At 39.4% G+C, this 72,089-nt stretch overlaps 1 protein-coding gene and 1 non-coding gene across 3 annotated transcripts; one reads left to right on the top strand and one right to left on the bottom strand.

Moving 5' to 3' along the window:
• The first annotated feature begins 37,392 nt into the window (after nucleotides 1-37,392).
• Nucleotides 37,393-41,712, top strand: LOC143610415 (auxin response factor 8-like). Of its 2 annotated transcripts, none has more exons than XM_077084903.1 (13): nucleotides 37,393-37,444; nucleotides 37,669-37,781; nucleotides 37,871-37,969; nucleotides 38,072-38,128; nucleotides 38,221-38,376; nucleotides 38,449-38,533; nucleotides 38,621-38,711; nucleotides 38,794-38,958; nucleotides 39,060-39,182; nucleotides 39,263-39,486; nucleotides 39,576-40,558; nucleotides 41,162-41,352; nucleotides 41,447-41,712. In XM_077084903.1, exons 1-13 carry the CDS (start codon nucleotides 37,402-37,404, stop codon nucleotides 41,616-41,618), a joined length of 2,502 nt encoding a protein of 833 aa, XP_076941018.1. In that variant the 5' UTR covers nucleotides 37,393-37,401; the 3' UTR covers nucleotides 41,619-41,712. The 2 variants fall into 2 exon arrangements, with proteins under 2 accessions (XP_076941018.1, XP_076941017.1); XM_077084902.1 differs by having other exon boundaries at nucleotides 37,401-37,444; nucleotides 39,263-39,468.
• Nucleotides 41,713-42,533: 821 nt separating this feature from the next.
• Nucleotides 42,534-42,605, bottom strand: TRNAH-GUG (transfer RNA histidin (anticodon GUG)). The gene has a single exon. It is a non-coding gene; the product is annotated as a tRNA-His (tRNA).
• Nucleotides 42,606-72,089: the final 29,484 nt, after the last annotated feature.

Raw genomic sequence — 72,089 nt, 5'->3', positions numbered from 1 at the left:
AACGCAGAGACTTAGCCGCAGTGTGTGAAGAGAACTACAAACGACAAATGCAAAAGTACTACAACACGCGGGTAAAACTCTGCAACTTCAATATAGGAGACTACATACTGCGTAACAACGAGGCTTCAAACCAAGAGCGCCCGGGAAAGCTGGCCCCGGTCTGGGAAGGGCCATACATTATCAAAGAAGTCCTGGGAAAGGGCGCATACCGGCTCGAAAGGCTCGATGGCACTCCCATCCCAAGAACATGGAATGGAGCTCAATTACGCAAATGTTATATGTAGATCAATTCCAAAACTTGTAAAGAAAAGGCCTAGAGCCACTTCTAATGGAAATGATTCTCCTTTCATAATATGTTTACCTTTATACTTATGAACTTCCCACTGGTGCCGGTATTCACCGCATAAACGGGAAGAAGTAAGTCGTTACGTGTGGAAGGCGGCAAAACCCGCATAAACACAACGTTAAAAATAAGAGAAACCTACACGCAGGTCATATGTAAGTAAAGTTTGGCCATCCTTGTAAGTGCAAGTGACGGTCTTACCCGAACAATCACGAACAAGGAAGCAAAACTTCAACCTATTATCTACCACGTTCAAAGGTTAACTTATCCTCAAAGATGAGGAAAACCTACACGCAGGTCAGATATGGGTAAAGTTTAGCCATCCTTGTAAGTGCAAGTGACGGTCTTACCCGCACAATCACGAACAAGGAAGCAAAACTTCAACCTATTATCTACCACGTTCAAAGGTTAACTTATCCTCAAAGATGAGGAAAACCTACACGCAGGTCAGATATGGGTAAAGTTTAGCCATCCTACTAAGTGCAAGTGACGGTCATACCCGCACAATCACGAAAGAGGAAGCAAAACTTCACACCTATTATCTACCACGTTCAAAGGTTAACTTATCCTCAAAGATGAGGAAAACCTACACGCAGGTCAGATGGTAAAGTTTAGCCATCCTACTACGTGCAAGTGACGATCCTACCCGCACAATCACGGAAGAGGAAGCAAAACTTCACACCTATCTACCCCGTTCAAAGGTTAACTTATTCTAAACACTTGGAAAATTGCTAATTTAAACTAAAGTATGTAAGTCATATAACGTTTATAAAGCAAGGAATCCAATGAAACAAGCGGTCTTAGCCGCACAAAGATTTACATTTCATAAATATTCGTTACAAGAATGGCCGGGCCCGCCCACAAGAAAGTAAATCTATACAAACTAAATATATCCTAGCAGCGGGAAGGGATCTTCAGGATCAGGCTTCAGGGCCACTTCCACTTGGACCAGCGCCGTCAGTAGAGCGCGGCTGTTCAAGGAAAGCCTTAAGGATAGCTAGCCCATCATCAGCAGCAGCAACTTCATTCACCTTCTCCACCACCGGATGCGGGAAGGCGGCGTACTGATTCACTGCTTGGTCGTAAACAGCTTCAGTATCAACATTGTACAAAGGGAAGTTGGAAGGCGGGACGCCTTTCTCAACGAACCCTAGACCAAGCAGGAAGCCGACCCGTTCCCCATCCTCGTGAGAAGCGTTGAGGGCTGCGCTCATAGCATCATCGTAAGAGGTCTCAGCAAAGACCCGATGCACAACCTACAAAAGAAAATATACAAGTGTCAACACCCTGTTTACAAAGAAAAGCGTTAAGACATGAAAACATACCTGAGGCAACGCTTCTCGAAGAATCCATTCCTTGGCAGCCAGAGCTTCTTGGAGGGCAGCTTGAGCTTCGTTACGGGCGCGTTCGGCTTCACTCTTGTTGAGGTTGGCAAGCAACACCTCTTTAGCCGCAGCTTCTTCGACGCCCTTTAGCTTACGCTCGGTATGGTCAAGCACCCCCCTCTGGTCCAGGATTTCTTGAAGCTTCTTAGCATCCTCCATTGCCAAGGCATCATGAGCCTGCTGGAGAGCCTCTAATTTTGTTTTAAGCTCTTCATTCTCCACGCGTAGAGGCTCAGCAACAGCTTCAGCCTTGGTGGCCCTCTCGGTTGCGTTCCTCGCAGTTTCCTTAGCCAGCCGAAGCTGTTCATTAACAGCTTGGGCAGCCTTGGAACGGGCCTCGAGTCGAGCCTGAACTTCAACCTCAAGGGCCTTGAAGGCCTTCTCCTTATCCGCAGCCGCTGCGGAGAGTTTTTGGTTCTCCTCCCGGATAGCCCGCGCCTGAGCTACTTCTTTAGCGCGAGCTGCTTTTAACTTGTCGTTTTCACGACAAAGCAGCTCGACGCGCGGCTGCATCCGGGCGAGGAGAACCCGAAGCTCATTGCTTAGCCTACCCTCCTGGTAGCTAGCCATGGCTTCCCCCAACGCACCACTGGGAGCAGCGTGACGAGCCCATTCCACGCACTCCACAGGGGTACGAAGGGTTGTTCCTCGGCGTATGTTCCATCGCGGAACATACACTTCATTGGAATCCGACACTGCAGAAAACAAAAAGCAGTTAGGAAAAGATGATAAAAAATATATGTAGAAAAATGGGCCAAAAGAACCCTACGCACCTGTAGGGTCAATTACAGGCCGATAGCCGCCGAACCCATCACCTGAACCCAATGGAAATCCATCCAAGAGGTCAGGCAGATGGGAAGGTGGCGGAGAGATGCGAGAAGCCCCACGCGTACCTGATGGACCGGCCGTCGTTGCCGATGACGGGGGCATGGTAGCAGCCGCCGTGGTCGCCGCCGCGGTTGCTGCCGCAGAATCCGCGGCAACAGTAACCGCCGGCTCTGTGAAGGATGCTGTAAAAATCGCACTCACAGCCGGCGGTGACGTCATCTCGGCTGGAACAGTCGGCTCAAAGGAGTGAGCAACTGAACCAGCGGAAGCAGGCGCAGGCGCCTGGGTCGACGCCTCAGGTAGGCTGACCAAGCCTACCGTCATTGGCGGAGAGGTACTACTCGGCCCTTCACCCTGGAATGCGCCAACATCCACGCCTGCGTAAAGAAGAAAAGTGTTAAAAGACTAAGGATTAAGCTATGAAGATAAAAGCTAAAGGAAAATTGTACTTACGGGTTTTCTTGAGCCTAAAGGTACGGAGAGGCGGGGACGGACCCGATGGAGCCGGCCTCTTCGCGCCGGTCACCGTCGTCTTTTTTGGCTCTCCGGAGGTGACAGTCGCAACCTCCGGAGCAGTGGTCTTATCACCACCGGGATTCCCCGCCACCTCTTCGCTCTCGGTCTCCGAATCAGACCGAGGCGCTGGATCGGCAGTGGAGGCCTTCTCCTTCCCCTTCCCGCCGGCAGCCTTCTTCTTCCGCACCAACGGAGGACCATCTGCGGATTCCTCATCAGAACATACGATTAGAGGAATTCCAGCAGAGGTTTCAGCATTGAGAGGTCGAGGGGCGAAGAGCGCCTTACCTGGCCGACGGGCACTGAGGATCTCATGGCCTAGCGGATAGACCTCCACGAACCGATCCGCCGTTTGTTCTAGGATGGGCAACTCGTTCTCGTCTAGAGCGCGAGTACCCATCCGGGCGGGACCGTCAGCCTCCCGCGGATTAAGGAGCGACTGTAGGTCGTTCCCCTCTGAAATAAACAAGAAAAAAGTTAGAAGAAATTCAAAATCAACAAAAGGGAAAAAGGCATACCGTAAGGAACAGAGTTCGAACCGTATTCGAGGACGATCGGAATCTTGCGCGCATCAGCCTCCTTCCACACCCGGCTCATCCCCAGCATCACCATCCCGGACTCCGCAAACCGGTAAACCGGAGATTGGACCCGAGATATCTTGGCAAACCATTCCGCCTCCTGGTAGCTGGAAGCGTGAAGGCTGGGAAGTGCCTGCCCATTCTTGAATTTCATGGCAATAGGGATGGCGCGGGCGGATATGAAGAAAAAATCCCTCTTCCACGCGCGAAGACTGCGCTCGGTCGCACAGATCTTCAAACCCTTAATCCGGGTTGTCAACGTGTACCACCCCTGGATGCACCTCCAAGTGTAGAAGGTCATCAGGCGGTCAACATAGGGCTCAATGCCCAGTATCCGGCACACCCACTCAAAATGGCGAATCTTGGCGATCGCCATGGGGTGCAACTCGGTCAAATGAACACCATGCCTCTCAAGGACACGGTAAACAAACTTTGTCAATGGGAACCTAAGATTCCCATAGACAAAGAATGCTGCATAAACCCCGATCTTGCCTCGGGGGGCATCGTACACGGTCTGATGGGGTTCAGGAAACTCAGGCTCGAGAGACTCGAGCATGAACTTCCTGACAACATACCGGTACAGATCGCTAGGAAGAGCACACTGGCACTCACCAGCAGTACTCCTGTCGTCAGCTGTAGAATCGATATCACGAGACATCTTGTAAAAGAAGAAAACGATTTCGGGAGAATGCTTGCCTGAAAAGGATAAGTATTCGCCGGAAATCGCAAAGAAGATGAAGAAGAGTGAAAGTGTGGATTACAAATAACCATCTCCCCCTTTATATACTAATCGCAATTAATGCGATGAAATTAATGCGGAAGAGAGAGAAAACGAAGGTGCAATGAAACTATGACACGTGGCAAAAAGCAAGCTGGCAACAGCTGTTGACAGGACGCACACCATTAATTTCGCGGCCACGCGCCCGAAAAATCGCGCCCACGCGCCTAAAAAAGCGTCTGGAATGACCATGTACTGTCACGTCGCCATAACTTCCTGCACGTCCTGACACAGTCAGAAGAAACCGTCGCACGACGTTTCAGATGTTTGGACTGTTCCTATCTTTCCACCAACTCTTCGAATTTCAAAAATTCAAAATTCAAAAAGATTCAAAAGTGAGCGGGAAAATACCCCTTACCTTGGCAACCAAGTAACCGTAAGACGGATGCGGGTACAGTGTTAAGGCAAAACCCTTCACATACCTAGCACCCGCAGGGAATTGAAGCCAAGAATCACTTGGCAACCAAGTAACCGTAAGACGGATGCGGGTACAGTGTTAAGGCAAAACCCTTCACATACCTAGCACCCGCATGGAATTGAAGCCAAGAATAACTTGGCAACCAACCATCAGACGGATGCGGGTACAGTGTCAAGGCAGAACCCTTCACATACTTAGCACCCGCAGGGAATTGACGCCAGGAATACCTTGGAAGTAAAGTAACCGTAAGACGAGTGCGTGTACAGTGTCAAGGCAAAACCCTTCACGTACTTAGCACTCTGCAGGGAATTCAAACCAAGAAGGATCTTCTGGGCCATGCTTGCGGAAACGTGAATAACATTCCCGCACGACGGGAACGTCGAGAACTATATTGTTTGAAACTCCAAGATGGAATTGGTGGTTTTAACATAAATGATCACTATGTCGAAAACCACCAAAACCTCATGGAGAATCCACACAATTGGGACTCAACACTCCTGACGCGCGAGGAGGTTACAAACCTACCCGCTTCACGCCCAAAGATCAAGCAGAAAAGTCGGGAATTTCTGCGTGACATCAGGAAAACCGTGGGATGAATCACCACGGAAAACCGAAAAACTAAACCCTTTTCAAAACCCCTTGCTAAGTCCAAAAGTTCACCTCACTTATTAATAATTCATGAGAAGAACATTGGACTGGGGGGACTTGAAGAGGTAGGTCCCAGCAGAGCCCAGTTGGACCCGCAAGACTCACCTTGAACAGGGACGTCTGCGCGATGACCAACTGCTCCAGCAGGACCCACCATGCTCAAAGAACCTTACGCGCAGTACGCCAGCTGTACCCGCAGTGAAAGCCTCCCAATGGTGAAGTACCCCGCCTGTTCCCGCAGCTGCGGATACAAGCCATCAGGGAAGGCTACCCGCACTAACAGCAAGGCTACACGCACAAGGCATTCGTTCAGTTGTCACATGAAGGAATGAGCAAGGCGGGAACACTCCCGCCTAAATGAGCTAGTCCGTATGCTTCTGGAAGGTCTTTCGTACTATACCTACTAAGGTATGAGCGGAACAGACAGTTTGACCAGAGCAGCCCATGAACTAATCACAGGGTGACAGCTCACCGACAACAATACGAGGAGGAGCACCCTCTAGTACTGTTTGTCACTATTAGCCGCTGCCTACTCACCAACCCTTATGATGGGACGTGCGCAGCCTACAGTTGGTGGAACAGTATACAGCCGACCTTATTACTGTTGACCGTAACCTATCCACCAACCAGCATGGCCTGTGCATAGTCCACTGTTGGTAGAACAGGAATACTATTCAGCCGGCCATACCTGCTTGGAAACCTACCTTCGGCTATAAATACTCCAACACCTTGGAATGGTAAGGACATCATCTAATATCTCAATCTTATCTAGTAATCTCTTAATATACACTTATATTCAGAGCAATCTAGTCTGATTCTCACGCCGGAGGGTGGTCACAGGGAGGAACCCCCCCTTCTCAGTGACGAGCTTACGGTGTCTGTTTTGCAGGTCTCCAGAAGAACAACCTTCTCTGCTAGACCTCATCCGTGGGAAACATTACTTAACCCCCAGATTATCTATAATCTGCCTGTGGGTTCACATAGTGTTTCTTCATAAACCTAAGAATTTCAAACTACCCTAAGACCTGATCAATTATGAACTATCAACTCAGTTTATCCTGAACTATCCTAATGGTTGACCTCACTCATTTCAGTACCTTAAAGAATTATTATATTGGAATGATGAAAATTAATAAAAATAATTGTTGACGTGAGTAGGTAGCTGAACCCGAAATTGGAAATGTAGGGGGTGGCGATGGTGTTCTCGCTCAACCTGGGGTACTGCCCGCCCTCCACCTTCACCCTTAGAAATTGTGTATTTTACGGAACAAAGATTGACTAGATAGCTTCTTATGTATTTTAACAAATAAATTCTCAAGCAGGGAATTAGGAAAATAACCATCAACAAAGACAACATCCATCATGTACTTCGGTATTATTTTCTTAATAATAAAGTCAACTTTATGCATATTAGGTTAGGGATTATTTTGCCTAATATTAATATATTTTTAATGTTTTATTAGTCACTCTTTTGTCTTATGATTATAAAAACAATTCAGGGTTTCATTATTCCTTTATTGTTGTGAACTTGTTTAAGAGCAACCCCTAGAATTCTAATAAAATTTGAACAATAAGTTAGATAAAAGAAGAAATTTAGAAAAGGGATTAGAGCATTCCCGGTGGATTTTTCAAATTATGTAAGGGGGTTCTCCATTTTTTAGAGATGGTTAAAAATGGTTGTGAGATGATGAGAGAGAAAATTACTGTTCATGGTTAAATTTGGATAAGTGTATTGTTCATCTCTATAATTTTTTAATGTTTTTGAAAGTAGTTGTGAGTGAATTAGAGAGAAAAGATAATGATAAAAGTATAAAAAATATTATTTAATTGAAAATGAGAGAGAAAATATAGTGTTTTTAGTGTAATTATAGAGATGGAGATAGAGATTCTACTGAGAATGCTCTTATACGTATAAAAAGCATAAAAGAAAAAAAATGCTTAAAAAGAAAAACTCTACTAAATATCTATAGAGTTAGAAATTTAGCTTTAATTAGAATCATTTAAATACATAAGAAATATAAAGTAAAACATGACTCTATTTAAAGTTCATGGATAGAAATGTAAACCGTTTAAAGAAAAATAATTATTATAATTAAAGGATCATATGATAACTCAATTAAAATTCAAGAATAAAAAACGTAAATTGAAAGAAAAGGGAATGACTAATAACATTAAGGTGCTTTTTGTTTTTTAAGACAATAACTGTCTGCAATCTGATTTCTTCTGATTTCATGTCTTCAACTGAAGATGTGGTCTGAAGGTCTGCAATCTGAAAATATAACACTGTTTGTTTTATAAACTGGGTATCGTCGGCATAAACTGAAAATTAGTTATCTATCAATACATATCACAGTAAATAGAAGTCATTTAACGACTGTAGACTAGTAAAATAGTTGGTGGCGGGCGGTGGACGGTGGTGATGGACGGTGACGGTGGTGGATGGTGGACGGTGTTGGTGGCGGATGGTAGGTGGTGGTGGGTGGTGATGGACGGTGATGGTGGTGGGTGGTCGACGGTGTTGGTGGCGGATGGTAGGTGATGGTGGTGGGTGGTAGTGGCGTAGACGATGGTTGTGGCCGATGGGTGGGTAGTGGTGGTGATGGATGGTGGTGGTGGTGGTGGTGGGTGGTGGTGGTGGTGATGGACGGTGTTGGTGGGTGGCGGATGGTGTTGGTGGTGGTGGCGGACGGTGGGTGGTGGTAGTGGACGATGGATGTGGCCGACGGATGGGTGGTGGTGGTGGTGGTGATGGACAGTGGTGGTGGATGGTGGTGGTAGTAGACGGTGGGTGGTGGCGGTGATGGACGGTGGTGGTGGCGGACTGTGGGGTGGTGGGTGGTGGTGGTGGTGGCGGACGGTGGGTGGTGGTGGACGGTGGTGGTGGCGGCGCATGATGGATGGTGGTGGTGTTGGACATTGGGTGTTGGTAGGATGTTAAGAAATGTGAAGATATGTGAAGAAGTTAAACAATAACTTATTTTTTAAGACCATAAAAATAGTTTCCAGATCTTATTTAAAAAAAAAACAAACAGTTTTCAAAAGCTTATGTGTGTACGCCCGCAAACATAAGCCTCCTACAAATGTTTTAAGCAAAAACAAATACCACCTAACATGACATCACGTAAACCACTCACATATTCGCGCTAGTGTTATAGGTATAGAATTTTAAGTTTCTAAATGATTAAATGATCTAACTGAAACATATACATGAATCTTGGCATCTTGCCCACAGTTTATAAAATAAAATTCAAATTTAATATGAAGCAATAATGAAGAAAAAATCAAATAAATACATTGTTTTTAATTATTCCATTTAACTCGACTTGTAAAATAATGAGTAGCTAGTAACCAATATATAGTACATGTAAATCACTTAATTTAGGCAAGAAAACCAACAATTATAAAACATAAAATAAAATAATAAATACATAGCAGTTAATCAATACTGAAAATTATAGTGTGGTTGAAAAAAATGTATATATAATATTATAATTTAGTTGATATTTTAGAATTTTATCCCTACAAAATGTAGCCAATATGCCAATAACCTATTGGCAACTCACCAACACCAACACATAAGCGCATTGATCAGTATTGTTGTGTTCGTAGTACAAGTCGGCCCCCTCATATGTCATTTGCATTAATGGAAAACGGAAATCATGAATTCATCCCCTATTAAAAGAGTGAACGACAAATTTTGTTCTTAAGATTCTAAAGAAACCCTTAAATTTTGGATTATGCAAATCAGTGGCGGATCTATACATAAATTTCAAGAGTAACGTTCAAAACAAATCTTTCGTCGTATTTCATACAATGTAAACGAAAAAAAAGAAATACAATACTTGGTGTGCAAATTTCTTCTATTCGGTTTTGGAAAGCTTGAAATCGAGCCATTACATGTTCTTTTACTTTATTGAACGTTTCTCTTTCGATTGCACAAATTAAAGCATTGTTCAAATACTCATCACCAATTCTCTTACACAAACCCGTATTGATAAGTTTCATTTTAGACAAACATATTTCAATGGTTGCGGTTGTAATCGGAAAAACCAACACTAGCTTTAATATTTGACAAATCAAAGGAAAAGTGGTGTGCTTTCCGGTTTCCACAATTACAAGAGCAAGGTCACACATTCATCTAATTTTGCAAATTTATCATCTTCCTTTAAAGTGTGATAAAAGGCTATACGATCACCCGAAATACACCTTCTTTATTCATTACCAAAATCATTCATATACATTTTCGAAATTGTCACTATCTTAGATATGCTAAACTTAGAAAACGAATCTCAAGATTTAAACCAGACATATTTTCTAACAAACTAATTGAGACCTCATTAAGAGCATTTCTGGGATTGAGTTTGAACAATGCTTATTGGTTTTTTTTAAAAAGACATTTTTAAAAGCCAGGATTTGGGGTCTTTAGAAAACTGTATTTTAACCCTTTCAAAAAGCTAAAATAAAAAGGTTTTTCGTGATTGGCAAACATATTTTAACTTATTTTCTTTTTGAAAACACCAATAAGCATTTTTCAAACTCAATCACAAACATGCTCTAATTTTAATCAAATTCTTAAATTTGCATATCCAAAACCGTATTAAAAATTTTGACCTCAAAAATGATGATTCTGTTGAGCCTGTTTTCTGTTTGATATTTATCGTTCAGACAAAAGAAAAAAAAGGTTATTGGTTTCTATTTGCTTTAGGCTATAAATTTGTTTGGGCTTTATTTGATTTAAACTTTTAAAAAAATGATGATTTTGTTGGGTATGTTTCTGTTTGAGTCGGTGTAACATAACGAAAATTTTGGTCCAAATTTGACAAACTAATAAAACTTAAGGACTAAAAATATTCATGGCAAAAGTAAAGAGAAAAATAAGACAAAGAATGGAATTGGCTTATGTTAAGGAATGGAGTAAGGAGACTCCATCCCACATCGGAGAAAGAAAGAAAAAAATTAAGCACTTTATAAGAAGAGAACATTCCATGATAATGTTCTTAAGTAGCCAATCACTCTCCCTAGTCCTAGCTGAGGGTGCGAAGCACCCGACGCTCACGTGCACGCGCACGGGCTCGGGTGAAGGGCGATCGGCGCAATGTGGCGCTTTGATGACGTACTTTGCACTTCGCACGCTCGCATCGCCAAGAGCCGCCTTTGTATTTTTGGATAATGATGAGACAAAAATCAAGATATGACAAGTTACCAAAAGATCAGGGACTAAAAATGAACAGATTCAAAGTTTTGGATCTTCGCGATACGCGAAGATGCAGTACACGTGGTGAGATTGTAGCAACATGTGGCAAGTCTATGCGGCGACTCAGCGAAGCTAGTGTAGCTTCGCAATACGCGAAGTTGCACGAAAAATTCTATAAATAGGTCGGCCATGGGGGTGATCCATATTCATTCCACACACTTCAATACACACACATTGCCTCGATATACGTGCCACGATTTCCGATATGTCGATATCCCACCAAACCTTACCTCGAAATGCGTGCCATAATTCTACCTAGTTACTCTCTCTCGACCTCTCTCCAAGTAGAAGTGAGGTCCAAGTAGAGCACAGGCGTTTCGAGTAATAAGCCATTCAAGGTAAGGGTTGTGACATTTGTCAAATTTATTTTTTTAAACCCGAAACCCAAACCGCTTTGAACTTTCTATTTAACCCAAAGTGTTATTAAATTGCAACGTTGTCAAATTTAAGCTCTACTGATTTTAATAAGTATTATCATTAACACATGAATTCTATGTTTTCAACAAACTATTTATATTCAAATATATATTCCTGCGTTTATACTTATGCGTCATTATAAACTATCCGACATAGACGCGTAACCGGTAAATTTTATACCTTATATAGATTAAATAAAAGGTAAACAAAATTTAGTATTTGTTAATTATTTATTAAGTTTGGGTTTGAGTTTTAACTTTGACCAAAACATGAGGGTTCATTTTTGTCAAAAGATAAAACTTCTTTTCTTCTTCCTTGTTTTCCTCCCTGTGCATCGATGTGAAGTTCCCCCACCCCTTTGATTTTGCTAGAACAAATTTAAGGCATTTTGACACATTTAATTTTATATTAATCACTTGGTAAACGTTTCTTTTTACATCACTACACCATAATACTCGCTAATTTTGACCAAAAACCGTCCAATTCGTCATCATCATATGCATAAGACCCGAATTAGAAACTAAACGATTTGACTAATATTTGGACGAATTTAACTATTTAAACACCTCTGATCTTCATCTCTATGGCTCACAATCACAAAAATATCTCCCAAATTTCTTCTGGATACTCCCTGATTTCGATTTCAAACTCGACTCGGTACCAAACTTTGACCAGGCCAGCATCCATCTATTCGTTATCATTTAAGGTAATTTTATTAGTGCTAATTCTCGTTTCCATACTTCAATCAAAAGCCCATGTCAGTTAGGGCTTTGCTCATTCATTTAGATGGAACCAATTTCTAGGGTTTATGCAATTTGGGGATGAACTTGAAGTTTTGTTTATAAGAAATCTGAAACAAACAATAACTAATAATTTGTTTAGCTCAGTTGGTTTCATGTTGTTGTGTAGGCTTTAACCGGTTCACACCTGGGTTCAAGTCTCTCAATAACTTTTTTTTATTATATATATTTTCCCTTTTCAAATCTTAATCAATTAATTAATTTACAAAATTCATTTTTGTTATGTTTCACCAAAATCCACTGATACAAACTGATCGCTTTAGCCCGCTTATAAAATTCTCGGGTTTATTAATCCTTTTATAACTCTTTTCATTGGTTAAAATTATTATTTAAAAATCATAATAAATCAAATAAAAAATATTTTTACTGAAATTTATTTATTTAAAACTCAACTCTTTCTTATTCCTTAAAACTTCGTCAAACTCGTTAAACATAATCTTTTATTATTCATTCCGTCAAAATCTATATATGCTAACGTAACCATATTAGGAACAATATTAGACCGATAAACTCTGATATATTTACAAAACAGGTACCAACGTTGGGTGTCACGCCCAAGCCCTGAGCCGGGGTGTGACAAGTGTTGGTATCAGAGCCATCAATCTTAGCGAATTAGGTATATAAGTATACCTAAGCTTTGATCAGAGATAAGTTTCAATAGTTATTATATATAAGGATAAGATAGGTTGATATTCTTTCCTATCCCTTATCATTCTAATCTTTTCTATCCCTTATCATTCTTATCCTTATAGATGTCGATATTCAAGAAGATGATAGAATCCTTTTACGAAGAAATGAGACAAGCAGGCCATCCAGAACCCATCGTTCCTCCTGATGGTCAAAGTGATGAATACTATGCTAATTTCTTCGACCAGGACAGACCCCTTACACCAGTGGTCCCATATGGGAATCAACCCATTTAGTTCCCAGGCACAGAGCAATTGCCGATCAACATTCCAAGTGATCCGCCATCCCCGAAGAATCATCCTTCCAATAATATGGAGATTGATGAGCAAGCTAAGACCAATCCTAAGGATGGTACCCCAAGTTGGATGCAAATTTACTCTAACCCAAGAACCCCAGTTTACAATCCCACCGATTCTCCTCATTCTATTTTAGGTCCATCAAGGAGACCTAAGATGAGAGTGATGCAACCGGAGACCATTCGGATTGAGGTGAATCAAAGTAATGTGGAAGTTGAACCAGAAGAAGACCCCGACGAAGAAGTTGAAAAGGAGACGGAAAAAGAACCAAAAGAAGAATCGGAAGAAGACTCGGAAGAAGAACCAGAGGAAGAGGTTTCAAGGGAGATGAGCATTGATGAGAGGAACCCTGAGGTGCAAAACCACCCAGGATGTGACTGTCCATCGAGTATGGGCTGCCAGCAACCGTTGTTTCACCTGAACCCTCATTATGATCCACAAGACCCGTACGTCCAAGCACTCACAAGTAGTTTCCCACCCTTCACAGGTGTCGTTCCAACCATCTCGGAACAAGCAGAAGAAATGAGGCAGCAAGAAGAGGCTGCAAAAGTTTTTCACAACATGCCGATTGAATCCAGTCCACCACCGCAGTATCCAAGAAACCATTATGACATAGTCATGATGGGGTATCGTGATCCACCGCCCCAGTATGGATATCCAAATCTCATCCCTCAGTCCCAGGAAGAGCATTTAGATCGGGCACTGCATGAGACAGATGAATTGAGAAAAAAGTTGGCTATGGAAAGTAGCAAAAAGAAGAAAGTAGAGAAGAAATTACTACACAAGTGTAGTAAGTTGAAGAAGATGATAAAGAAATATATGAAGGATTGAAGATCTCGTTCTGTTGTGATCGTATCGTTTGTTCCCTATTCTGTTGTGGTTATATCGCTTGTTTCCTGTTCCGTTGTTGTAGTACCGGTTGTTCCTAGAATAAGTCCGTTGTATTGGTGATAGTATCGTTTGTTTTAAGTCAATGGTGGTAGAAATGATCGTTAATGTAAGATATTTTAAATGTAGTATAAATAAAAACTCTTGGTAATGAGTCAATTTCTATATAATTTCAAAATGTCAAAACAAAATAATCTCTCTTAAAATAAAGAAGCTTCTGAAAGCAACAAATCGAAAACTGAGCCTGCTCAAGGAAACCATGAGCAACTAATAACCAAAATGCAAGAAATGACTAACGCCATGAATACCTTATTACCCACCTTAAAAGAAAAATCCGTCCATCAAAGTGAAAACCGACAACCCAGCAAGTCTGTCAAATCCAAATCCCGACCTAATCCTACCCCTCAAGACGAAGGAAGTGATCAGGGATCAACTAATGGTGAAAAGATCCACCAAATCTTTAAGAAGTTACGAATCGAAGGTTGTTTGTTTAAAGATTTCAAAAATTGTGGACCAAAAGAATTTTATGGCGACAAGGGTGCCATAGCCGCCATAAGATGGCTCGAAGAGATGGAATCAATTGTTATTATAGGCAAATGTACTGAGGAGGAAAAGATTCAGTACACGGCACAGATGTTCAAAGGGGAAGCCTTAGAGTGGTGGAATACTCTATTGTTGGCAAGAGGAAGGAGGACCATGTATCAGTTAACATGGGAAGAGTTTAAAGATCTGGTTATGCAAAAGTATTGTCCAATGCATGAAACTGATTTAGTTCAAACCAAGTTTTTGAATCACAAGGTAATTGGGACCAATATGAGAAAATACAATAACAAGTTCCAAGAATATTGTAGGCTTGTGCCACAGTTGGTAACACCTGAATCAAACAAGGTAACCCGCTACATATGGGGTTTACCGAGAGAGATAAGAGACATGGTAAGATCTCATCTGCCACAGACAGCCGAATCCGCCATGGAATTGGCTGGTTATTTGATGAATGGCATAATCCGCAACAAAGAAGAAGACAAGAAGGAATATTCGAAAAATGACAGGAAAGGAAAAGGAAATAATCGTTTCAAAGGAAAAGATGTGGATAGAAGGAGAGGTGGTTTCAATTCCAACTACCCGTTGTGCAAGATTTGTAAGAGACATCATCAGGGTTGATGCCGGTTTGCAATGTCTTCATCTGCCATTTGTGATACGTGTAAAAAGCCAGGGCATGTTACTGCTGATTGTTGGAAGAACAAGATGACTTGCTTTAACTGCAAGGAGATGGGACATCTTAGCTTTGAATGTCCTAAAAAGAATATTTCAGGGAATTGAGGTGTTAGAGGTGCTGGAAGAAGCGGCACCAAGAACGAAGGAAAGAAAGGAAATGCTTGAGTCTTTGTACTCGACACCAAGAATGCCGCAGACATATCGGAAACCATCACCGGTATGTTCTTAGTAAATAACGTTTACGCAAGAGTTTTATTTGATTCTGGTGCAAATCAAAGTTTTATAGATTATAAATTTTGTGGTCTATTAAACGAACCTTTAAAGAAATTAAATAAAACCATAAACGTTAAGACGGCCAGTGGTGAGATAGTTAAAATTTCCGAGATCTTAGAAAATGGAAAGATCTTATTAGCAGGCTACGTCATACTTGTACAATTACTACCCATGACATTAGCAGGTTTTGATATAGTTCTAGGTATGGATTGGTTATCCGACAACCATGCTCATATAATTTGCAATAAGAAAACCATAAAACTTCAAGCCCCTGAAAAGCGAACGATTCAAATCGCGGGCGACAAAGATGCTGGTCATGTTAGCATAATCTCCATGATGAAAGCTAACAAATGCTTAAACCAAGAATGTTTAGCATTTATGGCTTATATGACGGAAGAATCAAAACCGAAGGAAATCAAAGATGTACCCATAGTATCTGAATTTTCTGATGTCTTTCCAGATGAACTTCCAGGAATCCCACCCAATCGAGAAGTCGAATTTAGAATAGACTTAATGCCGGGAACAGCTCCAATAGCCAAATCCCCCTATCGTTTGGCTCCGACGGAAATGAAGGAATTAAAGAAATAATTGGATGAGTTGTTAGAGAAAAGGTTTATTCGTCCAAGTTCATCACCTTGGGGAGCTCCGATTTTATTCGTCAAGAAGAAAGATGGTTCCATGAGAATGTGTATCGATTACAGAGCCTTGAACAAAGTAACTATTAAGAATCGATATCCGCTACCTATAATTGACGACCTATTCGATCAATTGCAAGGAGCAAGTTTCTTTTCGAAACTAGACTTACGTTCTGGATACCATCAGTTGAAAGTTCAAGAAGAAGATATTCCAAAGACAGCTTTCCGAACAAGGTACGGACATTATGAGTTCACTGTAATGCCATTTGGAATCACTAATGCCCCAGCCGCTTTTATGGACTTGATGAACAGAGTTTGCATACCTTATTTAGATAAATTTGTAATCGTATTCATCGAAGATATACTTATTTACTCTAAATCAGAAGAAGATCACAAAGTTCATATTAGAATCTTGCTTGAGATACTCCGAAACAAGAAGTTGTATGCCAAATTTTTCAAGTGCGAATTCTGGCTGCATGAAGTACAATTTCTTGGCCATGTTATCAATGCAAATGGAATTCAAGTGGAGCCCGCAAAGATTGAAGCAATAGCTAAATGGGAGATTCCTAGATCGCCAATCGAGGTCCGAAGTTTCCTGGGTTTGGCTGGATATTACAAAAGATTCATCGAGAACTTCTCCCGTATAGCAGTTCCCTTAACTTCATTAACCCGAAAGAATGTTAAGTATGAATGTGGAACCAAACAACAAGAAGCATTTGATTTACTCAAGCAAAAGCTTACGAATGCACCTATACTGGCCTTGCCAGAAGGTATAGAGGATTTCGTTGTATTTAGTGACGCATCTCATTCAGGTTTGGGTTGCGTACTAATGCAAAGAAAGAAAGTAATAGCTTATGCTTCTCGTCAATTGAAAGTACATGAAAAGAGTTATACGTCTCACGATGTAGAGTTAGGTGCCATAATTTTTGCCTTAAAGTTATGGAGGCACTATCTCTATGGAGTCAAATTTATTGTGTACACTGATCATAAGAGCTTAAAACACATCTTTGATCAGAAGGAACTTAACATGCGTCAAAGAAGATGGATGGAAACTTTAAATGATTACGACTGTGAAATCATCTATCATGAAGGAAAAGCAAATGTTGTAGCTGACGCATTGAGCCGAAAAGAACATGAGAAGCCCAAAAGGGTTCGTGCTTTGAGATTGGAACTACAAATAGATCTAATCTAACAAATCAAGAAAGCTCAGAAACAAGCAATTGAAGAAAACCAAATCTCTGAAGAAAAGCGTAACGGCACCATTGATTCTTTAATAAAAGGAGATGACAACATACTCAGACTTGGAAACCGAATCTGGGTACCGATTATTGGATATTTGCGCGAAAGGATCATGAGTGAAGCTCATAAATCAAAGTATATAATGCATCCCGGTAGTGATAAAATGTATCAAAATCTTAGGCCGAACTACTGGTGGAATGGGATGAAGAGAGATATTGCTTTATATGTTGCTAAGTGCATAACATGTTTACAAGTCAAGGCAAAACATCAAAAGCCTTCAGGTTTACTCCAACAACCTGAACTTCCTGTATGGAAATGGGAGATGATAACAATGGATTTCATTACAAAACTCCCTAAAACTACCCAACAGCACAATGCTATTTGGGTAATCGTTGATAGGTTAACTAAATCCGCTCATTTCTTACCTATCAACGAATCCTATTCTATGGATAGATTGTCACGAATTTACGTGAACAACATTGTAACATTACATGGTGTGCCATTATCTATCATATCTAACCGAGACAGTAGATTTACGTCTCATTTCTGGAATAGTTTCCAGCAAGCATTAGGAACTAAGTTGAATCTTAGCACTACTTATCATCCTCAAACTGATGGGCAGAGCGAAAGAACAATTCAAACGCTTGAAGACGTGCTTTGAGCTTGTGTGATCGATTTAAGTGGATGTTGGGATGATCATCTACCTCTAATGGAATTCTCGTATAATAACAGTTATCACACAAGTATTCAAGCCGCACCATTTGAAGCTTTGTATGGACGGAAATGTAGAACACCTGTATGTTGGTCCGAAATAGGAGATAATCAAATATCTGGACCCGAAATAGTCCAAGAAACGACGGATAAAGTATTACAAATCCGTGAACAACTTAAGGCGGCAAGAGATCGACAAAAGAGCTATGCAAACGTCCGCCGTAAGTCGTTGGAATTTCAAGTAGGCGATAAGGTTTTACTAAAAGTATCACCATGGAAAGGAGTTGTACGATTCGGCAAGAAAGGAAAGTTAAGTCCACGTTTTGTAGGACCATTTGAAGTACTAGAATGAATCGGTACTGTTGCTTATCGCTTACGATTGCCAGAAGAGATGAAAGGAATACACGATGTATTTCATGTCTCTAATTTACGTAAATGTCTGGCTGACGAAACTTTAGCCATGCCATTAAAAAATGTTGAAATCAATGAAAATCTAAAATTTTTAGAACAACCCCTACAAGTTGAATATTTTCAAGTCAAGAAACTTAAGCGTCGAAGGCTAAAATTAGTCAAGATACGATGGAATTCTTGAAGAGAACCCGAGTTTACTTGGGAATTAGAGTCAGAAATGAGAAGGAAATACCCGCATCTGTTCTAAGCGAATCTCGAGGACGAGATTCATTCTAAGGTGAGGAGGATGTAACATCACGAAAATTTTTGTCCAAATTTGACAAACTAATAAAACTTAAGGACTAAAAATATTCATGGCAAAAGTAAAGAGAAAAATAAGACAAAGAATGGAATTAGCTTATGTTTAGGAATGGAACATCGGAGAAAGAAAGAAAAAATTAAGCACTTTATAAGAAGATACATTCCATGATAATGTTCTTAAGTAGCCAATCACTCTCCCTAGTCCTAGCGGAGGGTGCGAAGCACCCGATGCGCACGCACGCGGGCACGAGCGATGGGCGATGGGCGCAATGTGGCGCTTTGATGGCGCACTTTGCACGCTCGCATCGCCGCTTAAGAGCCGCCTTTGTATTTCTGGATAATGATGAGACGAAATCAAGATATGGTAAGTTACCAAAAGATCAGGGACTAAAAATGAACAGATTCAAAGTATTGCATCTTCGGGATACGCGAAGAATCCACGTTTTGCATCTTCGCGATACGCGAAGATGCAGTACACATGGCGAGACCGTAGCGACACGTGGCGACATGTGGCAGGCCTAGGTGACACGTGGCAGGTCTACGCGGCGACTCAGCGAAGCTAGTGCAGCTTCGCGATACGCGAAGTTGCACGAAAAATTCTATAAATAGGTCGGCCATGGGGGTGATCCCCATTCATTCCACACACTTCAATATACACACATTGCCTCGATATACGTGCCACGATTTTCGATATGTCGATATCCCACCAAACCTTACCTCGAAATGCGTGCCATAATTCTACCTAGTTACTCTTTCTCGACCTCTCTCCAAGTAGAAGTGCGGTCCAAGTAGAGCATAGGCGTTTCGAGTAATAAGCCATTCAAGGTAGGGGTCTTCTCTGATTATTATAAATAGCTTAGACCCTAGTCAGGGCTATAGCTCGTACCTTGATTTTATAAAGTGAAAATAAGATTTCATAGAGTCGAGATTATAGATAAAATAATACTTCTTTATTATATATAAAGATTTTATTATAAATTTGAAATATACGTTTCTTCACGAAGAAGAAACAAAGGTTTATAAATGATTAACAAAAGAAAGGACTAGAGGTCCTTGTATTGAAAAGACAAAATGTCAAGGTAAAGGTTATGCAATCGGACTAAAGGTCTAAAGCTAGATCGTTGATCTAGTATTTATAAAATGTTATTCTCGTACTAAAGGTCCGAGATAACAAGACGAATTTGTGAGAAACACCAACCAAGAAGAAAGGTGAATACGTCCAACTTTTTATAAAACAAGTCTGTGTCTGTTTGCATGGGATTATATCCCTAAAACTTTATGCACAAAAGTAGTGCTGGCCCTCAGGCTATTGTATATGTTTGTCTAGATCCTTACATATGTGGGTAGACGGTGGGCACACCGCACCACACTTGCTAATGCCTCCGCCACGTTGGGCTGGACCTAAGTAATGTCCGAGAGGGGATTATCTCGTGTATATTGAATAGTTGCTAAGACCTCGATGCTATGGTATCGCTGAGAGGTTTCAAGTATAACTGGAGGTTTATAATAGTATATTTAACTTGGTTATTTCCTAAACCACGATGGGCCGGGTCATAAAGATACCCGAGGGGATAACTAAGTAACTTAAATGTTTTGTGTCAGCGTGTTCACCAGCATGTGTTGCTGACGTATTTTTATAACTGTTTTACAGGTAATGGAGAATAAGTGTTTGGAGAAGAAGGGTAGCCGTTAGACGATCTGATGGCTCAATGGATGTTTTATAAATAAAATAATATGAAACATGGTTTTGTAATCCAAACACTATTGTACAAATTAACGGGTGTTTTTAAATCCCGTCTTTTAAATATAATAATATTTTAATAAGTCTTCCGCTTTATAACCCTAAACTCTGATATATTTACAAAACATGTACCAACGTTGGGTGTCACGCCCAGGCCCTGAGCCGGGGTGTGACAGTCTGTTTTTGTTTAATATTTTTCGTTTAAACAAAAGAAAAAAAATAGTTGTTTTTATTTGATTTAGGCTATAAATTTGTTTGGGCTTTATTTAATTTGAACTTTTAAATTGACTGGCCTTTAAATAAGTAGGGGTAGCATAATGTTTTTTTCAGGGTAGCGAAAGACGAAAATCGACCCAAAAGGAAAAAAATTTACACTGTCAACGAAAAGTTGAGGAGTAGCTATTATACTTTCAACTTCCGGTACAACCGTACATCTAACAAATTTAATTGTATTTCTTTTTTAGTATTTGGGGAAAAAATTATATTGTTCCTTACAAATTATTACACTAATATATATATATATATAGGGTTAGGTTAGAACAAAAACCCACTTGAGTTGTGAAAACTCTAGAAACTCATGTTCAATCACATATTTTTTAAAGATTAAATCTTGTGGTCCACAATTAAAGTTAATAAAAAAATGTAAAAGTTAATTTGCACTTTCCCTCTCATGAAAACATATATAAAAATTAGTAAAAAATAGCAAAACATTTTTTTTATGTTTTCGATGTTTTGTATTAAATGTAACAACATATATTACATGCAACAAAAAAAAAACGATGTTACATAAGGTTTTCACAACTCAAGTGAGTTTTCATTTTATACTTTTATATATATATATATATATATATATATATATATATATATATATATGCCAGTTTGCCATAAAAATCAAAATACATTTAATACTAATAATAACACTTAAACTTTAACTGGTTCTGTCTTTTTATATGATATGACTCACTTAAAACATACATTACCTAGTTATGTTTGTATTTATATGATTCAATAGTTGCAACAATAATATCGTTGGAGATGATCAGTAAGTTGTGCCGTCCCACACCGGACTTGGAGGTTTGGCACTTGTTGGATACACAAAACACTCAACATATTAAAGAATACAGTAACAAAGTTTTTTTATTCTCTCCCCGAATTATACATAAACTAGCTAACTACCTCGGGGACCTGCACTATGTCTAGTTTTGTGCATACCATAGCATACATGAGGCTACCAATAGCCGGTGCATGGAGGACTTTAGCCATGTATGCCTTTTCTTCTTCGATCTTTGGAGATTGGTCTTTTAAAAGTCTGAATGACTTTCCAAATGGTGTGTATGGGCACAACCTTCTCAGCTGCATACCGAATCTCTTTTTCGATGTATTTCTCATGTGAAAGTGTCAATAAATTATCTTTCTTATATATCTCTCAAGATACTCATCTCGAGTATCTGTTTTGCTATACCTAATTATTTCATCTCAGATTCTTCTAAATATGTTTCTTTAAATTGATAATCTTTTACATACTTGATATCTTAAATCTTAAGTTGTTATTTTTTATTTTAATAAAAAAATTGAACGTAAGATATTATCTTTGTAGCTTGATAAACCATATATTAGCTATGGAAGTATTGATATAACCGAATTTCATGTGATTAATAAAAGCAAGTATAAGTTGATTATGATGAATAACCAAGCCACTAAATTACAATGATGAATATAATTTTGAAAACAAAAGCATGCATGGAGAGGTCATTATGTTCACATGAAAATAGTAATTGCTAGTTGTATTATAAATTAATTACTTTTTTCCATTCTTATAGTATGATAAAAAGTTTAGGTTTTAGTCTCTACATTATTTATTCTCTTGGTTACAGAATTCGAAGTTTTTATTTATTGTCAGTGAGCATGATTAAACGGATTAAAACAATTTAAAAGCATAACCCAATATTAATAGTTCAATTCAATTTAATCATGTTGTCATTGATTGCTTGATCTTTAGTTTTGTTCGATTGATTGCATATGTGGTTTGTGTTTGTTAGATGTTCGATTGATCGTGTTTGATCGTTTGATATCATAAGGTTTGCACTTGTGGTTATGTTTGAGGGATCGATTGATAACTTTTCGGGTTCTTTGGGGTTTGTAGGTTATTATAAAAGAGAAGGAAAAAAGAAATTAGCAAATACCCATCATGTGACATACTGATATGAGCATGGGAAAAAGTTTTAACAATATAAACTAACGGGGTTAAGTGACTTGTTGAAAATGAAACAAAAATTATAACTAAAAAATGTATAAGGAATCTCTCTGACTAAAAACGGGAATATGAGCAAACCTCAGGTACTAAAACAATTTTTAAGTCAAGCCTTTAATAATAAAAACACAATATTGTAAAAAGTAAATAAATGTTAATTACTTTTACATTCGAAATCATTATGATAATAAGCTAGAAACGAGCCGAACCTGAACCTTAAGTAAAGCTCGTTAGTTATCAAGGTCGATTGTTATTGAACCTTAACTAGCCTTGTGCAATTTCACAAGTTTTAACTATTTTGGAATTCTATGTATTAGTTTCGAATTACACAATCTTGCTTTGGCTCATTAAGGTACTACACGAGATTAAATGCATATTAACTAACTAACGAACTGATAATAAACAAGAGAACCCAAATTTTAAAAAAAATTCACGAGCCAAGTTCAAACTCCTGTAACTTAAAATGAACCGTGGCTAATCGAGCTCGAGCTTGCCTTTGATTGTTTGCACCCCCTAGGGAAAACCTAATTAAATTTTTTAAGTAAATATAAAATACGTTACAACTCAAATATTTCTAGAATTTTATTTCCACTGTACGAAATGAAAGCAATGAAGTGAATGATTATGAAAGTGACAGAGATCATGTCGATTTGAATATCTATAGCAATAACCCAAGTAGGATAGATAATAGCCGATCTGGGTCCGACCCGGATCCGTATCAAGGATGGGACCAAGATGAGCGTGGCGGTGGAGACCGGAATATAAAACCTTGGAAAAAAAATTATAATAATTTCCGGTAAAAGTTACAGTTTTGCGGTATGGCCCCAAAAGCAAAAATTCAAATCCAATTATTAAACTAAAATATCTCTCTCTCTCTCTCTCTCTCTCTCTCTCTCTCTCTCTTCGATCCTGACGCCCTCATGAATCTCTCTCTCTCCATTCATTACACGCTTTCCCTTTCTTCATCTCTCACTGCATTTTATTTTATAATTTAAAATTCTTATTTATAATAATATTACAAACACCCGAGTGAGCATTTCTGAAAATGGATTTATACCATCCATACTGATTTTGATGCTGCATGTCGGACTTATCCAATAACACTATAAATAAGAAAATTCATCAATATTAAAAATTTTCTTGAGTCAGGTTTCAAACATGATATCTCAAGAATCCCAACCTTAACCATCACCCTTGACTAGAAACCAATTGCAATTGGCCTTCTGGTCGAATGACATGGGGTGAAACAGGACGTCAACCGTTAAAATTGATTTTGAAGCTAGATACCGGACTCACCCCGAAACAAAGTGGTGAAATAAGGACTTCTTCATCGAGGGGTCATCTAAGGCCATCTTCTCTTATCGCTACAATTAGACAGTACAAATTGTTGTTTTTATATAGAAAACCTAAGTTATATATATATATATATATAATTCTAAGAAATACTCATGGCCGGAGTGTTGACGGACCCTCTTTACCCCCTCTGGTGCCGCCTACGTCGAAACATGTAGATAAACTCTAACACTATGAAAAATCCATTGAACCAAGTTTTAAACAAAAACCTTAAGGTCTCAAAGATCAAGCATCATCCCTATGCAATTTATTTCTCTCTCACTGATTTATATATTATAATAATATAAAATAATAAAAAATATATATTATTATTATAATAATAAAATAAAATAGAAAGGAGGTTCGTACTCTGACAACGACCACTGAAGAAACGTGGATCTACTCACTGGTAGCAGATCTACTTTCCTCGGATGTGATTAAACTATTTCACCGATGGTTCTTCTGGATCCGAGTTCTTCCACCTACAAAATGAACAGCGCCGTTACTTACCCCTCAGAAAGGGACAGAGGGGTCCTCTTTGGGGTAACCCTCCGGCGTGAGAATCAGTATCTTTTTGAGAAGATAATAATGTTGTATGTAAGTGAATCTCAAGAGTATTGCTGATCGCTGAATACTCTTGATTTGTGTGACTGTGTGTTTTCTCTGTAACTGACTGTGAGTGAATATAATTCAATGTGATTGAATGTGATATCACTGCTTGTAACTGTCAATGATTGAGTGTGAATGAATCTCCCATCAAAGTGGAGTTGATGCTGTATTTATAGTGCTAGGGTTTCCACTGGTTGGGCTCAGCCTCGTTGGCCTCCTCCAACCGCACTGCGCCATGTGTCCTCTGGGACACCTGGCGCTTTCTCGTTGGTTGTAATTATGTGGTAGCACATGTGTCATGCTGAGTTGTCGACCTTTCATTTGGCAGCTGTCAATATCAGCATATTCTTACTCCTTAAAAAGATGCCTTCTAGAAGATTGTCTGACGTGCACAATCAAGGTCGCCCTAATCCTGACTTGAATAAGGACGAGGTTGATTATGTGCACGTGTGATATGCGCCCATCCTGAGGATGCGCGAAGTCTTCTTTTTATTCTCACGCGCAGATATTTCATGCGCAGGTGTGATATGCACGAGCGTGTGATATGCGCCGCGCGATTGTGCGCCGCGCGCATATGCGACGCGCGAGCATATGTGATGTGCAAGAGCATGTGATATGCGCCGCGCGTTGATGCGCCGCGCGCATATGTGATGCGCGAGCATATGATGCCTGAGCATGTTTTGTATGCGCCATGCGCCTAGGTTTTGGCTTTGTGCCTTGATAATGTCTTTATCTTGTGGGTTGACCCGCCTTGATTGGTGTTGAGGCGGGTACATACCTCTTCAAGCCCCCCCAGTCTAATGTGTGTCTTATCTCGCGCGAGCGTGGTAAGATAGATATTAGACTCACTGAATTGTCCTATTATAGGGGGTTTTGTCGTTTTCCTGGTTGTTTCCATCATCGCGCGAAGTTCTATCCACTTTGTTGAAAACCAAAGGTCCAAACACGTGGTTGGTTGGTGGTGACGTGCGCCGTAAACGTGTCAGACGTTTCGTGTGCTCGAGGTGCTACAGTTGCCTTTCACGTCCTCTCACAGCTGTCTTGAACACGTGTCGCGCTCGCATTGGTTAGTACCTGCGAGTGGGGGCGCGTGTCTGTTCCGTGGCAGGTCGGTTTGTCACCTCACACAGCTGTTAGGGACACGTGTCGCGCCTTCGTTGGGTTGCCCCTGCGAGTGGGGGCGCGTGGAATCCGATCAGCTGCCACTTTTCTCTCTCCTGGTCCTATAAAAGCAGGCCCTTAGGTAATTTTTATCCTCATCTTTATTGTTATTCAAATTCGAATTCCTGCTTTCACATTCTGATTTGAGTGTTTACATCGATTCGAATCCTCGATTATCGGCTATTACAGTTGTATGTCTGATAGTTCATACTCGTCTAGCCCTTCAATCACCTCCGTTGCCTCTCGAAGACGCCGTGTGAAGTCTGTGGTGATGTCGACATTGAAGCAAAAAGGAAAGGGGAAGAAGGTTGTTGAAACCACATCGGAGGAAGTAGGGAGGACCAAGGCGACCAAAAGGTGGAATGAAATCCCCTGCAAATTGAAGCAGGCGGATCTCGACAACCTCATCACCTCTCAGGGGTTTCCCACCCTGTTTGGCTGCATGTTGCCTAGGTCCGGGCAAACGGCGGCGAACCCGCCTGCCGGCTATATATCCCTATATAGCCACTTTTTCAGCCACTGCAACCTTCGTCTCCCGATGACAAGGTTTGTGGGTGCACTGTTGAAGTTCTATGGGATTCACATATCCCAAGTCCATCCGTTTGGACTCGTGCGCGTGACTCACTTTGAGTTCATGTGCAAATCCCAGCGCGAGGAACCCACTCCTCGGCGCTTTCAATATTTTTATAAGGCCAAGATCCAAGACAAGTGGATATCTTTTATTCCTCGCAGTCAGAAGGTGAAGTGCTCCACTGTTTCATTCAAGAGCCTTCATGACTGGTCAGAGAGGTTTTTTTACATTAAGGCCGGTGTGATCCCCATCCGTATGACCATGCGCTCTATCACTTCTGCGCCTGCGGATGAGGATGTCCTCAAGAACCCAACTGGCGCATGGGTTAAGAAACTGACCGCCGAACCATCCCCCGCGAAGAAGATTTGCGAGGAGGCGCTGGTTGGGGTCGGCATGAGCAGGCTCTGGGCCGACAGCGCGCTTGAGCCCGTTATCCAAGTCGACGGGTTGTGTAAGTTTTTTTTTTTTTTTTTTTTTTTTTTTTTTTTTTTTTTTTTTTTTTTTTTTTGCGCTAACATCCTTCTTTTGCTGATATCATTTAACTCGTCTTTGCGCAGTCACCAAGGATTACATCCTTGCCGCTTATGATGAACATGTGGAGGGCGGCTCCGTCGAACTTGGCATTGGGGAGGTTGGTTTCCCGGATCGCTTCGATGACATGTTCATCCCAGTGGATCTGGATTTTGACTTTGACGGTGACGCGCCTGGTAAGCCTTCGCACTCTTGCTCATTCCTTTAGAAGACCCAAGCTTATTGACACTTCTGTCGCTTGTTTTTGTAGATGCGCTTGAAAACTACGAGCTAGAGCTCGCGGAAGAGGAGGAGGAGGAGGAAGAGGAGGCGCCTCTACTAAAGCGCAAAGCTAAGGGGAAATCTGGCGCAGGGGCCAGTAAGAAACAGAAGAAAGAGGACACCCCTGTCGCTCATCCCCATGCTCAAACGAAGAGACCTAAGGAAACCACAAAGGTTTCTTTAAGTTCTCTGCCTGTGAGAGTGGGCAGACCTCCTGTCCACTTGAGGTATGGTGCCGTCGCCTCCTCCGTTCGCGCTGCTGAAGAGATAAGCCGCGCCGCGCCTGCAACAGGTATACTTTGCCTATCTTCATCTGATTGAGTTATTATTAAACCGTTGGTTATTTGAATGTTTGCAGAGCCGGCGTCGGTAACAGATCAGCCGCAGGCGCCACAAGGTGCTACGGCTGCGCCGGGGACTCCATCGAAGTCCCCTGTTCTACCCTCTGAAAAGGGTAGAATGAACTTTATGGCGATGTTCGACGCGCGAACAGAGTTGCGCCAAGGTAAGTGTTGCACATTTGTCTTCTGAATTTTCCCTTTTGGAGTTAGTCATAAACCATTCCTTGTTTATTTGTTCATAGGAGTTGTAGCTGGTACAACAGTTGCTGATGATACTCCTGGCGCAGCTGCCGGCGCCGCTGGTTCTGGTCCTGCTCCTGCTAGTGCTGAGTCTCCCCTTATTGGGATTACCAAGGAGCAGGAGACGGTGTTGCGCGCCGAACTGGCGGCGTCTAGACCTCCTTCGCCTCCTCCTGCACGTAGCCCTCCCCGCGAGGCTGGTTTGGAGCCTTCCAGGTCGCAGCAGAAGAGGCCTGTTGAAGAAGACGAGGAGGACGAGGGGGTTCAAGGTGAAGACTCCTTAGGAGATCGCGCCAGCCCTGCGATGCCGCAAGTGTTTGCAGCGCAGACCTCTGGTGGGGCTGGCGCAGACATTCCTGCTTCATCCCCGCAGGTATGTATTGATTTGTTGGTCCGCTGCGCGTATCTCCCTATAAGTATGTTTTATGACTTAGGATTTTTCTTACATTTTTGCAGGAAGGTGACCACGTTTACCGCCCGAGATGGAATATTAATGAAGAAAGTTCCTTTCAATCCTTGGGCGTATGCGAGGACTTCTGGGCTCATGCCGTGCCTCCTACTGAAAGGAGGTATCAAGAGGAGCGCACTCGCGCGGACTTGCTGAACGAACATGTTTTCGCTGGGTCGGCTTTTTTCGCTGCTTCCCAAGAGCTGCGTCGTGATTATATTAAAGTACGCGACGCTCTTGTGGAAGCCCAGCGAGAGGCTAAGGTGGCCGCCTGGAACCTGTCTGATGCTCGCGCGCGAGCTGAGAAACTCCAGGCGGAGCTCAGTGAAAACCGAGCAAGTGCCAACACCGCATACATCATGCGCGGGCATGAGCTCCAGGCTGCGCGGGAGAAGCAGCAGTTGGCGGAGGCCGAAGTTGCCAAGTACGCGCGCAGAGTGCGTGTCTTGGAACAGCAGGCCGAGGCGCGTGACCAAGCTATCATCAAGAGTATTACTGAGAAATCATCGTTGGAGAGCGAGGTCGCGCGCCTGAAAAGGGATTTGGCGGCCGCGCAGGCCGATAGAGATGAGGCCTTGGCCACGGCGGCGTCCAGCCAGGAAGCACTTGGTGCTGCGCAGGCGGAGAAAGAAAAAATTTTGGCGGCAGCAGCGTCTGACAAGGAGGAACTAAAAAAGGTTAAGGAAACTGTTGAGTTATTAAACTCTCAGGTTCCTGCCCTCGAGACGTCTGTTGCTGGCCTCGCGCAGGATCGCCAATGGCTGGTGTCACAGGGCATGGCTCGCTGCGCTTTGGCGATGAAATATTCCGCCGAGTTTCAAGCCCTTGTGATGGACTGCAATGCCGCCGCGCGTTTGGTGGGCCGAGCTGAAGGGTTTACGGATGGGTATGAGTATGGCATGTTGAGGAAGAACCCATCCGAGTACCCTTACAAGTTCGATGCGGCCTGCGCGGACATGGCCGCGGTGGGGGAAAAGTATATGAATACTCCCATCCCCATCCTTATGCAGGTACCTTGATCTTAATGAGTTTTACTTTACTAACTTTTCTAAGTGTTTGTACTCATTACTTTTCTAATGATTTACAGATAGCTGCGCTTGCTGACCAGCCCGACCTCGGCGCACTAAAGAAGTTGCTTGATGATTGCGAGAGGGCTGGTGGCGATGATGGTGGCGCGGGGGATGTTGCCCCTGCCAGCGGCTCTGGCGCGGCGAAAGAATCTGCTCGTGACACCGTTGTGATCGAAGACTCCAACGAGGAGGAAGAACTTGACTATGGTCAGTTCGGAGATGAAGAGCAGACCGCGCCAGATGCTGCGCGAGATGATGAGGATGATGAAGCGGCTGACGTCGACGTGGAGACTTGAGAAGCCCATCATCAAATTTTGTATATTTATCTTTTATACTTGTAGTTTGTAACTCATGATACTTGTAAATTTCGATCCAATGAAATGAAACTTGTTCTCTCCTTTTCGTATGTTGCGCATTTCCATTCATCTCTTCATGTTTGGTTGTATAGATATAAGATATGCTTGAACGTTAAAATAAGAACAAGGTTGTAAGGAAATTATTCACTTAACCTCTGTTCTATTTTGTTTGTGGCTCTCACAGTATCTTGCTCATGCTGACATGCGCGCTAATTTTTCGTTAATTCCTTTTCGCGCGTTGGTGTCACGCGGTATGGAAGTATGAGTTTAGCCATTACATGTCAGCTTGTGTTACTCAGATATCCACTATGGTTCCGCGCGCGGCCTCGACCTGAGACCTTAACATGATATGGCATGTAGTTTGCCTTAGTTTTGTTTAAGGATTTTTATGATCAGGCTGCGCGGGGTGTAAGATGGATGTATGTGAGTGTTTTGAGCTAAGGCTCTTTGTTTTGGGCTAAGGCCCTGACGATTTTAGAGTTAAGACTCATTAACGTGTTTGAGCTAAGGCTCGTAATTTTGGGCTAAGGCCCTGACGTTTTAGAGTTAAGACTCGTTAACGCGTTTGAGCTAAGGCTCGCGCATGTATGTTTTACTTCGCTTTATTTTGTTTTGAAGTCAATATAATGTTGTCATATTGTTCCAATTTAATAAAGGAAGTGTGAAACATGTATGCAAAGGTAATAGAACCAATATTGAAAGATAGCGCGACAAATATTGAAAGATAGCGCGAATCATCATTAATGATGGCTTAAAAGCCTTGATTACAAATTTGAACTTTTTACATGAAGCATTTTCTAAGCTGTGCCGCGTTCCACGCGCGCGGTATCTTTTTTCCGTTCAAATCTTTTAAAGCATACGCGCCTTTCCCCAGGTCTTCTGAAATTTGATAAGGTCCCTCCCAATTGGGGGACATTTTTCCTGGGGGTATTGCGCGACTAGCTTCATTGTTTCGAAGGACAAAATCATTTTTCTTGAAGTGGCACTCTTTAACGCGCTGATTATAATATTTTTCCAGCTTTTTCTTGTATCTGGCTTCATTAATGATAGCCGCTTCTCTGCGCCCTTCAAGCAAGTTAAGGTCCAACCTTCTTTCGTGGTCGTTATCAGTTTTGCTCATCATGAGTACCCTATGGGATGGGCATCCAATTTCCGCTGGGATCATAGCCTCTGTCCCATAAGTTAGGCTGAACGGGGATTCGCCATTGCTAGTTTTGCTTAATGTCCTGTGCGCCCACAAGACATTAGGTAACTCTTCGACCCAAGAATGGGATTCTCCCTCCAATCTTTTCTTCAGCCCATTTAGTAAACTTTGATTCGCGCGCTCCACTTGGCCATTCCCTTGAGGATGGTAAACGGACGTAAAGATTTGGTTGATGTGCAATTCTTTGAGCCAGCTTGACATCTTCCTGTCAGTGAATTGTTTGCCATTGTCGCTCACAATTTCCATAGGAAGGCCAAAACGGCAAATGATGTGGCTCCAGATAAATTGCTTCATCGCCTCAGCTGTGATTTTTGCTAGTGGCTTGGCTTCAACCCATTTTGTGAAATAGTCTATCGCCACTACCAAAAATTTCACACGCCCTTGCGCTTGCGGCAGGGGCCCCACAATATCAATGGCCCATTTGTGGAAAGGCCATGCTGAGGTGACTGGAATCAAGTTGTTTTTTGGACGCATGGTGTTTGGCGCGTAGCTCTGACATGCCTTGCATTTTTGGATTTCTTTTAGCGCATCCAAGTACATGCCTGGCCAATAGTAGCCTGAGCTCATCGCCTTGGCAACCACCATGCGCGGACCAGCGTGAATTCCACAGATTCCTTCATGAATCTCCCTAATCACATAGCTTGCTTCTTCCGCATCCAGGCATTTCATGAGCGGTCCAAGATAAGAGCGCCGATACACTGTACCATCAAGTAGTTCATAGTTCTGCGCCTTGTGTCTTATCTTTCTCGCCTGTGCGCGATCATCCGGTAACTTCCCCTCTTTCAGGAATTCCATTATTGGAGTTATCCAGGATGAAGGAGTTGTATGAATTACCAGGACCGATTGCGTTTGCACTGACGGGCTGCTCATTATTTCCACCCTGACATCTTTGCCAAAGTGATCAAAATTAGTTGATGCCATTTTACTCAACGCGTCTGCGAACTTGTTTTCGCTTCGCGAGATGTGTATGATTCTGAAGAAGTCAAACTGCTCAACGAGCTTTTTTGCCTGCTCTAGATACATAGGCATTGTGTTCTCCTTGGCGTCATATAGGCCGTTGACCTGAGCAGCTACCAAGTAAGAATCAACATGCGCCTCTAGTCTTTTAACCCCAAACTTGCGCGCGATGCGCAGACCAGCCAGCAGGGCTTCATACTCAGCCTCATTGTTGGTACTCTTGAAGTCCAACCTGATAGCATAAGTATATTCATGATTATCAGGGTCTACCAGTTTGAGACCTGCGCCAGACCCTTCGCTGTTGGAGGCTCCATCAGTGAATAGCCTCCAAACATCTTCTTCATCATTTGCTCGCGGAGGGTCTACCTCGCGCTGAGCTTCTTCAATCTTTCCCTCTGGGATTTCCGTGATGAAATCCGCCAAAACTTGACCCTTTATTGCTGGACGGGGCTTATAAGTGATCGTGTGTTCACCTAATTCCAGCGCCCACTTTGTCAGCCTTCCGGAGAGCGCGGGACGTCGCAAGACTTGCTGGATGTTGTAACCAGTCAGTACTTCAATAGGATGACCATTGAAGTATCTATGGAGTTTGCGCGACGCGTGTGTTAGCGACAAAACTAACTTTTCCATGATGGAATAGCGCGTCTCAGGGTCTGTGAGCACTCGACTCACATAGTATATTGGCGTTTGGATCCCCTTGCGATCCACCAATAATACTGCGCCAATGGCGCGATCTCCAGCTGACAAGTACAATGTAAGGGTTTCGCCAGGAAGTGGAGCTGTGAGCGCGGGCAGCTTTATGAGACATTCTTTTATCTCATTGAAAGCTTGCTCAGCCTCAGGCGTCCACTTGAATTGGCTCTTCTTCAAACAGTTCCTCAAGGTGTTAACGAATGGAGTAGATTTGCTGGCGTGGTTAGCTAGGAACCTGTTGATTGACACCAATCTACCATTCAGCTTCTGAACCTCTTTCATGGTGGCTGGTGAAGGCATGTCAAGGATGGCTTCCACCTTCTCAGGATTCACCTTGAAACCATCCTTAGTGACCATTACACCAAGAAATTTCCCCTCTTCCGCGCCGAAAGTACATTTGCTCGGGTTGAGCTTCATGTTAACTTCCGTTAGGCGCTGAAGAGTTTCCTCGATGTCGTTGAGCATTTGTCTCTCCTCCCTGCTCTTGATCACTAAATCATCAACGTAGACTTCTAGATTCCTTCCGATTTGTTCATTGAAAACAGAATCCATAAGTCTCTGATAGGTGGCGCCCGCGTTCTTTAAACCAAAGGGCATTTTTGTGTAACAAAAAACACCCTTGTCGGTTCTGAAGGCCGTCTTGTCTTCATCCTGTGGTGCCATTTGAATCTGGTGATAGCCTTTGTAGGCATCCAAGAAACATTTGAGCTTGAATGGCGCCACGGAGTCCACCTTTGCGTCGATGTTTGGTAGTGGGTAACAGTCTTTCGGACATGCTTTGTTGAGGTCCTTGAAGTCAATACACATCCTCCATGACCCGTTGCTTTTCTTTACCATCACAGGATTGGCTACCCACGTCTGGTATCGGATCGGGCGGATAATGTTTGCGCGCAACAAGTCCTCAACTTGCTCATTCATGGCCTTCGCCTTTTCATCCCCCATGATTCTCTTCTTCTGAGCAATTGGCTCCACCGACTTGAACGTGTTAAGAGAGTGTTGCGCCAAGTCTCGCGGGACCCCAGTCATATCGGAGTGTTGCCACGCGAAGACCGACATGTATTTTGTGAGCAACCTTTTCACTCTCAATCTCGTGTCGTCTGAAATGGTAGCGCCAATTGTGACCGTTTGGTCGGGGAATTTTGGGTTTAAAATCCACTTCTCTGGCGCATTGTCCGCCGTTGGAAGTTTCATTCTCCCTTCCCGCGGCGTGGTTGTCACTGCGCACAAATGATCGCGGTAAACAAATGCTACGCCTGTTGGTGTAGGGATCCCCAATGCGCCGTGCGCTGGCGATGGTACAGCATTAAATTGGGCAATCGTTCCCCTACCCAGGATCATATTGTGGCATGACGTGGTGGGCAAGACCAAGAAGTTGACCACTTCGGCTCGCTTGTGCTCATCATCCCCCATAGTTAATTCAAACTGAATCTGGCCTAGGGGATGTATGATTTCATTTGAGACACCACAGATTGGTGCGTTCACAATTTCGAGCCGAGCTTGGTCTGCCGGGTCTAACTTTCTGAAACACTGCTCATACATAATGTCAGATTCGCTTCCAGTGTCCACCAGGACCTTTGACACTTCGTAATGAGCAATGTGTGTGGTAATAACGAGAGGACTGCTTATTGAAGGGCCTCCCCTGATTCTTGGGAAGATGACTTGCTGCTCGCGCCAATCTCCGTGAATTTGCGCGCTTCTCTTTCTTGACGTCTGCCCTTGTCGTCCCCCCTCAGCCACACAGATTCTTTTGTACTTCTTGCTGGCAGAGGCTCCCTCCGGTTGCTCATCTTCTATTCTTTGGTTTTTTACCAAGTGAGCCAGCCTGCCAGACTTTACATCCTTCTCGATCGCATCCTTTAAATGATGGCATGCGTCGGTGTTGTGGCCCGGGGACCTGTGAAATTCACAATATTTGCCACTGTTTTGCGGCCCCTTGTAGTGTAGTTGCTTGGGAGGCTTGAATTGGACATTCTCAGTACTTAACACCTGTGAAGGTGTTTTAGTGAGGGGAGTCCATATTCTTGGCAGAGGTCTGCTAGGATCTCTGCCGCCCTCCCTCTTGTCACTCTCCCCGTGTTTACGAGCATCCTTTTGGGGCTGGGGTGAGCTTGGTTGCGCTTGTTTTTCCGCGGAAGAAAAACTTGTTGGCTGCAACCTGGACCATACAGAGTTCTGTTTGGCCCTCTTCTCTTTGCTGCGCGGTGATTCAGCCTGATGCGCTCTTTCTCTTGCCCTATCTTGGGCAATCTGTTTCTCATTTCTCGCGAAAACTAGCGATGCCTCCATTAACTTGGCCCACGTGGTGGGCATACCATCCTTGCTTACGAGAGCTCGTCGTAACTGATCACTGCGCGCGCCTTGTATAAAGGCCACGCGCAGGAGCTGCTCAGTTATGCCCCCGATTGCCAGGGACTCCTGATTGAAACGAGTGATGTAATCTTCAATCGTTTCATCATTCCTGCGGATGCAGTGCATGATGTCATCAGGATCGCGCGTGTGCCTGCGCTGCTGTACGAAGTGGGCCTGGAACTTTTCTAACAGTTCCTCGAACCCATCAATTTGCCCTGTCGGCAAGCTCTCGAACCATACTCGCGCTGCGCCCGTGAGGCAGCGGGCAAACATATGACACCATGTTGGCATCGTCCAGCTCTCTAGGTTTCCCGTGTTATAGAAACCTTGCAAAAAGTCATCTGGATCTGTCGTGCCATCATATTTCCCCAGACCACTTGGCATCTTGGTCTTGTGCTGGATGGGAGCCTGCGCGATGCGCGCAGTAAACTTTGAGTGTTTTACCAGGATGGCTGGTCTGTAGGGGGTGGTTACGTCCACTTGCCCTCTGACCGGTGGGCTGTATGGCATGTGCAGATCCGGATCTGCTCTGGCTCCTGGCGCCATGTTCACAGGCGCGCGGAGCTGCGAGCCTCCTGCATGAGTATCCCTTGTCTTTCTCATGCTATGCACCTCTTCATCACTGAACTCTGTGTGTGCAGTGTGAACAGAATGCCCTTCTTCCGGCGCGCGCGGCCTTTTTGTGGGCTGCTTCTCCATCGCTTGCCTTTGTGTTTGGTCGGCTAGCTTCTTCTGTTTGATCATTTCAGTGTATTTATCCATCAGACGCCGCTGCTCATTTATGAGCCATTCATTCGGATCGTCTGCTTCATCTTCTGGACCCATTGGTCCTTTCAACTTCGCGCCGGCCATATTTTGTAACGTGTGATCGTCTGGAGGAGTTTCAGTCTGGCCGTGAGGGGTTGTGACGAAGGGACGGTTGCTGGTGGTACGCGTAGAATCACGCGGAACCCTCAGAACCTGCTGTCCGTCGTTAACATCCTCACGTTCAATATCCTCCAGAGCTTGATCAACGTTACGAACTCCAGAAACCATGGTGATTGAATTTTTTAGATCTGGATGAGATCTGATTGCCGTTTGTAACAGTGGATGGCGCCAATGAAGAAACGTGGATCTACTCACTGGTAGCAGATCTACTTTCCTCGGATGTGATTAAACTATTTCACCGATGGTTCTTCTGGATCCGAGTTCTTCCACCTACAAAATGAACAGCGCCGTTACTTACCCCTCAGAAAGGGACAGAGGGGTCCTCTTTGGGGTAACCCTCCGGCGTGAGAATCAGTATCTTTTTGAGAAGATAATAATGTTGTATGTAAGTGAATCTCAAGAGTATTGCTGATCGCTGAATACTCTTGATTTGTGTGACTGTGTGTTTTCTCTGTAACTGACTGTGAGTGAATATAATTCAATGTGATTGAATGTGATATCACTGCTTGTAACTGTCAATGATTGAGTGTGAATGAATCTCCCATCAAAGTGGAGTTGATGCTGTATTTATAGTGCTAGGGTTTCCACTGGTTGGGCTCAGCCTCGTTGGCCTCCTCCAACCGCACTGCGCCATGTGTCCTCTGGGACACCTGGCGCTTTCTCGTTGGTTGTAATTATGTGGTAGCACATGTGTCATGCTGAGTTGTCGACCTTTCATTTGGCAGCTGTCAATATCAGCATATTCTTACTCCTTAAAAAGATGCCTTCTAGAAGATTGTCTGACGTGCACAATCAAGGTCGCCCTAATCCTGACTTGAATAAGGACGAGGTTGATTATGTGCACGTGTGATATGCGCCCATCCTGAGGATGCGCGAAGTCTTCTTTTTATTCTCACGCGCAGATATTTCATGCGCAGGTGTGATATGCACGAGCGTGTGATATGCGCCGCGCGATTGTGCGCCGCGCGCATATGCGACGCGCGAGCATATGTGATGTGCAAGAGCATGTGATATGCGCCGCGCGTTGATGCGCCGCGCGCATATGTGATGCGCGAGCATATGATGCCTGAGCATGTTTTGTATGCGCCATGCGCCTAGGTTTTGGCTTTGTGCCTTGATAATGTCTTTATCTTGTGGGTTGACCCGCCTTGATTGGTGTTGAGGCGGGTACATACCTCTTCAACCACTGAAGGATGGTCGCACATGCCTACTGTCATGTCACTCCAAAATGAACGGTTCCGATCTCCAGGTACGGTTTTCCCGACGGTCATGATCCTCCCTTTTCTCTCTCATCTCTCGTATACTTCTGATAGCTATAGATACACGCCCTCATCTCTCTCTCTCTCTACTGCTCTTCAGGTCGCTTACGGTCGGGTCGGGTATAAAACCTACCTCCTTGCGTCACCTCCCATCTCTTTCCTTCCTTCCCTGTATTTTATTATTATCACCTCTATTGTTATTGCCTTTAAACCTTGCTTCCGTTTTCGGTTTCCATGGCCGCGATCCTTTGGTATGCTGAGCTCGGTTAGGGTTTTGTTTCGTACTGGTGGTTAACTGATTGAGGATAATGCATGTCAATTTCACTGGCTGTGGAGTGCAGCAATTTGGGGAATTAGGGTTTGGGGTGGGGGTTTTGATGCTATTATATTATTACTGAGGTTCCATAAGATACTTACATAAGATAAGTCAAGGATTGATATATATATATATATATATATATATATATAATATAATATAATATGAAGCTTTCAACATCAGGCTTGGGTCAACAGCCTCCTGAAGGTATCTCACTCACCTTCAAATCTTTCTTGTTGATTTATCCTTTTTATAATCTGACTTTACATGTGTTTTGTTTGTTTGTCTGTCTGCTTTTCAATTATTCTTCTTGCTTGTATCTATTGTATTGTGTTGTATATTTGTATTGTATCTACTTGTTACAACATTCTTTTATGTTATTTATTTGCTGAATCTTGAATTTGATGATCTTGTGTTTGCTATGATGAAAGAGGAAAAGAAATGTTTGAATTCAGAGCTGTGGCATGCCTGTGCTGGCCCCCTCGTTTCCCTACCCATTGTCGGTAGCCGAGTTGTTTATTTCCCTCAGGGCCATAGTGAGCAGGTTATTGATTTGTCATTAATATTTACAGTTGGATATATCATAGTATTTACAATAAGTATTAAGTGATTTGAAATGAAATTGGAAGCCAGGTTGCTGCCACTACTAATAAAGAAGTGGATGCTCACATACCTAATTACCCGAGTTTGCCTCCTCAATTAATCTGCCAACTTCATAATGTCACAATGCATGTAAGAGCTGGTCATACTTCTTGTTTTTTTACTTTGTATAATAATAATATAATTATATAATTTAGAACTTATAATTATGATTTCCTAATTCTGTAATATCAGGCGGATGTTGAAACGGATGAGGTTTATGCACAAATGACTTTGCAGCCATTGACCCCTGTAATGTTCTTGACTTGTTAATGTCTTAATGCAGATGTTTATATTGTTAATTGAATTTGTATTAATTTTTTCTTATGTAATTCATTTTTTAGCAAGAACAAAAAGATACATTTCTCCCTGTTGAGCTCGGTACTCCAAGCAGGCAACCGACTAACTACTTTTGCAAGACGTTAACCGCCAGCGATACGAGCACGCACGGAGGCTTCTCGGTTCCGCGTCGTGCAGCAGAAAAAGTCTTCCCTCCACTGGTAAAATTGCCTTTCTACCCTTCCGGTTTTCTTGATAGAAACCAAAGATTACACTCTGTTTCTGTTTTATAGGATTTCTCTCAGCAGCCACCCGCTCAGGAACTTATTGCACGCGACCTTCATGATGTTGAATGGAAGTTCCGACATATTTTTCGCGGTGGGTAATTTCGTCATTTCCATCATTTTAGCTAATTTTATAAGTGCAAAATATTAACATCGCATTACATGATTTGTTCTTTAACAGGGCAGCCCAAGCGTCATCTTCTTACAACGGGATGGAGTGTGTTCGTTAGTGCAAAGAGACTTGTTGCAGGCGATTCCGTGCTTTTTATATGGTATTTATTTGATAAATGCAATAATTGTATGAATTATCACGGATGTATGTTACATAATTTGTTTATGTTGAATAACATTAAGGAATGAAAAGAATCAACTTCTTTTGGGGATCCGTCACGCGACCCGCCCACAAACTGTGATGCCATCATCGGTTCTATCAAGCGATAGCATGCACATCGGTCTTCTTGCTGCTGCGGCTCACGCAGCTGCTACAAATAGCTGTTTCACAATATTCTATAATCCAAGGTGACAAATAGATATTTAAAGAAATTTATTGATCATTATATTATTTATCATTTGTTATTGTTATATCGGATGTTTCTTTAACAACACCTATTTGTATACAGGGCGAGTCCGTGTGAATTTGTTATCCCATTATCAAAATATGTCAAAGCTGTGTATCACACTCGGGTTTCTGTTGGGATGAGATTCCGGATGCTTTTTGAAACCGAAGAATCAAGTGTCCGAAGGTAGTAATAACAAGTGTTGTCATTGTTATTGCTAGTGTAGTATACGATAATAATCTTGTAAATGTTGTGTTATCGTCTAGGTACATGGGTACAATAACTGGTATCGGTGACTTGGATCCCGTTCGTTGGCCTAATTCTCATTGGCGATCTGTTAAGGTTGGTTGGGATGAATCGACAGCTGGCGAGAGACATCCACGTGTCTCATTGTGGGAAATTGAACCGTTAACAACTTTTCCCATGTATCCGTCTTTATTTCCACTTAGACTAAAACGCCCTTGGTATCCCGGTGCCTCATCTTTTCAAGGTATCAAATATAGAATCATTACATTTTAGTTGCAATTAACTGGGAATTAAAGTATCTTACGGTCGTTTTATATTATTATTGTTACACAGACAGCAGGGATGATGCGGTTAACGGGATGACATGGATGAGAGGCGAGACAGGGGAACCAGGACTTCATTCCTTAAACTTTCAATCTGTTGGCATGTTTCCTTGGATGCAACAGAGAGTGGACCCCACTTTCCTTCAAAATAACCTTAATCAACAATATCAAGCTGCATTAGCTTTACAGAATATAGGAACCGGAGATGCTTTAAAACAGCAATTAATGCAGTTTCAACTGCAGCAACAGCAACCGGTTCAATACCCTCAACAACATTCAGTTTCGAGCACATCAAACCCGCTTTTCCAACAATCTCAACAACCGATTCAGCAGCTAATTCCACAGCAATTCATGCATAGTCAAACCCAAATTCCACAAGTCAACAGTCAACCCGAGGAACAACAGCAAGTCAACAATCAGCAACAGCAAGTCAACAGTCAACAGCCGCCGAATTTGTTTCCCGAGTCGTACCTAATCCAACATGACCAGCAGCTTCAAACGAGGCCACAATCGAGTGTCCCACCACACTCGTTTCAAAAAACCGATTTCATGGACCCGAGTGCTAAATTCACTTCCACTATTGCCCCTTCCTCCATGCAAAATATGTTGGGTTCGTTAACCTCTGAAGGAAGTAGTAACCTTCTAAGTTTCTCGAGAACCGAACACCAACCTAATGAGCAATCATGGGTGTCACGGTTCACCCAAACACAGCCCAATGTGTCCACCGGTTCACCATCAGCTTTACCATACCCTAAAAAACCCACCGGTGTGGACCCGGAAACTTTGAGTTTAGATCCACCAAACCCGGGCTTGTTTGGTGGGTCAAATATCGACTCAACCGGGCTTTTACTTCCAACTACTGTCTCACCAGAAACCGACTTAACCACCAACATACAGAACACTTCTTACTTTGGCTACATGCAAGACTCATCTGAGTTATTGAACCATACTGGGCAAATTGACCCACCGAACCCTAACCGTACATTTGTCAAGGTGCAACAACTGGAAGCAACAATTAGAGAATTGCACAAATGGTCTATGTGGTTTGAGCATATTGCAAGTCTGGTCCCCCGATTTTAAAATTGCAAACTTAGACCAAACATTTGTGAGCGGGGTTGCATTTTTGATACCACCGTTAAAAATCTCAACTAATTTTTAACATAAAAATAATGTCACGTGCCATTCTTGTGAGGGCAGTTGCGTCCTCTCACATTTGGTATCTTAATAAATTACCCTTTTAAACCCTAACTCCTAACGCCGACTTCATCTCCTTGGATTATGTACTGAAACTCCAATTTTGCTATGATCTAAGGTGATGACGTCGGCGTTAGAAGGATCTTAGTTTAAAAGTAATTTATTAGGGTTCCCAATCTGAGAAGACACAATTGCCATCGATGAATGGCACACGACATCATTTCTCCGAATGATGGGAATTAAACGTGCAACGCTCTCACTAATGTCTGGACTAAGTTTGTATTTTTTAAATATGGAGACCAAACTTGCTATAGGCTCAAAGTACATGGACCATTTGCATATTTTTCTTCAGTAATCATATTATTATTTTTAGAGGGTGTAGTAACAAGTTTGTGGGTGCAGGTTTACAAATCAGGTTCGGTTGGGCGGTCATTAGACATCACCCGGTTCAACAGCTACCCGGAGCTGAAAGAAGAATTGGGTCAGATGTTTAATATTGAAGGGTTGCTTGAAGACCCTCAAAGATCAGGCTGGCAGCTTGTATTCGTCGACCGGGAGAATGATGTACTTCTTCTCGGAGACGGACCGTGGGAGTAAGTAAAATTAATTACCAATTTATCCTACATCATTACTTGTTTACTTAATATTAAAAGAATGCTTAAAACTTGTGTTATAAACTGTGTTCAGGGCATTTGTAAATAGTGTCTGGTATATCAAGATACTTTCTCCTGAAGATGTGCAAAAACTCGGGAAGCAAGAGTTGGAAAGCTTTAGTCAAAACTCAGGTGAAAGAATTGGGAACGATGGTAGGGACCACTTATTGGGGCTTCATCCATCAATGGGTTCACTTGATTTTTGAGAATAATCAACCAGAATTCTATTTGTGGGTCCCTTTTTTATTATTGTCGTTGCTTTTGGTCGGTTTGAACCGATCTTTATGTTGTGCTACTTTGTATGGTATACGAGTCGTCTATGGTAACGTTTAGTTGTATTGTGGTAATTTGTTTAGTAAATGTTAGACAAGATTGATGAAAACTTTAGAACATATTTGGATTTTGCATCCCACTTTTGTGAATTGTTCTATTTGTAGCTGATGACATTTTATGCTTGGGTGCTCTAGATTCTGGCTAACCTTTACTTCATGGTTATGTTCTTTTGCACATGTGGTGTTTATGGTCCATAATGTTAAGGATTTGAATGTCAATCCAAACTTTATTCTTCTTCAAGAGATTCTCTTTTGGAGTAGAATGTCTACATTCTTTATATCTTCGTTAGATCTGCAGGTAAAAGCCTATAGTGGCTGAAATGATTCCCAAAATATTGTTGCTTTGTGTTGTGTCAGCCTGTTAGAGGTGTAAACAAGTTAAAGCCTGAGGGTGACTTGTTTTGCTTAATAGAGCATGAGCTTGGCTCGTTTTGGGCACTAAATTGAAAGTTCGGGCTCTGTTTATTATTTATTCGTTATCAATTTATTATGTTTATATGAATATTATTTTATCCAAGTATTTATATAACTGTTTTCATCTAAACGCTAGGTTGATATAGACTTGTTGGCCTTAGTTTTATAAACTATCTCTGCTCAATTCAATCTTTTAACTAGTCTATATTGAGCAGGTAAGATACCTAGCTTTCTGGTTTATGCAAAATTGATTGCGGTTGAGCAATTCACAAATTACGTAGCTTTTCCTTTTTGTTTCTGCTAAAAAAAGGGGTTATTTCAGTTTTTCATAAAAAATACAATCTCATTTCTTTGTCAAACATAAAGGGAAAAAAATGTGGCTGCTGGGATTCGAGCCCAGGTCTCCACGGCCACAACGTGGAATTCTTACCACTAAACTACAGCCACATATGCGTTATATTTTAAACCATAATACTTATAACATTTGTTCTGAAAAAGTTTGGTTCCTTGTTTTTGTAGATCTCGGTTATACACACTGGTTATTGCATCAGACCATGCAATGTGCCAATAATTCCGGTCACTTTCAGAATATACATTTATGCAACCGGAGCCACAACAATCGAAACCTCAGAAAATATGTCAAGATTTGGATTCTGTGAATAAAAGTGTTGATATGTTTGGCCCATAAAAGACCTTTTCTATGTGTCATCAAGCCCATCTAATAACAGTTTTTGTTTTTGAGTATTAACTAATGTTTAGAAAACGATCATCCAGAATGTAATTTATATATTTTTCTCGTAGCTTTAATTTTTGAAATATTTTTCTACCATAAAAAATCTCTAACTGTACATAGGTCTTTTATTTTATTTTTTTAATTATTTTTTTTGCGTTTAGTGTTATTAGATTTCTCATTAAATTAAAAATGATTACAATAAGGTAGCAGACAAACGGACAACAAGCTGCGTCCCACCCCCTTTTGAATAGCAAAGTCAATCCTACTAAAAACGAAGATTTAGGACTTAGGAGCCGAACAAGTACCATGCAGGACACACTATTCAATTTGAGTTTGTTTCACTTAAGTTTTTTTGTTTGATCATTCAATTTGATACGTATAACTTATTCTATGGTCAGGGTGACGGGGGTGGTGGTGGTCTGGCAACCGTGAGGGAAAAACCACGTAATATGAAAGATGGTAGTGATTGAGCATTTTAGATAAACTAAAACAAATTCAGCGTAGTAGTTTATACTTCACATAAAACAAAAATAACAACAAAAATGGCGCTACCGATATATAGAAAAGACAAAATAATAACATAAGTGTTTGTGCGTAAGATATTGACATAAATAAATAATGAAATATGAGATATTTTTAAATTTAAACAAAACTCAAAGAAAATTGTGTTTTTAGATGACATATGGATGTGAATCCTCTTAGGACACATACTTGGGTCCGGCGGTATCTACACTTGCTTATTTAGACTTACTTTCACAGTGATCCGTATGTTTATTATACATTATTTTTTCTAACAGTGAATTTCTTAATACATTATTCACAAATCATTTTGAATTACTTCTATGCTTGTGTGGTATAAATTTATGACCCACATGGTCAATATGTGTTTGTTTATAAAAGGAATAGTTATTTTAAAATTATCCATGACACTCATTTACGTATATGTAATTAGCTGAGTGTAAAAATCGGATCAAGACATTATTAGTTAACTAAAAGACAATCTGGCAATACATGATACTACATAACCCCTAATTATGTTGAACTCATATGTAACCCCTAATTATGTCTTCGAATGGAACAAGTTGGTCCCAAAAAAGGTGGGCTTTGTGGCGTGGTGGGTGGTCCTAGGTCAGTTGCCAACTTTCGACGCTTTGACAAAAAGGAATATCCCTGTTAATTTGTGAAGAGATAGAGGAGTCAGTTGAACATGTGTTTGTGTCGTGCGGCCTTGCACAATCTATGTGGAGTTTGGTTTCGCAATGGTGTAAATACCCTTCTTCTTACTTTTTAGCTTTCGGTGTTGGGAAAAACGACCACCTAGTCACAAACGGTAAACAAAAATTGCAGAATTAACTTCGTTTGGCTAAACTTTTTCCCGACCCGAATGCACCAATGAGGATGCAAACAAATAGGGTAATATAAAAGTAACAAGAGACAAAAATTTTAGCGTGGAAAACCTCTCAAGGCGAGAGTAAAAACTACGGGACTCTAGAGCCGCTTCAAATCCACTATCACCAATAATGAGCAATACAAAAGTCTTCTCTAGGTAAAACTAGAGGCATACACAAATCATCATATACTTGTTACAAACAATCTTCAAGTATATGGAACCAAATACAAAAGAGTAAACGAGTAAGAGGTATCACCACGAGAGAATAAATCGATCTCTGGAACGTCTCTTGTCTTCACCAAAACACCAAAATCTTGGAGCACCCTTTCTTCTCTTCTCCTGCTTACGGGTAAAGAGGAATTCTCTTTTTGTTGTTTCTATTGTAGGCTGAACGAATCAATCACCACAAAGGGAAAAAACCCTTTTTAACCTTTTGTGTATTTCTTGTTCCACACGACAAGCCCACACAAAAGAATCAAAATCCAAATTTAAGGGTCATGGCCCAAATCCAAAAAGCCCATACGGTTTGTTTAAAAAAAACATGAAACAAAATGTATATATTTTTTTTCTTTTCTTTTGTTACTAAATATAATAATAATAGTAATAACCCATGTAGGATAATATTTGTTAGGCTTTCTCATAGGCAAAAAACACCCCAACAAATCTCTCCCTTTTTGTCTATGAGAAAGAACTCACTATCCGGCGAGCGAGCAGCATATCTTGAGTTTCTCCCTTGCCAAAGCTTTGGTCAACATATCGGAACAATTATCATCGGTGTGAACTTTATCAAGTTCAAACAACTTGTCTTCAATACCATCTCTTATCCAATGATACCTCACATCAATATGTTTTGTTCTTCTATGATACATAGAATTCTTAGCAAGGTGAATAGCACTTTGATTATCACAAAGAACCACGTAGCGATGTTGCATAAAGCCAAACTCTTGCATAAATCTTTTCAACCATAATAATTCTTTGCATGCTTCTGTTGCTGTCATATACTCTGCCTCGGTAGTAGACAAAGCAACACACTTTTGCAGTCTTGGCTGCCATGACACGGCTCCCCCTGCAAATAACATCAAATATCCAGAAGTGGATTTCATGTTGTACTTATTTCCTGCCATCTCAGAATCCGTGTAACCAACAAGCATCGGCTCCCGATTTCCAAATGTTATACCTAATTTGGAAGTACCCCGTAGATATCTAAGGATCCACTTAACTGCTTCCCAATGATTCTTACCCGGATTTGACAAGAACCGACTAACAACACCTACTGCATGGGCAATATCAGGCCGTGTACATACCATTGCATACATCAATCTTCCAACCGCTGATGCATATGGAACACCATCCATCTCTTCAATCTCTTTCTCAAAAGTAGGGCAATCTTTTTCAGTTAACTTAAAATTGGGAGTAAGAAGTGTACTACCACATTAACTTTAGACATCTTGAATCTGCTAAGCACCTTTTCAATGTATTGCTCTTGTGACATGTGCAACTTCTTTGAAGCTCTATCTCTAGTAATCTGAATGCCAAGAATATTCTTAACTGGCCCCAAGTTTTTCTAGAGAAAACGACTTGCTTAACTCTTTCTTTAGCTGAACAATTCTTTCTACATTCTTGCCAACAATCAACATATCATCAACATAAAGCAATAAAATGATGAAATCATCATCACCAAACCTCTTAAAGAAAAAACAGTGATCAGACGCAGTCTTTCGGTAGCCTTGCTTCCCCATAACTGACTCAAATTTCTTGTACCACTGTCTCGGTGCTTGCTTCAACCCATAAAGACTTTTCTGAAGTTTACAGACATAATCTTCTTTACCCTTAACCTGAAAACCTTCAGGTTGCTCCATATAGATTTCTTTATCCAGATCACAATGAAGGAATGCTGTCTTGACATCCATTTGCTCAACCTCAAGACTAGCAGCTAAACCAAGAATCACCCTAATGGAACTCATCTTCACAACTGGAGAAAAAATCTCATCAAAATCAATACCCTTTCTTTGACTGACCCTTTAACCACCAATCTTGCCTTGTACCTAGGCCATGAGGTATGCTCTTCAGTCTTCACTTTGTAGACCCACTTGTTCTTCAAAGTTCTTTTGCCCTTAGCCAACTTCACCAACTCAAAGGTATTGTTCTCATACAAGGAATCCATCTCATCTTGCATGGCTTCAACCCACTCTCTTTTATGCTTATCTTCCATGGCGTCTTTGTAATACTCGGGCTCTCCCCCGTCTGTGAGTAAGACGTACTCACCGGTAGAATAACGAGTAGAAGGTTGACGGTATCTCGAAGACCGCCTGAGTGGGAAAAATGCAGGCATATCTACTGGTAACTTTGGATGAATATCCTCATCCAACTCTGCCTGCTCTTGATTATCAACATTATCGGTACCATGTTGTTTGTTATTTTGAATAACATCTTCGTGATGTGGCTCAGATTGCTGAGTAGGAATAAGATCCAAATCAATGAGATCATCAATGTACTGAGGAACTACCTGTGTCTTCTCAATATCTTTCAAACTCTCATCTTCCACAAACACAACATCACAGCTTCTTACAAGCTTATTTGAAACCGGATCATATAGCCTGTATCCAAACTCATCTTGCACATAACCAAGGAATATACACTGTCTGGACTTCACATCAAGCTTTGATCTTTCATATTTGGGAATATGCACAAATGCTTTGTATCCAAAGACCCGCAAATGACGATATGAAACATCTTTGCCACTCCAAACCCTGTCTGGAACATCATTGCGCAAAGGAATACAAGGAGTAAGATTAATAACATGTACCGCTGTATTTAATGCTTCACCCTAAAAAGAATTAGGCAACCCTGCATGTGAGAGCAAAGACTTAAACCTTTCAACCAACTTTCTGTTCATCTGTTCTGCTAAACAATTCAACTGTGGTGTCTTTGGAGGTGACCTTTGATGTCGAATACCTTTCTCTCTACAATAAGCATTAAAAGGACCAATGTACTCACCTCCATTGTCTGTTCGAATACACTTGAGCTTCTTCCCAGTTTGTCTTTCAACTAAGGCATGAAACTGCTTAAACACATCAAACACTTGATCTTTAGACTTTAAAGTATAAACTCATACCTTCCTCGAATGATCATCTATAAATGTGACAAAATATAAGCAGCCCCCAAGTGTTCTAGTCTTCATAGGACCACATACATCGGAATGCACCAAGTCGAGTATACTTTCTTTTCTATGAGGCGGATGACTATGAAAGGAAACTCTCTTTTGCTTACCATTCATGCAATGAGAACACTTCTTTAAATGAACATCTTTCACACCGGACAAGGCATCTTTATTCAATAACATGACATCCCCTTTTCACTCATACGAGCAAGTCTCTTATGCCACATATCGGTCACATCAGAACTCGTCAATGAATGAATCGAGTCTCTGGAAATCTTTGGATGTGCCATGTATAACTTTGAAGTTCTTTCACCTCTTGCCACGATCAACGAACCACGAGTGAGCTTCCAAATTCCACCACCAAAGGTATTGTGGAAACCATCATCATCTAATGTGCCCGCGGATATCAAATTAAGTCTAATATCCGGAACATGTTTTACATTGTGTAAAACCAAATCCATCTCGGTATCAAACTTCAAGCAAACATCCCCAACACCAACGATCTTTGATAGCCCGTTATTACCCATCTTGACATTCCCAAAATCACCAGGAGTATAAGACGAATAAAAATCCCTTTGTGATGTCACATGACAAGTAGCACCACTGTCAACAACCCAACTCGAATCATCACGTGCAATGTTCACCCTATCATAATCACAACAAATATGAAATTCTTCGGTGGAAGTGTTAGTTTCAGAAGTACCTTCATCACCGTCGTCTTTCTTGTGGTTGTTCTTTTTATTGTTGTAATTAGCCTTCTTGTTCTCCTTTTTCAATTGTCTGCAAAATTTTACTGTGTGCCCTTTTCTACCACAATGATAGCACTCAAATTCTTCAAACTTCCCTTTGGACTTACTGCGGTGCTTTGCTCTATTACTCGGACCTCAACTATGGCTTCTCCCCCTACTTTCGGTAACCAAGACATCTGAATGTGAAGAGGAACATTGTGACTTTCTTCTCATCTATTCATTTATAATACTACCTTTAGCCAATTCCATAGTAATAATACCGTTTGCTGCGGAGTTGGACAACGATGTCCTAAAAGTCTCCCAAGAATCCGGTAACGTACCAAGAAGCCATAAACCTTGTATGTCGTCTTCAAACTTAATACCCATACCTGCAAGCTGATTAATAACACCCTAAAAAGCATTCAAATGATCAGTAACAGGCGTACCATCACGGTATTTCAAGTTTATCAATTGTTTAATCAAGAACAACTTATAGTTTCCGGTCTTCCGAGCATACAACTCTTCAAGCTTGGTCCATAAAGTACAAGCATGAGTCTCCCCACTAATATGGTTCAAAACATTATCATCAACCCATTGCCGAATATACCCACAAACCTTTCTATGCAAAATATTCCACTCTTCAACTGTTTTATCTTCAGGTTTATCGGTAGTGAACACAGGCAAATAATAATCCTTCACGTGAAGAAGGTCTTCCATCTTGCCTTTCCAAACATGATAATTAGCACCATTCAAATTCACCATCCTACTTGTATTAGATTCCGTTGTTCAAACAAGTCTTAACCCAAGAACAAGAGCCGAAGCTCTGATACCACTCTGTTGGGAAAAACGACCACCTAGCCACAAACGGTGAACAAAAATTACGGAATTAACTTCGTTTGGCTAAACTTTTTCCCGACCCGAATGAACCAATGAGGATGCAAACAAATAGGGTAATATAAAAGTAACAAGAGACACAAAAATTTTAGCGTGGAACACCTCTTAACGCGAGAGTAAAAACCACGGGACTCTAGAGCCGCTTCAAATCCACTATCACCAATAATGAGCAATACAAAAGTCTTCTATATGTAAAACTAGAGACATACACAAATCATCATATACTTGGTACAAACAATCTTCAAATATATGGAACCAAATACAAAAGAGTAAACGAGTAAGAGGTATCACCACGAGAGAATAAATCGATCTCTGGAACGTCTCTTGTCTTCACCAAAACACCAAAATCTTGGAGCACCCTTTCTTCTCTTCTCCTGCTTACGGGTAAAGAGGAATTCTCTTTGTTTTTTCTGTTGTAGGCTGAACGAATCAATCACCACAAAGGGAAAAAACCCTTTTTAACCTTTTGTGTATTTCTTGTTCCACACGACAAGCCCACACAAAAGAATCAAAATCCAAATTTAAGGGTCATGGCCCAAATCCAAAAAACCCATACGGTTTGTTTAAAAAAACATGAAACATAATGTATATTTTTTTTTCTTTTATTTTGTTACTAAATATAATAATAATAGTAATAACCCATGTAGGATAATATTTGTTGGGTTTTCTTATGGGCAAAAATACCCCTACATTCGGGATATTTTAGAACTTCATAAGTTTTTGAAGTTCCCAAAGCAAGAGTGTTTGACTGTGACTTGGATTTTTGGAAAAGGAGGAATGTGTTAGTTCATAAGGGAAGTCATATTCATCTTGTAAGTTTGGTGGAGGAAACAAAGGTGTTGAGGATTTCTTTGGATAAAACATAGGGGGAAAAGAAGAGGTCTTACTTGGGAGGATTGGTGCTAGTTTATTGTATAGCGGGTTGGGGTTTCTATACTTGTGTCTTTCTTGTTCTTTTGGCGGCGTGCTTATTTTTCTTTCAGTGTTTGTGGTTGTAATGGTGTTTCTAGTGTCCTGCTAGTTTGATTAATAAAATTTTGTTGGTCGTTAAAAATTCTCATGGTTCATTGATCAAAAAGATAGAACTAAAATTTACATATTTATAACAAAATGTTTATTGTTTGTAACTATTTCCTTTTACTCAAAACACAATTTGTTTATGAACGGCTAACACAGAAATTTATTAACAAAAACATAAGAGGAGGCCGAGCCACCCAAACGTCCACCCAACCTAACAAAACAAAACACCTGGCCATCTAAAAAATACAATCTGAACCGCATTGAACGAACTTCTTACGTATCCAAAGTCATACTAGTATCTTTTGACATGTTTTAGACCCACAAGAAACCCAACGATTTAATTTCAACAATCACGATATGCAAACAAACCGGCTTCAAGTTGAGTACCAATGCATTCCTCGTTTTCCAAACACACCAAAATATTATAAGACAAATGGCGTGAAACACCTTTACACTTCTTTAGACAACCCCGAATACTCAAAACATACAAACACAACAAAAAGTTACTTAAAGTTGGTGTGCAAAAATAATCTATGATTAATAATTTATGGTCATGCAAGTTTTCTTGATAATGATGTGCCATGAAATGATGGCCCGATTGTATTTGACGGGTTACGAGACAACGTATATTGAAAACAAAGCAATCAAATGCAAGGTCCGCACCATCAAATCAAATGTTGATCATCAAAAAGGTTGATTTTATGTCTTTTGAGTCTTTTGATTGAAGAACATTCAACCTTTTCACCTTTCTTTCTGTTCACTTTAATGTATGAAATATAACAAAACAACAATCTAACAATTTGAGTATTTGAATTACAATAAATATGAATATTTCAAGCATTTATCTAGATATATTTTATGTGACACTAGGTTTTTGTTTCTTCATGGCTAATTTTTATCTTTATATGTTTGACGCGAGCTATCGATAGTATTTCAAACAAACGGATTAATTTGTATATACATACATATATGTATATTAAAATAGGTGCCTTTGATTTATAATAAAATTTAATTGACGACGACGAGGCAAGTTGAATATGTTGAGTATGAATATAGCATTTACACTTGTTTATCAGATCGACTCATGTTGAAAATAAAAGATAAGATATAAAATTGAACAGTCAAATTTGTGTTAATTCTCTAATTATTTTTATTTCTAAGTTTTCCAGTGTAATGATGTTAGTTAATTATTACAAAAGTCATTTATCCTTACGAAGAAGTTAACTTAATCCATATATTTGTTACACCTACAAAATTTTGGTTTAAATTTGACAAGTTTATAAAGATAAAGAACCAAAATATTTATGAGATAAGTACTGGGCAAAGTAAAATAAAGAAAAGAAAGAATTTTTATATCAAAGAAATAAGTAAGGAAACTTCATCCCATATGAAAAGTGGGAAAGAAATGGAAACACTTTATAAAGAATGAGTTTTCCAAGGTAATGTTCTTGTATGGCTAACCACTCTCACTAGTTCTAGCGGAGGGTGCGAAGCACCCGATGCGCACACGCACGGAACGGACTGGGACACAGACACGGTGTCGGGCGATGGTCGTAATGTGGCGTTTTGATGGCGCACTTTGCATTTCACACGCTCGCATCGCCGCGAGCCGCATAAGGGCCGCTTTAGTATTTTTGAATTGTGGAAGATAGACCAAGACGTGACAAGTTAACAAAGTCCAAGGGCTGAAAATAAAACTTTGGTTTTCTAGACCCATCGCGCTACGCGACGGGTAGAACATATTGATCATCGCGCTACGCGATGGTGTTTCCCAGGAATTTAAAAAAAGGGCGCTGGTCTATGCGATGGTCCAGAAAGAAGGGGGTATCGCGCTACACGATGACCCGGTTAAGTAATCGGATTAACCACGTGTCAACACGTGGCAAGATCTTGTGAATTACGGCGTCGCGCTACGCGATGGCCTACGGGGAGGCCCATCACGCTACGCGACGGTAGGCAAAACTTTGCCTATAAAAGGGGGATACGGGTTTGATGCATTTTCATCCCAAATTCACACTCACTTTCACACACATAACCTTGGGAGGCGTGCCCGACCATTGTGAGATTCCGAGGCCTTGATTTCTCGTAATTCATGCAAGAACTGGAGTTTTAACGATTCGTAGATGTGTTAAGCGAGCTGGAAGCAAGGTCCTGATGATTTAAGTTTCAATAAGTGATAAGGGGGTAGAAGTGTTGCCCGTGCAAAGCTTAGGCAATTAAAATACCCGCATGAGGTAGAGGTTCTGTTTAAGTTATTATTTTATTATTGTTATAATAGCTTAGACTATAGTCGCGGGGTATAGCCCGAACCTTGATTACAATAAACATAATATACTTTTTTCATAAGTAAATGTTATAGTAAAGTATTGTTTCTTTGTGATTAAGAAGCATAAGGAATAAAATAATATTTCTTGGTGATTAAGAAATGTATGCAAATGTTATAATTAGATTAATGTTTCTTCTTGAAAAAGAAACCCAGTATAGATGCTTCTTCCTGAAGAAGAAGCATAGTATATGATTAATGAATAGACAAATGGACTAAAGATCCAAATGTTTTATAGAAAGAAATGAATTGTCAAGGTTAAGCTATACAAAATAGACTATAGGTTTGAAGCTAGATTGTTGATCTAGATATTTATAGAAAGGTTGTTCTCGTACTATAAGTTCGAAATAGAAAGAATGCATAAACCAGAAAGATACACTGATCAAGAACAAAGGTGAATACGTTCAACCTTTTTATATGTTTTAGGACGTGAATACGTCTATGTACTGTTTTAAAGATTTACTATGGAGGGTTATCCGTAGATAAAGAGTCAGAAAAGATTTATATGAGGATTGGTACGAATCCTCTATGTTTACGAAATGTTTACTCTTATAAACTATGGACAGTTATCCATATGTAAAGAGTTATGAAAGTATTTGCATGAGGGTTGGTTCAAATCCTCTAAAAACGTTTTGATACAAGGTAGAACTAAACACTCAGGCTAAAATACATGTGTCTGGATCCTTACATATTTGTAGTGGGCACACTACAGACATGACCATGAGGCAAGTGACTGTCTCTAGGGCGAGTGAAGTCCAATTATGTGGTCTATGGGTATTTTTAGTTCCGATGAGATGGGATTGAGACCCACTGAGTCGTTGAACGCTATTGGTGTTGTATCATAACGAAGATGATTTGTATATGATTATGTATGATGAATTATGAAAACCTTTTTGTTGAGTCAACGTTATTCACCAGCACATAGCTGACGTATTTTCCCCACATTTCAGGGAAACAGTAAAGGTTAGAACAGACAAGCAAGATAGATAAGAAGATTGATGACATAGTCATTAGAGGTGATCTGATGGCTCAGATATTTTATTTAAAATACTGTGAAGAATCATATTTTAAAATGATAGGTATTTTAAAACGAGTATTAAATTCCCGAGATATTCAATATAATGGTATTTTATTCAAAAGACTTCTGCTAAAAGAACATAACTCTGATATATTTACAAAAAATGTACCAACTATTGATCATACGCCTAGGCCCTAGGGCGGGGTGTGACAATGTTAATCATATTTAACTTAATTATCTAGACTATAAAAGTGTAATAACCAAGTCTATACATGGACTAATTTGTAACTTTATATTGCATGGTCTATCAACATATATAAACTGTATTAGATTTGCATGGTTTAAAGGATGTAAGCTCAGAGAATAAAAGTGTAAAAAATGAGTGTTTGCTTAATGTTTTGAGGACAAGAAGTAGACTCCCATGAACTTTAAATTTGTTGGCAAGGAACTCATAAGGAACCAATCTTAAAAAGGGATCTTCTTTGACTTAACATTACATGTGCTACAAAATAAAATATAACAAATAAACTTTATACGGCCTTTCAAACATAAATGCATATATCTATCTATATATACAAGGGTTTACCAAATAATCCTAGGTGTCTATAACATTTTGAAACCTTCCTTATTAATTTTGACAATTTAAAAATAGAGGGACTAGTTAGTCATTTAGTTAAAATTATATGGAAGCGACACGTGTCTTATGACTCATCGGATGGAACGACACGTTTCCACAAAGTGGAATGTGACAGATAGCTAATAATTATGAATGCCACATGCCAACGTACGCCTTATGGCATGACTCATCATCAAGAACGACACATGTCACATGATGACGAGCAACAGTCTGACCGTGGTGTAAGAAAATGACTATAAATAGCAGCCATGACTGCTCATTTGTGGCATCCCAAACACCAAATCACTCTCAGTTTCTTGAAGTTCGTGCCATATTGACGCCATTCAAGAGTTCTGACGTTTAATACCCAGATACTCTACGCATTATCGAAGTGTTATTGTTCGTTCTTAAGCGTTATATCTTTTTTAATGTAGGAGTTATGCTTAAGTAATTTCAATATTTAGTTTAGCCTTTAGTATAGGGTATAGCCTAAACCTTGGAAAATTTTTAAAAATATATTTAAACTTTTAATAAATAAAGATTTACAAAAATAAATGTTTCTTTATTATTAAGAAATGTAAAATTTTACATACAAAGGTTATTGTCAATTGACGATTCTTTTAGAGAAAGAAACATAAATATTTGTAATGAAAGATATTTATAATATATATGTTTCTTCATGAAAAAGAAACATAACATAAATAATAAAATAGAAAAGTGTGATGGGTATGTAGTAACTCGAAACAGAATAGTGTGATGGGTATATAGTAACTTGAAGGGTGGTACTACCGGTCATCGAGTTTTTTGTATAAGGAAAGTAATTCGTATAAAACACAGTCAACCGAAGAACCCGTTTACTTTTCTGGAGAGCTTGATGAGAGTGTACGAACATATTAGGCCAAAGCATGCCATGCCAAACATCATACGAACTAAAGTAATCATTTTGAATAAAAATGACGTTTATAGCAAAAGAAATGTTTTATCAAAGTTTAATGCTATAAATTAGACTAAATGTCTGAAGCTAGATCATTCAATCTAGATTAATTATTAAACTATTATTCTCGGACTATAAGTCCGAGGTAATCATTCATAAAATACAGAGAAATTGTAAATTGAACAACTCATCTAAGGGTGAATATACTCAACCCTTTTTGTGTAGATACTTATACCTTTTTACAAAGTATATAATCTTTAAAAATTATGGATATTTATCTATATTTAAATAGTCAAAAAAGTATTGATATAAGGGTTGGTTCAAATCCTCTAAGCCGTATTGATACAAGGTAATATTAGGCAATCAGGCTAAAATACACATGTGTCTGGATCCTTACATATAAGTTTTGTAGCAGGAACACTATAATCATATTGACCATGGGGCAAGTAAATTTTCCTGAATTGGTTTGTACGTATGTTTAGTTCTGATGAGATGAGATTGATTCCCACTGAGTTGTTAAACGCTATTTTTGATGTGTCATAACGATTTAGGAAAATCTTTTATCGAGTCAGCTGTAACATTTCATATTTCATGATTTTATTGGTTTACGTTTACCCGACTCGGGAATGTAATTCGGATCTTTTTCGTATTAATAAAATCTTGCAGGTTTTATATTATTACATTGTCACATGCTCATTAGACGATCCTCAAAATCGTTTATTTTATGTTATTATTGTATTTAACCAAAAGTCCACGTACTAAGAGTGTCAAAAATGAAAATATGAAACTTACTATTTCCTTGCGCGTTGCGACTTCTTAAGATCACTCCTTGGCGACACGTTATGGCGCCCAGATCAGTAAATATTTATTTTGGTTCGTTTATTCGTTCTTGATCCTCCCAATCTCTTCCTAATCGATTTATACGTCATGTAAGATCCAAGTAAACGTACCTAGACATATTTTAATTCTCTTACTCATTTCCTTGTTTAATAAGGTTGAATCTTTCAGGTTTATTGTTTGATTTACTTTCTAAATGAGCCCGTTTACCAAATAAACGAATTTATGGACTTTATTATTTAAACTAACATAACAAAAACCCTAAAACACTTCTGTAAACTCCAGCCTCCATCTTTAATTTTCATTCATATGGTGTTCATGGTGCTTTTCTTCAAGAATCTTTCATTATACGGTTTGACTTTCAAGCTTCAAGATCCTTGACTCGTATTTTCTCATCGTTCCTTTATCTTTCTGGGTAAGTTGTCTTCAAATAAAAAGTTTATTTTCATCCAACTAACAAAAGCCTTTAATCAATTTTATATATTGGTGGGATTTTTTCAGTCAATTGCTCTCCTACCCGTTTAGGGTTATAAAAGTCAATTATGGTAAATTTTCAATTACTATACTTTCTGGTCAAAACTAGCTTTCAGTCCAGAACACTTTTATGTTTGTTTTGATAGTTTGAGTGTACTGGCCAGAACCCCCGATTCGAAGTTGGGATTCTGAACAGTACTAGCTCGCTTAAACGTTAAAAATCTCATATGTTGTGTTTTATTCATCCATTTAACTTGATTCGGAGGCTATGTTCTCGCTTTTAATTCTACTTCAATGTATCAAAGTTTCAGGTTCATTTGTGTCACGTCAGTCAACACGTTAAAAACTTGAGCTTCGTTTGATCTTTATTTTGTTATCTCTATCTCACCTAATTAATAAGGTGAGTAATCACTCCCCAATTTAACCGTTTTAAAAAGTTTTTAGACAATTTATGCGTACGTATTATTTTCATACTACATATTATCCATAACTAAAAAATCAGGATTTTGTGTGTTGAACTACTAAATGCTTATATGCTACATGCTTACTTGCTTATTTGTTTGTTTATCACACTTGGAGAGGTCTGTCATTATAGTTTTTCTTTTCAGGTCTATCATACGTCGCCTTAGTAGCCAAACCTCGATTCGCAAGGCAATGATCAACCAACACAATTATTTTCTCTTTCATTTAATTGTTGATGCCCATAATAATGGTTTGCTAATTTCATACATATTATATTATCACAACAAAATCTGGTGATTACTTGCTCAACTTTATGTTGACAAACCTATCGTATTTTGTACGCATATTGTAGGTTATATGCATGATTGAAGTGAAGACATGAAGAACTAAGTTTGGCTTTAGGTTAGTTACTAAGTAAAAAGACAATTTGTTTAGATGCTTTTGATTAATTTATATTTGTTTGAGACGACGAGTAATTAATTTGAATTTAATAAAATAATTAGATATTGTCACTAACATTGTCATGTTAGTGCCTTATGAACTGTGAATCAATGGTTCGCGCCCTGGCATTTACGCCTTAGGTTGGGGTGTGACACCAGAGTTATTCACCAGTATATAGTTGACGTATTTTTAAAAGTGTTTTCAGGTAATTGGGAATAAGGTATGAAGGTGGAAATGCCCAGTGGAGATAGGGCCTAAGCGTGTAACCCATTAGTTGGTACCTGTTTTATAAATCTATCAGAGTTACGTTCTTTTAACGGAAGTCTTTAAACAAAATATTATTATATTGAAAACTCAAGATTTGAATACCTGCTTGATAATTTAAATAGATGTCTTTTAAAATATGATTATAATATTCCGTATAAAATATCTGAGTCACCAGATAGCATCTAATAACTAAATATCCAATCTTCACATCTATTCTAACATTATGATCTTCCAGAAGTGGAAACAACCCCATTGGCTTTACCAAACTTAAGATATTTGATTGGGATTCTAGACCAGAATCTGAATTCCCACAACTGCCTAGACATGTTAATTTATAAAATCATAAAAACTATCAATCCTGAGTCAAAAAATTACGATTTTTAGTTTTTTGGAAACTATATTCAAATTACTATGTCATAGCATCAAGAATAGACCAAAAATATTAAGTTGTCATCAATTTACAGCCATGTAAAGAAGCAACAACCAATATGTTACAGAAATGGTTATATCTAAAACTCATGTAATTCATGTTTACAACATACATGGTGATAATTCATCAAATATAATCCACACATCATTATAATCAATATATATTATCTTCATTACAGAAAACTTATTGGATCTTCTAGGTTTTTACACAACTTTCATTTTAATCATAAACTTGCCATCAACATGATCAATCTTTACGTTTTATGGGATTCATTTAACAATTATTTGGATACTAGATTTCACATGAACTTAATTAAAAGACATGATGAACAATAGATCATAACTACAATCGAATGTTCATAAAATATGATGAACATACATCAAATTTTGAAATAAACGAATGTTCATATATCAAATTTTGAAATAAAATATGAATTAAATGTAAACTTAATATAAATAGTGAAATCGAATGTTTATAACTTTTCAAATTTTCAATTAAAACCGTGATAATAAACGAATTATATAAAAAAACAAATTGGAAATCGACTATTCATGTATCACCATGACTTTTCGTATTTTCAATTCAAAACCCAGAATAGCAATTGAACATATAAATAAAGAAAACGAATTAAAACTCGACGATTCATGTATCACCATGACTTTTCGAATTTTCAAATTATAATAATAGAATTTATAAATAAAGAAAACTCGTTGAAACTTGACAATTCATGTAATAGCACAAATTTCAGAAATTTCTATGAATATATAAACACAGAAAAACGAATTAAAACTCAACTATTCACATAACCCAATGACTTTTCAAAATAGCAATATAAACAATCGAGTCTTCGGAATCACACGTTGTATGAATTATCATATCTTGTATGTTCCAATAAAAAATGCGTAATCAACTCGAACCAAAAGTTGGTTATTCGTGTATCACTACGACTTGTAAGTCTTTTAGTTAAAACACATAAATCAAAATGTGAAATCAAATCGAACCAAAAGCTAGTTATTTGTGTATCACCACGACTTGTCAGACTTTTAGTTAAAACACATTGTAAAACATTGAGGGTCTGAGTCACACGTCGCATGAACCACCACGACTTGTGTGACATCTTTAAGAGTGTAACCATATTCTTTTCACAAAAAGAACATGATCACGTTTGAAAGCATAAAGTTGTGATTCATATGACGTTTGGTGTGGTATGCTTTGGCTTAATAGGTTTCATGCCTTTTCTTAACTTTCCAGGTAAGTAATCGGTTCTGCGTCTGATTGGATTTTTACGCATTGGTTATCCTTAGGTTTCAATAACCTTGGTGTCAAGAGTTCGGAAAACAAGCACGTCCCCCTTATAGTTTACTACATACCCGCCACATAGAACCGTCTTTATGAAGAAGAAATATCGGAAAACCAAAATAAAAATCGATTGAAAATGATTTGAAAATCTTCATTTTAGGCATAAGCCTTGGACTTATGTGTGTGCTTGTGTAATTGAGGCGTAAACGAATCAACAGTAATAAGAAATAACATGTGCAAAGAACAATCAAGTAAGGCTCACATAATTTCTAATCATGCAACCTAAGCAAATAAAGAAATAAGCTATAACTAACTAGGGCACTACTTCTAGCATCCTATCTTATAGTCACGGCTCTAATACCAATCTGTAACACCCCGGCTAAAGCGGAAACGCCCGAGTGTGACGTACAGATTGTTCAAAACACTTGTGACACTATTAAGTGACAATATTATCATTAATTAATTAATACTTCAAATACACAAGTTTATACAAGAAATACAAGGAAAATATAAATACAATTAAACACTTTATCCTTTTGTTTAAGTAACTTAGGTCTAGTGTCTTCTTCGTGTGTCATCTTCTACTAACTATATCTGTAGCATATATAAAAAATGCGGTCAACTAATTGAACAGTTGGTGCGTTCACACAAGTTTTGTATAGGTACGTAAAAACCATTCAATTCCTTGAAACTTGTGAAAATTATAACTACTTCGCATGCAATGTCCTTTCCAGTCGGTAACAACCAACGTACTCGGATCGGGGGTCCCTTTTCTACTCATAACAAAATGGTCCTGAGTGCAAAGGGGCGCGTATGATCATACTTATTGAGGCAACAATGAGCTGAACAAATAATCAAGTAAGCACGTAAACACACAAGTCCATGATATGAATCGCAGTTTTGTAAATGAATATAATAAATAGTTGGGTTGGATAGAATATATATGGTATCCCCAAAATGTAAAAACGTTTAAAAAGGGGGTGTGAGAAACTCACCTTGAAATTGAAGATCAACTTGAAATAAAAGCGAAAGCGTGTTAACAAAATCGAAGCAACTGAATATCTCGAACTATCAATAAAATAAATGCGAAAATTTAAAGACTAGCTAAAGAGATTAATAAAGTTGTAAATATTTTGTTAACGGGGTATTATATTTATCTTAATATATTTTATGGGATTTTAAAGCACTTGTATATAATATTGTTTTGAAAAAGATTATTAAGTTAACAAAAGGCAAATAAAGAAAGGTATTTTATAATATTATTTTAAGTTTAACGAAAATCTAATGACTTGAATTATTTTAATATTATTCTAAGTTAACGAATTAAGAGGTAACGAAGTTTAAGTTAACGAAATAAAGTTAAACGAATTATGAATTAACAAATTAAAGTTGACGAGTTAATGTTAACGAATTGTAAAAAAAATAATTTTTAAGGATTTAACGAATATATTATTAATTTAAAGCTATGTTTAAATATTATAGAGTTCACAGAATTTTTGGTGTAACTGTATATTTTATTTTGAAAACGAAAGTGTTAACGAATTGTAAAGTTCAATAAATGCTAAACGAATTTAAAACGAACTTGACGGGTTTTGAAGGTTTGGTTTTTTAGTGAAAAAGGTAAGATAAGTTTATAATTGACTTTAAGTGATTAAAAATAATTTTATTAGATTTTTTTAATTTTTAATGATTTTTATTAATTTATTTTGATTATGATAATAAGTAAATGAGTAAAAAAAATAACCGAAAATACACGTCCTGACGCAGGTTCGAACCCGGGTCTAATGTTCCTAACGCAATAGACTTAACCACTAGACCAACTTGTTTATTTGTTTAGAGAATAGAAACTAAAATATTTATATTACACCACATGTTCATCTTCTTTATTATCTAAAAACCTAGCTTCAAATCTTCTATTTTGTTCCATGATTGTTAAAATTAGTATAGGGGTTTTATTTCTTAGAGAAAAACGATCATAATAATGTATTATTTACCTGATAACACGACGGGATGATGCTTGAATTGGGGGTTGGCCGGAATTAACTTGGTTACTTAGAACGGGATTACAGAGGATATATTTGTGTATTTTGACGATTGTAGCAGGTTTAAATGAACACAATGGTCGTATTTATACCGATTATTGGAGCGTATTAGCGTTAATTCGTGGTTAATGAAATTGATTAAAGTCCGGCAATGGTCACGAGATTTCTTGACGACATTAGGCGGTTATAATACCATTAATATGTCAATTAGTGTTTATTATTGTCGTCCAACGACGTTAGGCTAGATTACCCGGGTCAACGAAAGATATTTAGCGGGTGTTTGCGGATTTTCCAGCGCCAGAAACGGCCACCGGAAAGACGGGATACAACGAGGCTGGAGGTTTTAACTATTATATTAGGTTAAATATATTTACAAGTCCTAAAGCCGTTACTACATTTTAATCAAATGATTTTTGCAAAAACATGTGCTGTTGGGGCTCACCGGAGCCTAATTCCGACGGCCGGAATGATTTGACGGGAAAACGGGCAGGGATAGGGGCTGGGGTTAGTTATTTATTAAATAATATATTTTGAATTAGATTTACCATTTTAGCATCTCTACTTTCATAATATATTTAAAACAGAAAATAATTATTATTTACATAACAAACCTTGAAGTTTGAAGTATGATAGAATGGGATAGAAAATATATTTTCGTGTTAGACTGGTAAAGTTTGGAAATCGTTTAGACTTAATAAAGAGTTAAACCTTGGAGTTTTGTTAACAAATTAAAATTCAAATAAGCATTAACGAATGTCGCATGAAACGAAACTTGAGAACATATATAATTAAAAACAAAACCGAAAATTCGAAATGGGTCGGGTTTTCGGGTTTCAAAAGTAATGAATGTTACAACTCCCAACTAACAAAATGTATACAATCACTTCCAACAGATATTCTTCTGGCACTCCCAAGGTAACATGAAAATTTAGTTTTTTTGACGATGTGACATTCTTTGAAATAGCTTGGGAGTAGTAGAAGAAACACTATGAAAGTTAGAGTGGTAGTAAACATTTCATTAGTTGGGATTGTTGCCAATCAATAACCATTTAAATTTTAGATATAATAGCAAAACGCGTCCTTTATGTTTAAATGTTTTTTCAATAAACGTCCTTTCGTAAAAGTAATAACTGAAAACATACATTATCTTTCAAATCCCTATCATGTTACATCCTTTGGCACTAACCCCGATAACTTTTCTTGTTAAATTCAGTCATGCGTAAGGCACATGAGGGTGGTTTTGTAATTTCTTATATTTATTTAATAATTGAAAGTAAAATGAAAAAACATATGTTAACAAAAAATAATAAACTCTCTCCATTTCTCATTCGTCTACCATACCATTACCACTCACCCCATCTTCCTTCTCCTTTCTCTATAATATCCATCACCACCACCTTCCGCCGCCGCCACCAACACCATCACAGCTGCCGCAGCACACCACCACTACCGTACTTCTCTTAACGAATCCCACATAGCCAACCACCTCATCTTCTTCCCCAAATACAAGAAGTTCGATTAGGGTTTTCAAAGGATGAAGTTGAGGAAGGGTGATGCGTATTTTGAAACCCTAGATCCCTAAAATTAAGGGTTTTGCAAGCTACGCCTTCACTTGCAACCACCGCGGCTTCGCCTCCCTTTGCAACCACGACAACCTTCGCGTCCACCAGCAACCGCTGTCGGCTCCACATCAATTAGCAACCATGAAACCATAACTAGAACACAACTAGATACCATTGATTCAAAATAGGGTTTCAATTGTGGTGGAGTATGGTTTGTTCTAACATAGATCTAGGGTTTCGATTGTGGTATGATTAGCTTTGATGAGGGGGAAGAAAAGAGGAATGGGTTGCTGATGGCAGTGTCCGTTTCAGGCTTTTAGGTGGTGGTGTTAGATATTGTCAGATTCGATGGTGGTTTCAGGAAAAGAGAGGGCGACAATTACAATGATGGAGATGACGATGGTGGCCAACCATGGTGACGGGATGCAGTTGGTGTGGCGTGTTATTAGTGGCGGTCGGTGGTGAGATGTAGTGGGTGCATTGGTGCACCGGAGGAATTAAGAATGGAATGGGGGATGAAGATTATGGATAAAAGAGTTTTATGTTATTTATTTAAAAACCAAATTGATGGGGTCGAAATGCATTTGGTTCTTTGTCTTCAATAAGTATTACATGACCGAATATTTCAAGGAAGAGAGCACGACCTCAACACAAGGAGAATGGATAAGGATTCGAACATGGTGGGATTCAAACAGAGGGAATAGAGGATTAATAACATAGTCTTAAAGCAAGTCCCAACAACCAGGAGAAAGAAGATAGCCCAAAGCAAAAGGCCTACAACAGTACAACAAGAGCCAAGTAGACAAATAGCCTTGCTGGGATGGGGAATCAATCAGTCCCCAAGTAGGTCCAATAATGAGTGATTAGAGAAGGGTTTGCTCCTTTCCTCTAGCCTCACCTCCTCTATCGCTTACTTTTAACTGCTACTACAGCTCCGAAAGATATTTTCTGCTAAAAAAAAGCTAAAAATCGCTCGATACTGCCTTTGATTATATCTTCTTTCTAAAGATAGATAAGCAAGGTTTTTCTCACTACTAGCAAGAAGCCATAAGAGAAAAGCGCTTTCTAGTGGAAGAGACTGGGCAAGCACATCAAAGGGCCAGGTTTTTAGTAGTTCAGGGTTGCCAAGAGCCCCAATATAGAACTTTTATCTGACTAGGAGCAGCTAAACCTGTCACACCCCAACCTAAGGCGGAAATGCCGGGGCGTTTCTGTTTATTCAGTTTGATTTAAGAAGAAACGCGCACAATCTAACCGGATTGTCCAGGTTTCTCATAGAAAAGTTCTCCTAGTCATTCTTTATAACTTAATCATTTTATTAACCAATACATTTACCCAAGTTTATTTTCCCATAACTGTTTTCTGAACGCGTAAACGAACAACTTGGCCCAGCTGGGAAAACGAGAATCTGAGCCAAGTTCGGTTCTAAGTATTAGACATTGAACAATATCACAACCTAAGCCTATTGCCACTTTCTGGGCATTCCAACTATACCCATATTAGTTATACAACCCAGTTTAGTATTGAGATTATAATAATATTAAAATATTAATATTATTATAATATTGATTATAGGAAACCGTGATTGCAAGTTATACAAACCTCGAACCGACGTGCTACTGATTATCTACTAAACAGTGAGTTTCATGACCCCACTTCTAAACTGTTTTACAAACTTTTGGAGTGAAAAGCATGTTTGATTACATATACATACCTGAAACATGTATTGATGTGAATTATCTTAGTGCTAACACACGAAAGTCCCCACGATCACAGTGATTAACTTCGAGCCGGTGGCTTGTAAATAGTACTATTGGTTTGACAAACCCAAACCGAATCGGCCTGGTTGCCGTGTCACATAACGTCGTTTGAACATGACCATATTTATACAAACAGGCTATGTAGTGTTAGACATAGCTACCGGGGCATGTTGTGGGCGGAAAGGGAGCCACAGTGGTTGATTGAGCGTGGGAAATGGATGCACGCAGCACATACAGTCAAGGCTTCACTGTAACTTAGCATAATTACATCATTTACATACATACATACTTATATCATGATTGCAAGTATTAACTTGTGAATATTCATAACTGTTTTCCTGAAACTCGTGAAACTCACCAACTCTAGTAGTTGACCCGTTTAAACTGCTTTTCAGGTATACCTAAATCAGAATGATTTGGTGATCTGTTACTTGCCCAAGGTGTGTGGTTGATGCTATGTGATAGAAGCAAGGAAGTTAGTAGTAAGATCATATAGTTAACGAACTAGTTTTGTTTGTATCGCCTAGACTGTAAAACAATGATAGAACAAGGAAATGTAATATATTGTAAATTAGTTTGTAATGTTTCTTTATAAACAATGTGTTGATACCAAAGGTGTCTGTTACATTCCCGTTTTACGCTTCCGCATTGTGCTAGTCGGGGTGTGACAAGTTTGTAGACCGTTGCCAAGTGAATCGGGCATTGGTCACCAGCAGGGACACCCGCTATATGATTGATTGAATAGTAATCCCAATATACGATTGATTGAATGGTAACACAAGTAAGCAGGTAGCATGTATGTTTGATTAAATCCCTCACAATAACACGTATGCATTTGTTTGAATATATATATATAGTATGAAATACGGATACGTACGCATATGTCCCCAAAACATTTAGAAAATTGAGTAAAATAGGGGAATGATAAACTCACCTTAGATTAATGACGAACGAATATAAATATGAATAAGCGAGCTAACGAATAAGCGAGTCGTCCACTACATGTCAAAGGATATAACCAATTCAAAATCTGAGATTTTAGGATATGATAATATAAGTAAAAACGAACTCGTTTCCACTGAAATCACTCTAAACGGACGATTAGAACTCAAGTTATGTTTGTTTTAAGATTTAAGCGAGCTGGTACTGACCAGAATCCAAACAGCGAGTCGGAAGTTAGGTTACGAGAATAAAAGTCTTCTGGACTGAACGTTGAATCCGACCAGAAGTATGAGAAAACGTTAAGTCAAACTAGTTGACTATTTTGCCCTTTATCGAGTTTTATACGATTTGACCAGTCAACACCCTTCAACCACCGAAATGGATTGAAGGTTATTGACTACGAATATATATGAACGATTCCTGTGTTTACAACTTACCCGGAAAGTGAAATGATCGATGAGAAACGGAAGTCAAAGGTCCGTACGCATGCAAAGTCAAACGGACAAGCATTGTTTCTTCTACGAATAAGCAAAAACCGAAGGGTTTGGTGATGGTCAAAGGTAGGTGACGGCTAGGAGGTCTCTTTAGGGTTAGGATACAGGTTTGTGGCAGAGAATTATGATGTGTTTATATAGAGATTACAAAAACGAACTATATTTGGAAGATTTACTCGTTTAAGTAACAAAATACGATTTTAATGAGAATATCGATGTAATATATCAAAGATTTCGTGATTTATCAGTAATTTAAGAATATGGACTTGTATTTTAGTTATAATCCTTTTCTTGGACTTTAATTTACCCGATTTATGCCAAAAATAAGCGATTTGGTGCTAAAAAAACAAATTAGGAAACAAAATAAGCTATTTAATGAGAAAATCTAGTACAATAACGAACAAAAATTGGCTTGGACACCAAGAAAACAAAATTGGACTAGCTATAACATTTCTTGGAGTTTAAGTTTTGTTAATTTAATCGAAAATAGGAAAGAATTGGCAAAACTAGTTCACGTAGTTCCCGAAAATGCGATTTTTAGTCGTTTTAAGCGATTTTAAAGGTTTCTAAGGGCTATTTGGCATAGTTGAAAGTTATCAAATTATAAAATAAGTTAAACCAAGTTAAATACTAATAAATACAAGTTTTAAATAGTTCGGAAAATCCAAATTACGTTCCCGAATCGATTTAACTTAAACGAATAAAAATACGAAAAATCCAAGATGTTACAAAACCCCAGTCAAGAGGGATGGAGCCCCGAAAGAAGTAAGGCTAGTCTATTTCCAAGATTTTAGTAGCTCAGGTAGGGTTCCCAGGATTGGTGTGGGTCTATTAGCACAGGGACAGAGCCTATTGAGTAATCTCCTTTCCTTGGTTAAGTTCCCTGCTTTTCCCTCCCTCTCTCTTAAGTATCTACCGCACCGGAGAGAAGTGAGAAACTAGGAGGACTAAGGCCGTTGCAGGAGACTTGAAAATCTAGCTAGGTCCCTTTTCCCGATAGTAGATCAATTTTTTTGTCTAAATAAGATTCTCTTCGTAAAAAAGAAATTTGGATTTAGATATGTCAAAGATCGGTGAAAATTGTATAAAAAATGACCCAAAATTTTTCTTTGATTCTATACGCTATTAGTAAAACCAAACATTTTGGTTTGAAACTTTTAGTCCTCGCTGTTTATGTCTTAAAGTTATCTCTTTATAATCTACTAAATCAAACTTAATAAAATCAATAAAGAACGTAAAAAACTCTTGTTTTACTCATTCTATACTTTCAGCTAATTACAGAAATAACCCCTCAAGAGATAAAAAGACTAAGCTGCCTTCACATAAGGTGCACATGATTGGATTTAACGAGAAAAATTAACAGGGTTAGTGCCAAATGACGTAAAGTGATAGGAATTTGAAACATAATGTAGGTTTTTTGCAATTACTTTTGCTAAATGACATCTATTAAAAAAAACGTTTAAACATAAAGGATGTCTTTTGCTATTATGTCTAATTTTTAATATATGTTGAAACATACAAAAATAAAAATACATGCACACACATATGCGGTAGTTGCAGGATTTGATGTTGGTGGTCCCATGTCATGGTGGTCGACTGGTCGTCGATGATACTGGTGCCCTTTAGAAGATTTTGAGGGAAGGGTGGGCTTCGATTTGATTTAATAATAATAATAATAATAATAATACACCAAGAAATAAAGCAAATAAATAAACCATGACAAAAAGTTTGGATATGCTATCAAACTCGTGAGGGCCATTTTCCCGTGAGAGAAATAAATGGAAAATTAAGTAGCACTAGTCTACTACTCATATCATTCATTACGTGGTCATCTGTCTTTTAATTTATCAAAATGTTAAAAAAAATAACTGATTTTCTGAAATTTAAATGACTTCTTATATCACCTAAATTAATAACATATAATAACTCTTATATTGTAAAGAATAGTTTATACAGTTTAACAATTTAAAGCCAACAGACATTTGACCTATAAATATCCCAAGGAGTTACATGATACTTTGTTTTTTCAAAAGGTACTAGACCGAAGTCCCATGGTAGTAAAAAAAGTGTATAACTTAAGAATAAGGCTAGAGAATGTGTAAATTGTTGTTCAAAAAAAACCCTTTAAAATCAGATAAGTTATACTACTATATTTAGAGTTGATCAAAAAAACCGGTTCCTGGAACCGAACGGGTGGACCTGAACCGGAACCGAACCGGTTCCTACCCGTTTTTGGTAGGAACCGGACCCTATCTGATTCAACCCGATGATCCGTGACCGGTTCTTGCGTTTCTGAGTGGGGGCGGGTAGGAACCGGAACCGAACCGGAACCGGTTCCTAACCGGTTCCATCCGGAACCGGTTAGGAACCGGTTCTAGCCGTTGGATCGATTAAGCCGTTGGAAATCGTTTTTTTGGCCGTTTTTTGACCGTTGGGGTCAAAAATAGCCGTTTTTTTGGCTCCCCCAAGCACCCCACTACTAGTATAAATAGGTATTTGGTGTCATGGGTTCATCACAACACTCAAAACGCAAACCCGAACGCAAAAAAATACAAAAAAACGCTATTACAACGTTTTGAGTTCTCTAATCTCTTGTTTTCTCTTCTTCTATATTCATATTTGTTGTTATGGCTGCCTCACAATCATCGGTTGGTCAAGGTTCCAACGCCGAACCAAGTTTCGTTCGTATTGTACCTCATAATCGTAATCAAGAGATTTGGTGCAATTGGGATTTGGTTGAATTGAGTGACCATTCATTGAAGGCTCGGTGCAAGTTTTGTGGGGTTTATTTAAACCCACTTTCGAATTCAAATTTGAAGAAACACATCGAAAAACCGTATTGCAAGGCGTTGAAAAAGAACGTCGATTCGCAACAAACGCAAATGGATAGTGAAGGCGGAATATTTACATACCAAATTGATCGAGTTCAAGATCGTATGGCGAAGTTTGTGATTCAAGAAGCTTTGCCGTTTAGCCACTTCGACAACCCTCGCTTAACCGCAATGATTCGAGATACGCTTCAACCACAATACACTCACGTAAGTCGTCATACTCTTAAACGTTATTATTTAAAATTGTGGAAGAAGGCCAAATAGGTACTGATTGCATATTTTGAACATATAAATACGGGAATAAACTTAACTAGTGATGTTTGGTCGGCTCCACATGGTCTACCCGAATCTTATCTTTGTGTCACCGCTCATTGGGTAGACCCGTCATCGTGGGAAATGATGAAACGCACCATTGCTTTCGAACTCTTTGAGTATCCACATACGGGAGATAATTTGTTTGAAATTTTAGTTTATGTTATAAAAACTTATAAACTAGAAAATAAAATATTTTCAATGGCATTTGATAACGCGTCGAATAATACATCGGCGGTTGATAAATTAAAATTAAAATATACGCCGATTTGCAATGGTGTATTTTTTCACTCAAGGTGTGTTGCACATATCATTAATTTAATCGTGCAAGACGGACTTGCTTCAGATGAGGTTACATCGGTTATAAACGATTTTAGACTAATGATACATGAAGTTTTTAAGAAAAGTAAAAAAAGACAAATGGATTATAGAAAATTTTGTAAAGATACGGGAAGAAAAGCTTTGGGAGCTAATTGGGATGTACCTCATCGATGGAATTCCACTTGCATAATGTTTCAAAGTGCTTTGGAACAAAGAGAAACTTTACAAATGTTTCATTCTATTCTTGCCGAGAATGATTTGGCAATCCCCTTTTCAAATGAGAAATGAGAAATTATCAATGACTTATCGACTTTTCTTGAAGTTTTTAAAACATCAACTACGAAACTATCGGGAACGTATTATCCGACAAGTCCCTTGGTTCTTTCGGAGTTATTTTTAATGGTTAACAATCTTAAAGAATTTGAAAATAAAAGTCCAATGTTTTCAAACATCATATTACCAATGAAGTTTAAATTAAAAAAATACTTTCTTGAATTGCCACCGGTTTTTACTTGCGCCGCCGCTTTAAACCCAATGTTAAATGTTACGGGGGTTGAATGTGTGATAGACGAAATTTTTTCAGCCTTAGATATGCATGTAATTGACCCAAACTTTTCAACAGAGGCAAAAAATTATTTTAACTTGAATTTTAAATTTATGTATGACTTTTATTTAAATAAATATGGGTCAAACATACACATGCCTATGCCGGGGGGGGTCTTCATCAAGTTCAAGTGCTACTAGAGTACGAGATCCCATGATTAGCCTTATGAACACCGTTCGCAACGTAACGGCTAAAAAACAAAGGGTAACACCCCTTCAAGCGAACTAGGAAGGTATAGTGCAAATGATTACTCTACCGGTTTATCCGAAGAGGAATATGGCACTTTTGATGTTTTGGCTTGGTGGAAGGTAAAGGAAACCGAGTTTCCGATTCTTGCCACCATGGCCCGTGATTTACTAACCGTCCAAGCTTCTACGGTAGCTTCGGAATCCGCTTTTTCTCTTAGTGGCAGGGTAATATCGGTGAGAAGAACAAGACTAAATTCGGAGTCGGTGGAGATGTGTATTTGCTTAAAGGATCACTTGGACTCAATCGATCGTATTCAACACGTAACCACTCTCGAAGATGAAACACCACTTGATGTTCGAGTGCACGACGAACAAGAAGTCATTTCTACAAGTAATTCCGAGGAAGAAGTCGCCGCTCAATAATTACGACGAACAAGAAGGCTTTTCTAGAAATAATATGTCACAACTTTATATTTATAAGTTTAATGTTTTGTTAGTTTGTTTTTGAAGATTTTAAAACATGTAACCTTTTTTTTTTTGAACTTCTTAAAGTAAATAAAATGAATTTTATGTTAATTGTTTTGTTTATTTTTCATGCTATACAAATACGAATCGTAGTTTAGAATCCAAATCGCAAACGAAAAACGAAAAAAAAAATTTACACTGTAACCGGTTGGAACCGGTTACAGTGTAGGAACCGGTTTAGGAACCGGTAAGAACCGGTTAGATAGGTTAGGGGTCCGAGGGTGGGAGAACCGGTTCGGTTCCCTAACCGGTTCGAGCCTGGAACCGGTTTAAAAGGGGGTTTTGAATATAGGAACCCGTTAGGAACCGGTTCCGGTTCCTAGTCCCAAACCGTTTTGAACATCTCTAACTATATTAGGGCCGACAAACGGGTCGGGCTGGTCGGGTTCTGATCACAGGTCAAAATGGCTTTGGGTATGAAACGGGTTAGGGTCGAAACGAGTCAATTGAAAAAAGGCTTATTTTGGTTCGGGTTGGCAAGGGTTCAGGCGAAAAGGGGTCAAGTCTGAACGTATTTCGTATCAATACGGATTGATTTAAAAATGTTTTTTTTTTTGTAATTACTTTACATTTCAGCATTGCTTATGCTTTTCGGCACCGTTTACACGTGTTTAGGCATAAATTAATTGCTCAAATGGCAGTTATGGCGATTCCATTGCTGGTAGCGCGTACTAGATCCAGGAAGCACGTCTCCGACACAAATTACACAATGTAACACGCGTAACGTAATCTAGTATGCGCATAACCCAGAGCTCCACATAAGCAATAGGGGTTGGATACGCACATCCCAGTGTTGTTTGCGCGTGTTTTATGCCGGTTACACCCTTTAAAACATCGATTACACGTGCGGAGTTGGTTTTGCGTGTTTAATGCTAGTTATGTGCACGCCATCAATTATCGCGTGCTAAAATGTCAGTTTTGTGCATTTTGGTGCTGGTTCCGGAAACACGCGTCTGATAAATTTTAGTTCATGTAACCTAGCCATGGTACGACTAAACTCAGCGCTTTACGCGTAACTGGCTTCACACAATTAAGTATCTAGCGCTGGTTATGTGTGGTGCCGTTCACATAGGGCTGTGTAACGATTCAAAACCGTGAGAATCGAACCGGAACCGAAAATGACTGAAGAATAGAATTGGAACCGGAACCTATTATAGTAAACTGGTTTAGTTCCAAAACCGATAAAATCGGTTCTCATTAATTGGTTCTGGCTAGAACCGTTTCGATTTTTTATTTAACAAATGGGATGTGCAAATTGCAAAACAAGTTTACATAATTATATGTTTTCTTTCACGGTACAACTAATTTAGATTACAAAATGAAT

The sequence above is a fragment of the Bidens hawaiensis genome, unplaced genomic scaffold (genome assembly GCF_021521415.1).
Source record: "Bidens hawaiensis isolate Kalapana, Puna unplaced genomic scaffold, B.hawaiensis_p1.1 tig00026220_1, whole genome shotgun sequence".
NCBI classification, from domain to species: Eukaryota; Viridiplantae; Streptophyta; class Magnoliopsida; order Asterales; family Asteraceae; genus Bidens; species Bidens hawaiensis.
This window is presented reverse-complemented; position numbering and strand designations above follow the sequence as displayed.

Bases quoted from the DNA above. Each gene is read 5' to 3' on its own strand.
- LOC143610415 (XM_077084903.1), top strand. From the start codon at position 37,402: ATGAAGCTTTCAACATCAGGCTTGGGTCAACAGCCTCCTGAAG. The intron at 37,970-38,071 runs GTAAGAGCTGGT...CTGTAATATCAG, and splicing joins TTCATAATGTCACAATGCAT to GCGGATGTTGAAACGGATGA. The intron at 39,183-39,262 runs GTAGTAATAACA...GTTATCGTCTAG, and splicing joins GAAGAATCAAGTGTCCGAAG to GTACATGGGTACAATAACTG.